Raw genomic sequence first — 72,089 nt, forward strand, 5'->3', positions numbered from 1 at the left:
TCATAGCGCCCTGTAATGCTGAGGAAGCACCCCAGTGCCCTGTGCAATGCAACGCTGTGTCATGCCGGCCTTGTCTGGTCTGCTGATTTCCGATGATGTCAGGATAGCTGCACCAGCAGGTGTCTCAGTGCTGCTTGGTGTGAGGTGTGCTGCTTCTTCCTCGCTGTCGTAGCTGAGATTGCAGCAGCAACGACCGTCCGCGATCCGGCATCCGAATCTGCGGCCTTCACCTCTGGGGTCTCCGACGTGTGTCAGGAGCCAAGACGAATGCCAGCGGTAGCGAGTCGAAGAGTGGCCCATCATGGCTGGCTGTGGACCCCACGTCGGCCTCAGAGGCTGAAACCAACGACCCGCCGTCTGCTGCGATGCTAGTGCCCATCTGTTGCTGTGTGCTGCCCGGGAGTGTGACACGCTCCGCCGTCCGGGAGAGCTGCCAAACTTGAATGAATCTCGTTAGAAAATGGCACCTATTTGTATCGGCTGTGCGCCTCTGTTTAGCCAAGCGCGTCGCTTTGGGTCACATATGTATAACACTTGGCCAGTGGCCCTCTTCTGCCTGTGACTTGAGCATGGAAACTGCTGCGTGCGCCCTCTCCGGCAGTTCTACGCCTCTATGGCCTCTATTTTCCGTCGCAACTGCTGGTATGCGTAACTTACTGCAATCTGGCTGGCAGCTGGCTGTAGCCCGTGCTCCGAATATTGCATAAAACTAACTTTCCCTACCTAAACAGTGATCCCGCTACAGAATTAATTGGGTTAAATGTGATTTTCTTGTTTCTGTTCCTTTCACACATAATTTTAAACACTGTTTTAACTTTCCTCAACTGCTCCGACTCCTTCTTCATATCATTCGTTTACTAACAAAAATCTTTGTTCTTCTGAATTTAGTTCCTTTTAATTACTTTTGAATACATTATGGGAGTGAAAGTGATCAATGTGTTACAAATATTTACTATTAAAAACAGTCTTGATCAAAATTTATTTATTATGGTGACCGGTTTTGACCACTACCGTGGGTAATCTTCAGACCAATGAGTGGGAACCTCCTCCTGATGGAGAATCACCAGCAGAAGGAGGTTCCTACTCATTGGTCTGAAGATGACTACATTAGTGGTGGAAACCGGTCACCATAATAAATGAATTGTGATCAAGACAGTTTTTAATAGTAAATATTAGTTCCTTTTATTTATCCATCATAATATTTAAACGGTTGAAATATCTGATGCGTTAGTTAAAAACTGAAGTACGAAAAAATCTGTTCATTGCTAACTGTACAATCGTAACAAAAATGTATTTTTTGGGGCAAGATGTAAATTTATTTGGATGGTAAGCCTCACACATATATCTAAAATGCAATTCCTTATTGCATTGTGGACAAAGTATCGCAGATGAAGACTGAAATGAGAGAAGGTATTATAAATGGAATGAAGTTCGATAAAAATGAAAAACCTACATAATAACTGCAGCAACATGGATAAAAATTTATGAAAATATGATGGAAGAAGTTAATACACGAAAACAATTAAAATCAAATGAACAAAGATTCCAAAAGGAGAGTGAATGATAGGAAGAAAAAAATTGAGAGCAGCTGAAAAAGCCAATATGGTCATTAAAATTACGTGACAAGGAAACAAAAATTAAAAAACACATTTAACTCAATTAACTGAACAAAAATAATAAACAGTCATATCGACAGAGATTTAAAAATAAAAATTTTCGAAACACCTGACAAGATGCGAATTCACACCTTTTCCCAGGTGCGGCCAGTACCTTATCCGTTAAAATGTGCAATGACATCTGGAATCTTCATTTTTTAAAAGTATCGGGCACAATGTGAAATTCCAAATTTTTTCTTCCATTACACTCGAACGAGCGCCACCAGGTTGAACAGCTGCTGGGTGTGATATTTTGGACCTTAACCTACATCACTGTATAGATTATTTCGAAAAATCGATCCCACAACTGTGAACCTCTCCTTGTAAGTAAAAGTTCCAAATTAGGCTTGGCTCATTCTTATGAAACTCACTTGTGAGTGTTTTTCAGGTTATTGGTCTAGTGCTGCACGTGCCTATAATTTGTACTTTGAGGAAAGGTGAAACAGCATGTCTAGCTGTGTGAGTTGGAAACAAGCAGGCACTACGGTAATTCCTGCCCCGACCAAGCATAAAGCATCGAATTCGTCTCCTACTATAAGCGTGATTCGATGTTTTCTTGACAGTCACAGGGTGGCAGGAGAGAATACAGCTGTACTTAAATAAGAGCCGATCACTAAGTCATATAAATATGTATATTTTCGAACACTCAAAAACATATTAACAAAGAATCTCAAGAGAAAAAGGCATGCAAATAGGTGGGAAAAGTGCCTGGATACGGGAAACTTCTTACTGGACCAACAGATAACACTGTAACTCAAGAAAATAAGTAATCAGAGAACACAAAAAGAAGAAAGGAAACACTTAATTGATGGCGAATGAGAGATATTATCTAATGATAGCTCGTGGAAATGGAAAGTAACAGGTTGCCTCAGCTGCTCACGGACGCGACCTTATTCTGCTAGCGATCGTTATTGTGAGTCGCCATTGTAATTCCTGACGATATGAATGACGCAGCTAGCTAGTAACAGGGTCATTAATTGTTTTTCCGACTCACCGGCAGTCTTTTACTAACCCTTCTGGTGCGTGTAGCACTCAGTTTATCTTAACATAGCTCCTAAATGGTAGAACTATGCAGTCTGAAAAATTACAGCACAAGCTGTGGAAACACACCTTGATGGTAGAAGGAATCGGTTCCGGGTGGAGCGCTCGCGCTGTAGGGGTTATTTAACAATACAGGCTTCAAAGACAGCGGCCTCTGTGCAGAGGATTCTACTTTTCACAGCCAACCTAACGGTGGTCGTTTGCTCAGGTGTGGGCAGGTAACTTACCTCAGCTTGGACTGTTTGACACTGATTTTTTCTAACTGTCAGAAACGTTTCTCTGGAGCCTCTCTGGTGTATTCAAGCGGCTGTCAGACTTGCTACAGAGGGTTACCTTGCAAGGGAGAGCGCCGTATTGGCGTAATTTACGAAGTTTAGAATTAATGACAGTTAGGACGAACAAAATTGTGTGCAGTATACTGCTCTACACTGGTACGTCATTACTGTCTGAGTGGCATCTCTCGTCGCCTTTGCAACATACATAAAACTACTGCCGACCGGAGTGGTCGTGCGGTTCTAGGCGCTGCAGTCTGGAGCCGGGTGACCACTACGGTTGCAGGTTCGGATCCTGCCTCGGGCATGGATGTGTGTGATGTCCTTAGGTTAGTTAGGTTTAATTAGTTCTAAGTTCTGGGCGACTGATGACCTCATAAGTTAAGTCGCATAGTGCTCAGAGCTATTTGAACCATTTGAACCATAAAACTACTAATCATAATTTGGTCAGAATTAATTAATATCGTGGCGAGTCTCTAATTACCAAAATTCTGATTAGAGGCTGTAGTTCGCCAGCCTTGGAGACAATGGCGTCTCAACGTGCTTTTGAAGGATACATGTCACGTCTGTGTTTCAGACATTCAAGTGCTTATCTGACGGTCACTTTTTGAATACATAGCTGCGACGACGGTGTGGAAAGCGTTTAAAAATGAGACGCCTACTTCGAGACTACTAATGACTGAATAAGCGGTTTTATCGTATATAAACAGCCCTCCCCCTCCCCCATGAACCATGGACCTTGCCGTAGGTGGGGAGGCTTGCGTGCCTCAGCGTACCGTACGTGCAACCACAACGGAGGGGTACCTGTTGAGAGGCCAGACAAACGTGCGGTTCCTGAAGAGGGGCAGCAGCCTTTCCAGTAGTTGCAGGGGCAACAGTCTGGATGATTGACAGATCTGGCCCTGTAACACTAACCAAAACGGCCTTGCTGTGCTGGTACTGCGAACGGTTGAAAGCAAGGGGAAACTACAGCCGTAATTTTTCCCGAGGGCATGCAGCTTTACTGTATGGCTAATAATGATGGCGTCCTCTTGGGTAAAATATTCCGGAGGTAAAACAGTCCCCCATTCGGATCTCCGGGCAGGGTCTACCCAAGAGGACGTCGTTATCAGGACAAAGAAAACTGGCATTCTACGGATCGGAGCGTGGAAAGTCAGATCCCTTAATCGGGCTGGTAGGTTATAAAATTTAAAAAGGGAAATGGATAGGTTAAATTTAGATATAGTGGGAATTAGTGAAGTTCGGTGGCAGGAAGAACAAGAGTTTTGGTCAGGCGAATACAGGGTTATAAATACAAAGTCAAATAGGGGTAATGCAGGAGTAGGTTTAATAATGAAAAAAAAATAGGAATATGGGTAAGCTACTACTAACAGCATAGTGAACGCATTATTGTGGCCAAGATAGACACGAAGCCTACGCCTACTACAGTAGTACAAGTTTATATGCCACCTAGCTCTGCAGATGAAGAAGAAATTGAAGAAATGTATGATGAAATATAAGAAATTATTCAGATCGTGAAGGGAGACGAAAATTTAATAGTCATGGGTGACTGGAATTCGGTAGTAGGAAAAGGGAGAGAAGGAAACATAGTAGGTGAATATGGATTGGGGGTAAGAAATGAAAGAGGAAGCCGCCTCGTAGACTTTTGCACAGAGCATAACTTAATCGTAGCTAACACTTGGTTCAAGAGTCATAAAAGAAGGTTGTATACATGGAAGAAGCCTGGAGGTACTAGAAGGTGTCAGATAGATTATATAATGGTAAGACAGAGATTTAGGAACCAGGTTTTAAACTAAGACATTTACAGGGGCAGATGAGGAATCTGACCACAATATATTCGTTAAGAACTGTAGATTAAAACTGAAGAAACTGCAAAAAGGTGGGAATTTAAGGAGATGGGACCTGGAAAAACTGACTAAACTAGAGGTCGTACAGAGTTTCAGGGAGAGCATAAGGGAACAATTGACAGGAATGGGGGAAAGAAATACAGTAGAAGAAGAATGGGTACCTTTGAGGGATGAAGTAGTGAAGGCAGCAGAGGATCAAGTAGGTAAAAAGACGAGGGCTAGTAGAAATCCTTGGGTAACAGAAGAAATATTGAATTTGATTGATGAAAGGAGAATATATAACAATGCAGTAAATGAACCAGGCAAAAAGGAATACAAACGTCTCAAAAATGAGATCGACAGGAAGTGCTAAATGGCTAAGCAGGGATGGCTAGAGGACAAATGTAGATACTGCCTACAGGAAAATTAAAGAGACCTTTGGAGAAAAGAGAACCACTTGTGTGAATATCAAGAGCTCAGAACCCAGGTCTAAGCAAAGAAGGGAAAGCAGAAAGGGCGATGTACTTGTGGACAATATTATGGAAATGGAAGAGGAAGGAGGCTAAGATGAAATGGGAGTTATGATACTGCGTGAAGAGTTTGACAGAACACTGTAAGACCTGAGTCGAAACAAGGCCCCGGGAGTAGATAACATTCCATTAGAACTACTGACAACCTTGGGAGAGCAGTCCTGACAAAACTCTACCATCTGCTGTACAAGATGTATGAGACAGGCGAAATTCCCTCAGACTTCAAGAAGAATATAATAATTACAATTCCAAAGAAAGCAGGTGTTGACAGATGCGAAAATTACAGAACTATCAGTTTAATAAGTCACAGCTGCAAAATACTAACGCGAATTCTTTACGGAAGAATGGAAAAACTGGTAGAAGCCGACCTAGGGGAAGATCAGTTTGGATTCCGTAGAAATGTGAGGCAATACTGACCCTACGACGTATCTGGGAAGCTAGATTAAGGAAAGGCAAACCTACGTTTCTAGCATCTGTAGACTTAGAGAAAGCTTTTGACAATGTTGACTGGAATACTCTCCTTCAGATTCTGAAGGTGGCACGGGTAAAATACAGAGAGCTAAAGGGTATTTACAATTTGTACAGAAACCAAATGGCAGTTATAAGAGTTGAGGGGCATGAAAGGGAAGCAGTGGTTGGGAAGGGAGTGAGACAGGGTTGTAGCCTCTCCCCGATGTTATTCAATCTGTATATTGAGCAAGCAGTGAGAGAAACAAAAGAAAAATTTGGAGTAGGTATTAAAATCCATGGAGAAGAAATAAAAATCTTGTGGTTCGCCGATGACATTGTAATTCTGTAAGAGACAGCAAAGGATTTGGAAGAGCTGTTGAACGGAATGGATAGCGTCTTGAAAGGAGGACATAAGATTAATATCAACAAAAGCAAAACGAGGATAATGGAATGTATTCGAACTAAGTCGGGAGATACTGAAGGTATTAGATTAGGAAATGAGACACTTAAAGTAGTAAAGGAGTTTTGCTATTTGGGGAGCAAAATAACTGATGATGGTCGAAGTAGAGAGGATATTAAATGTAGACTGGCAATAGCAAGGAAATCGTTTCTGAAGAAGAGAAAATTGTTAACATCGAGTATAGATTTAAGTGTCAGAAGGTCATTTCTGAAAGTATTTGTATGGAGTGTAGCCATGTGTGGAAGTGAAACATGGACCATAAATAGTTTGGACAAGAAGAGAATAGAAGCTTTCGAAATGTGGTGCTACAGAAGAATGCTGAAGATTAGATGGGTAGATCACATAACTAATGAGGAGGTTTTGAATAGAATTGGGGAGAAGAGGAGTTTGTGGCACAACTTGACTAGAAGAAGGGATCGATTGGTAGGACATGTTCTGAGGCATCAAGGGATCACCAATTTAGCATTGGAGGGCAGCGTGGGGGGTAAAAATCGTAGCGGGAGACCAAGATATGAATACACCAAGCAGATTCAGAAGGATGTAGGTTGCAGTAGGTACTGGGAGATGAAGAAGCTTGCACAGAATAGAGTAGCATGGAGAGCTGCATCAAACCAGTCTCAGGACAGAAAACCACAACAACAACAACATATAAACAGCGGCTTGGAAAATTGTAACAATGTTACATAATTCCCAGAAACCTATGAAAAGATATTCTGGTGAGTTCTGAAACTGAATTCTGCTTTCCACACAGAAGTTTGAGGATGTGACACATGTAGGACACACATCTGTCCCCACTCTGTAAGAGGCCCCTGCACTGCGGTATCCACTCTTTCTTTCTTTTCTTTTTTCTCGAAAAAATTAAATTTTGGCATATTTAAATTGAAAATATTAAATGTTGTGTGATTATGTGTGCTCATTGTTGTGTGAAATGTTACTGAAGTACTGGGAATGATATATTCCTAATACAATATTTGTGAATTTTAGATCTTTTGAAAAACGTATTCCACGTAAAAACATTTTATTGATCCAGTTTTTATGTATTACTCATTGACAGAAGTGTTCAATCCGATGCTATGTTCATTCATGTTCAGGCATCTGTTATCATTATCTTCCGCCACTATTTTGTCGACAGAGGATATCTGCTTCACATAACTCGTCTGTCATTTTTCTACGTACACCTTTTAGCTAAACTATTGTACAAACGTAATACTCCCAAAGCCTGACAGCTATTCGTTTCCATTAAGATTATTAATAATCTAGCACACTTAATGCTATTCTTGCGGCCTGTTTTATATTCTTTTCACTAATTCTGAGTTCTGGCAGTACGCTGTAACAGAAAGTTTTAAACCATATTTCATTGCATTTCTGTAAAGATTTCATGTTTCAATATTTAAGCCACTCAGATACACCTGCGTGCTAATTTTTTTCCAGTTGACTGCAGCAGTGTTTAGGCTTCCATCATCTTACACTAACCACAACGTGCTTCGTCTTTCCAAGGCAGTGTGTCGCTGATTTCAGTGTGTGGCATAGTCCAACAGAATGTGTCACGAAATTTTGTTCTATCTAGAGGTCTACGCTTTTTAAGTTTGTAGTACGAGACGCTTCACTATTTCATGTGAGCTGTAACAAACTGTAATTAATTTCGATGCAGCCTGCACAAGTCAGCGCCTGTAATGACGGCAGCAGTCAGTTCTTTTGCCTATAATTACAGCGACGGTCATAATTTTGAACAATCTTTATCTCAGTCTTGGTCATTACTGAAAACATTAGTAAGAACACCCTCCTCACTTCATCACTTTCAGTGTGTAAACGGCCTAAGTATGCAGTGTTCCATAAATTTTACAGGAATGTTACAATGGAGAGTCTTATTATTTATAAACAGCGATTTTTGCAGGTACGCCAATGAAATTCAGAAGAAACAACTGCTGCCAGTTGTTTTAGTTCTGGTTACGTTTCTAAGACAAGAATTCCAACATCCGAGTCCATAGCATCTGTTAGTGGTTAAACTTGTGAAATAAAATTTTGTTAGTGTAGACAGCTTTGCACTTTGTTGTGAACTACCAGAATCAAAACGATTTGAGTATCTTGACACCATATTCCGTTTCGGATTGCTATTTAACAACTTACAGTGGAGCCAAAAATACGTTCCACATGTTGGTAATTTGTGATTGCATCTGCCATGCTTTTCTGACGTGTACCTAAATGGTTATTAGATACTGCCATCGTTGAGATAACTTATTGTTAACAAATACTATTACGCAGAGGAGGCAGTGTACTGGTGCTCCATTCTGTTGGCTAATGAAACTCAGTGTTGTAGCGGTTTCACTTTTCTTCTTGAATCGAAGGTAGCCTCGGTACTGAACACTGAACGTGAAAGGAAACTGTTATCTTTTGTCTTCAAGACAAGAATGAGGTCACTAAATTCTATGTCTTGTAATCTATGGCTCGTATCAGCTGAATCCTGCACGCTTTGGAAATCAAATATCGCCCCAACACATGTCAGAATGATACATGCCGAATAGCTAACTCTCGATTGGCAGAATGTGTTCATTTCTGTGGGTTACATGCAAGACAGTTAAATGTGCTCTGCGTCAGGAAAGTGCACACGGGCAAACCGTAGATTTTCCTTTATATAAATGACCACTGTTCTGAAACTACCAGTGCCATCTTCGGATATTTTGAGCTGCATGAGATACCGTGCCGTACACTTCCCGAAAATATCATCCGAGAGTTGCAACGGAAATGCACCACTTAAAACTCAGAATGCAAATCGCCTTTTGTTTCTGTGACGTCAACCCCGACTCGATGCTCTATGTGTAATGTGCGTGAGACCAGGCGAGTGCACTAGCTGCCTCAGGAAGAAACCTCTGAACAACCACATTAATATTTAACGTACCTTTTATCGAGATAAGCTTTTAGTTTCATTGAGTAAGTTAAATTCACCCAAGTTTCCATTTGTATTTGTACAGAAATTACAGTTTTGTGAAATTGGAAAAATCGTTACTGTACACCCTTTATTACATTGGATGGTTCAAATGGCTCTGCGCACTATTCGCTATTCGACTTAACATCTGAGGTCATCAGTCCCCTAGAACTTAGAACTACTTAAACCTAACTAACCTAAGGACATTACACACATCCATGCCCAAGGCAGGATTCGAACCAGCGACCGTAGCGGTCACGCGGTTCCAGACTGAAGCGCCCAGAACCGCACGGCCACAACGGCCGGCGGGCTGTTAGTTGCTAGATGCATACTGTCGTAACATACGGCTGAGAACCGATGGCTGCTCGATTACTTGGTTCGGGCCGCATGCTGTCATTTGGTACTGGAAGCAGGTGTGGTTATTAACCGCTAGATTGACAAGACGGGCGATATCGTACATTTCAACTCATCTGAATGGTGATGCACTAGGAACAGGATGTAGGATACTGAAATATTTAATATCACAACAGGCAGCTCACTTGAAGAGGAATGGTTACCCGGAGAAAGGCACTCACAGAAATTTAACAGATAAATGTTGGTACTAGGAAGGTAACTGCGAAGTAGCAACGGGTAACAAAGGAAATATTTCAACTTATCGACGAAAGAAAGAAGTACAAACATTTGCAGTAGCTCAACAACAGGGTCGTGTAAGTAACTCATGAATGAAATAAATAAGGTGTGGAGGGAAGCAAAGGTGATACGGCTGCAGGAAAAATCTGAAGACATCAAGAAATAATTGGTCATCTAAAGGACTTATTAAGCATATAGAAAAACAAAAACATTTTGGGTGAAATTGAAACAAAGTCATCAACATGAACAGTACGGAAGAAATTCCACTGCTGACCGCAAATGACAGAGTGGATAGTTTACACTGAAGGGCTGTACAATGATAGAACTGTCTGACGGCAAAGAAATAAGAGTCGATATGGAGGACATAGGACATCCAGTATTACAAGACCTGCGAACAAACGGGGCGGAAAGCACAGATAACAATCCTTCCGCGTTTCTAAGGTCACTGGCGGAAGTGACAACTAAAAGAGTATTAAGGAAGCTAGTTTCGTAATGGCACACATAAGTGAAAACAGATAACAAGACCTGCTTCCTTAGCGATAACTTTATTTGGCCTAAACAATGGCACCCAGAAACATCAAAAAAACAATAGAGGCGTCTTATTTCATAATTTTCAGAACCAAGTTTCAAGTTTCATAGACGCGTTATCTAGGGAGTCCAAAAGCAGCTAATTTCCTTTCCCATCCTTGTTGTACAACGACCACATTAAGTAAATAAGACGAATTACAACATTTATTTGGTGGTTCATATCACACAAGCAACGTGTAAAATAAATAGTTTACTTTTCACATAAACATACACTTACACATGTTGCCTTATCAAACAATATTAAAAAAAATTTGAGTTGCTGTTTAATTCAAGAAAATGAAACCAATTTATCACCTTTGACAGAAAATATCTCAGTTAAGACAGTCTCTCGCAGTCACATCGGTCTCCGTTTGTACGTTGGGTTGCTGAGTCGAGAATAGAAGATGGTATGTACTCATTTGCTCTAGGAAGAACGCTTGAAAATGTTCGGTTATTGCGGTGTCTGGAGATATTTTACGTAGCTGATGAACATTAGTTCATCATATTAATACGTACATTTTCATAGAAGAACGCCTTTTTTGTTGTTAAGAGAGAAAGTTTATGTATATTTCCGCATGGAACGCTCGCCATCACACCCCCTTCCATGGAATTAGAGATGAAAGCTGCTGAACATGATTCAGCTATGGCTACTTGCACCTGGAATATTTCCCGCTAACTGCAATAAATTTAAAATAATGTCAGTGAACCGTGGAATAGAATGGTACTGTCATTGGTGGCATTTTTAGTATTCTGTAGATCGGTCAGTAGAAACAGAACCCTTATCGGATGACATTGTTGCTTGTGTGTCTGTCTACCTTGTCTGTCTGTCCTACAGTTAAAAACCCTTTTTCTCAGGAAAGGCTAGACGTATCAAATTGAAACTTAAGTCACATACTGAGACCTACGCTCATCTGTTGGTGCAACACATTTCAGAATCTAGGTCAATGTAATAAAAATATGCGGCCATTTATGCTACATATCTTAACATTTACAGACTCTCGTCAAAATCTATTGAGTACTTCTCGTTGACCTAGAATCATGAAATTTGGCAAGAAGCAAGGTTTCATTGTAGAGTCAAAGGAAAAAAATAAGAAAATTTTTGATTTGCAAATATATCACGCAAAAAAATATTTCTTTTGTCATTTGATAACAGGCGTCAAATTTGAAATTCAATCAGTAGCTCTGCATTCAAGCAATTTGAGTCACAATGGTAAAAGTCAGAAGTCAAAAGCAGACTAGTCTGCGAACACTGGTTGCACATTAACGTTGAAACACCATATCCACGTGCAGTAATCGCTTCTGGATACCTGACGATTGTTGAAGTCGGAAACGCGTCGTATGGGCAATAAAACCACTCCTTACCTTTTACCTTTGCAATCAAGTCAGCCTGAGCGGAGAACAACCGACTGTTGTAATAATGTCGCATTTATGTTACTGAAATTAAAACATTCTCGAAAACCTTGGAACACCAGGGACCGAAGTCTTGCCAGTATCGAAGTGTATGAGAGGTAAATATTGTCGGGATACACCATTCCCGGAATGGATGAACTGTCTATATACATAGTTAACTTTATGCGAAACCTGTAGGGCGCGAGTCCGACTCACACCTGACCATTTTTCTGGGATAGATGTGACTCCAGACAGCGTCGCATATTTAAGAAAATGGCACCATTCTTTTTCCATTGCTTATTATAAGCGTCGATTTTTACGCCGGCTCGCGTTCTCAGAAAGCTGGTGGCTAATGTAGTCAGAATTGGCTGTTGAAGGTCGGGGGAGTAGAGAAAAACCGACGCAGGTTACACATTATCGCAGGTGTGAGCGCCTGTTCCTTCCGAGGCGCCCCGCCTCGATACACGGTTACCTCCTCATATGTACTCATACGTCAGAGCGACGGTATAAGAGGAGCTCACCGGAGACGGCATCTCACAGTCTAGCCACAAACTGGGCGGAGCGCAGAGGTTGCCATGGTGAGAAATCTGATCCTCTACTGTTGCCTCGTGGCCGCCGTTGCCGTTTCGGTGGGAGCCGCGCCGCAAGACAAGCTGGACAACTTGGACGTGGACGAGATCCTCAACAACGACCGTCTCCTGAAATCCTACATCCAGTGCATGCTCGATGAAGGCCAAGGAAGGTGCACTAACGAGGGCAAGGAGATCAAAAGTAAGTGGGGGAGCTAAACTTCCTTCTTTCTTCTGCATCTCTCGCTTCTTTCTTCCACAGATCACCATCATCAAACCTCTTTTTACTTGTTCCGGGTAGCCACAGATGGTCACTTAAGTAATACGCTCTCGGAATATGGCGCAGATCTCTAATATTCAAAATGGCCAAATCGAGCTGGAGGTTTATAAATACAAATTGTATAGCGTTGCATAGGAGATCTTTTGGTATCGCTTTACGAGGCAGTTTCTTATTCCTTGTTAGGTAATTAGGGGCTGTTGGTTCCACTACGTGCTACAACAGCCAAATCAGGTGACGCCAAGAAAATGTATTACTTTATCTTCGTCAAAATAAGTTTATACTCATTCGTAGCAATTTAGTGTTTTGTCATGTTGGAAATTTCATGCCCTTATCAGAAATACACGGTGATTCTTTATACAGAGCTTACAATTCGCCTGTTGCTTTAAAATCAACAAACAATCATTGGCAATCACATGTTTTATCTGTCTGTGCCATATTCAGGTTTACACGATGCAAGGAAGTTCCCGCTGCATTTCTAGGTCTTGTAGAGAGGAGTGAATGTATAATATTTTGAATAGGGAAACATGTCCGTCAAAGTCATTCAACGACGTAACAGAGCGTCAACGCTATAGGCGCCAGTGCCTGCAAATATGTGTACACATAGGGTGATTCCGTCATGATGTTACAAACTTTTAGGGTGATGGAGAAAGTTAAATTGTAAATTGTTAAATTGTAGAGACTCTGGTCCAGAAAGGACTGGGACGAAAGTTATAAGCGAAAATCTTTTTAGTACATCTGCAGTGGATTACATGTACCGGTACTTTTCTTGCGAAGATAGTAGAATAGGCAATTTGCAGAGGGCGGTAATATAGACAAAAACAAGAAGAAAATGCCCACTAAACATGGATTCTAAAATGCATTCGTGAAGAGCTATGAGCGCTTATTTATCTTCGCTTCTGTGAAACGCATCTTCTCTATTGAACCATTCCTCATAGCTCTGAAGTGATGCATTTTAGAGCCCATGTTTAACAGACATTTTTTCTTGGCTTGATCCATAATACCACCTTTGGAAATTGCCTACCCTACAACCTTAGCAACATAGAAATGTTTTCACTTTTAACTTCTGACTCGTTCGTTTCCAGTACAGAAACCCTCACCGTAAATTAATATATTTATCCCTCCCCATCATCCTAGAGAGTATGTAACATCACCACAGGGTCATCTTGTATGTACAGACATTTACAGTCGCCCGCTCTTGTAACTTTGACGCTATGTACCGTCTTTCGATGACGTTTCCGGACATGGGTTCGTAATCTAAATGTTATGTGCTCACTCCCCTCTAATAGTCCTAGAAATCTGTAACAGGAATTGCGTCAGCAACCAGTCATATCTGTATCGCTACTACACACCAGAATACTACACTGAAGAAGCAAAGAAACTGGTACACTTGCTTAATATAGTATACGGCCCCTGCGAGAACGCAGAAGTGTTGCAACACGACGTGGTATGGACTCAACTAGTGTCTGAAGTAGCGCTAGAGTGAACCGATACCATGAATCCTGCAGGGCTGTCCATAAATGCGTAACAGCACGAGGGGGTGGAGAACTCTTCTGAAGAGCACGTCGCAAGGCATCCCAGATACACCCAATAACGTTCATGTATGGGGAGTTTGGTGGCCAGCGGAATTGTTTAAACTGAGAAGAATGTCCCTGGAACCACTATGTAGCATTTCTGGACGTGCCGCATTCTCCTTCTGGAATTGCCCAAGTCCATCGGAACGCATAATGGGCATGAATGGCCGGCCGTAGTGACCGAGCGGTTCTAAGCGCTTCAGTCCGGAACCGCGCGACTGCTACGGTCGTAGGTTGGAATCCTGCCTCCGGCATGGATATGTGTGATGTCCTTATGTTAGTTAGGTTTAAGTGGTTCTAAGTTCTAGGGGACTGATGACCTCAGCTGTTAAGTCCCATAGTGCTCAGAGCCATTTTGGACAAGAATGGATGAAGCTGATCAAACAGGATTCTTACGTACGTATCACCTGTCAGTCGTATTGAGACGTATCAGGGGTACCATATCATTCCAACTCCTCACGCACCACACCGTTACTGAGCCTCCGCCAGCTCTAACAGTCCATTCCTGACGTGCAGATTCCACGGATTTATGTGGTTGTCTCCATATCCGTACACGTCCATCCGCTCGTTACAATTTGAACTCGTCTGACCAGGCAACATGTTCCCAGTCATCAATAGTCCAACGCCGTTGTTTAAGGCCCCCGTAAAGCTTTCTGTCCTGCAGTCATCAAGGTTCACGAGTGGGCCTTCGCTTCCAAAAGCCCACATCGATGATGTTTCGTTGAATGGTTCGCACGCTGACACTTATTGATGGTCCAGCATTGAAATCTGCAGCAATTTGCCGAAGGGTTGCACTTGTGTCAGGTTGAACGATTCTCTTCAGTCGTCGTTGGTCGGGTTCTCCCAGGATCTTTTTCCGGTCGCAGCGCCGTCGGAGATTTGATGTTTTACCGGATTCCTGATATTCACGGTACACTCGTGAAATGGTCATACGGCAAAATCCCCTCTTCGCTACCTCGCAGATGCTGTGTCCCATCTCTCGTGCGCTGACTATAACAGCACGTTCAAACTCCCTTAAATCTCGATAGGCTGCCATTGTAGCAGCAGTAACCAATCTAACTGCACCAGGCGTTGTCGACTGCAGCGCCGTATTCAACCTGTTTATATGTCTATGTATTTGAATACGTATGCTTATACCAGTTTCTTTGGCGTTTCAGTGTATAATACAATGTGCATTTCCGATATAGACATCACGACGTCCTAACGCAACTTGCTGTGAAAATATACAACTAAGACCGGAGGATAAACGATAAATAAAAATTTTAATTAGTGTAATATCGCTCAAATGAGAATATTCTCTGTGCAGGGATTGTGGCGAACGAACGGCTTTGCTTCACACATTGGTGTAGAGCACGATACTTGCATGAAAACTGATGCTTCAATTTGGGAATCTATACATGAAGTGTCAAGTGATTTATATGTTTTCTTCGTACACCCATCTAATTCCACTAGGTGTATGGGATAGTTTCCTGCCAAAAACTGTGACACCTCTCGAATTTCCACCTCTTGTCAACCTAGTTTTGGTTATATCTTTAACTCTTCGCACTATGAGTGCTTCTACGTAATTTTCAAGACAATGATCTTCATTTCTTCTCTTTGCGGATCCACTTTTCGTCATCATTCCAATAACCTCCTTCGATTCGCCGACTCAAGATGTTTGTTCTAAAGTGAATGTTTCGTTTCATATCAGTGTACAGATGTTTCTTCTGCTGTCGGCAATTTTTATACAATCATATTTCGCACAACAACCATCTCCCATTTCCGATGTAAGTAATTTCAGCTTTGCCTGCTGTTCATTATCAAGTATTTTCTCCCTATTTTTAAGTTCTAGTTGTTGATTTGTACTTTTGTACTACAAATTGTTTATTTACCTGCGCCTCTAACTTGCTTAATATGACAGGGACGCTAATGGCAAAGTAGCGTGCCAAGTTCCAAACTACAAAAGCAACAATTCAACGATTAGAATAAGACAGCTTGCAGTGTACGTCTCACCTAATGTTCTCCATACGCAAATGTGAACTATGCCATGGAACGTCGAATAACAAGAGTCGCAGCATACTTCCTTCCGTTTGCCTGATTTGCAAATATAATTTTTCTGTTTATGGTGTACAAGATGTAAGTACGATATGGGTGAACCTGTTATTACATCTCGGACGAATAGTCAGAACCGAAAAACTGACTTTTGAGGAAAGTGGTCTTGCATAAATGAGCCATCACAGCACGTTTCCTGGAGTGAATCTCAGCTTCAACGTGTTCCACCTCCTCTTCATCTTGGATTCTTACTACCTGTCATATGACTACTACACTCTGATGCAATATAACGGAAGGTCTACCTCATTTCAGGAGTAATTGAGATAGCTAGTTAAAGCTTGTATGTGCTGGGATGATTGAATCGGTAGGAGTACAAGCTTACGTGTGGCTTCACTCAGAGCACAATTCTAGCGACTCACAATGCGAAAAAAGAGGAAATGAATTCGTTGCTTATACAGCGTCATTCGCAATGTTAGTTTTATACTATTTTCTACATCCACGCAAGGCTCAGTAGACTTACCACGGTGTTTTCTCATGGTGATTGGAACCGTCTTTTACGTCACCTTGTGTTAGTTAGTAATTCTATTATTTCCTCCACTATTGCTGTTAGCAGTTGATTGGGCATGTACACAACGCGTTGGTCCTTGCCCTTATGCAAGCAGTACTCAGCTTGGCATCAATTGATACACTCGTTGGATGTCCTCCTGAGGGATATCGTGACAAATGCCATCCAATTGGTGCGTTAGATCGTCAAAATCTCGAGCTTGATGGAGGATCCGTTCCAACAATGTGCTGTCAGTTGTGGGGGGAGGGGGTGGGAAAATCTGGTAAACTAGCAAAGATAGCGTTTGGCTAGTACTAAGTGGCAATAGAAACTCTCGCCGTGTGCGGAAGACCATTATCTTGCTGAAATGTAAGCCCAGTATTGCTTGCCAAGAAAGGCAACAAAACGGGATGTAGAACATCGTCGACATGCCGATGTACTGTAACGGCGTCTCGGATGAAATGCAAAGGGGTCCTGCTATGATATAAAGCAACACACCAGAACATCACTCCTGGCTGCCGAACCTTATGTGCGGGTGACACGTTGGTCTGCCAATGCTGTCTTGGGCTTCCCCAGACACGTCTTCGTCCACCATTGGGACTCATTTCAATGTGCGACTCATCACTGAAGGCAGATCTACTACATTAAATTATTACCAGGGCCTCGATGACCAGGAAGACGTGTATGGAAACGTCCCAGACAGCAGAGGGGCATCAACTTGAGTCACCCCTCGATATGGCCTGACACCCGAGAGTAATGGACTAGGGTGCCACGTCATTTCATGGCAGTATCCATTTATCTGTCTCCCGCTGCACTCATAGAGCACAGCGTTACGTCGACGATGTTCTGCGTCCTGTTTTTTTGCCCACCAAGGCAAGCACTTTGAACTTATATTTTAGCAAGATGATGCCCGCCCAGCTTTGGCCAGCAAGGTCGCCGCATCTCTCCCCGTTGAGAACGTTTGGAACATAGAAACTGGGTCCTCTAACTATCTGGGGATTCTGATGATAGAATGCTATAAATCGACAGAATTTGGCAGGATATCTTTCAGGGGGACATCTAACGACTCTGTCAATAACTGCCTGCTTAAGAGGCAGAGGTGGAGCAACGTATTGTTGACTTGCTTAATTTGTGAAGCTGTTTCACTTAAATAAATAATCCAATTCTTCTGAAATTGTAGTCGTTTGTTTGTATGGTTGGTATGTACATCACACATACCAATTTGCGTCTCATTCCGATAATTCGGCTGTGGTGCGGTTTTTCTTCCTTGTAGTGCATATTTTCGACTTCTCATTTCGATACACCATCTAAGTAGGCGATACAAACGTCCCCTCTTGAGTCAGATACTGCAATATCACAATATGTCGTCACCATGATACAATAATCTTAGACGCAGTGATGTATCTGAATCACAATTTGTGGAAAACAAATGGCAACCACTCCGTCTGAGAGGCCATTCAGAGGTAGGCTTCCTAAGGAAGTGGGTATCGTACATTAATCATATTAGTTTGTCGAAATGTCATTGAAAAGAAAAGTATCGGCCTCATCATTGCCAATGCAGACGCCCAAAGGTGGACATGCTCTTGTCACTTTTTTCTGTGTTCGTCTGTTTATTTTTCAATGAAGATCCCTCTTCTCTTTCTCGTCCATATTATGCAACTACAGGCAGCAACATACAGCAGCAAATTGCATCTACGGTAGATGGTTCTAATTTATGCAAATATCGTGCGCATATATAAACATCTCCAGCCATTCTTATGCTAGCTTCCATTCTATTTGTCTAATGTAATATTTTGTCCTTCTCATTTACGGGGTTTCTGGCTTGAAATATCTTTCTTTCTTCTGCCGTTCCTACACTGACATTTTTGTTTAAGAAGGACGCTTTATAACAAATAATTTACGAGCTGTGTGTTATATTTGCATCACCCTTTGTTCTGTTGCTTCATAAAGCAACGTCTTATATTAATGATATTTATCAGTTTCTTGCATTAGTTTCAATATTGTCTGCTAAATACTGTAATCCATAGCCGAGCGGTTAAAGGCGCTACAGTCTGGAACCGCACGACCGCTACGGTCGCAGGTTCGAATCCTGCCTCGGGCATGGATGTTTGTGATGTCCTTAGGTTAGTTAAGTTTAAGTAGTTCTAAGTTCTAGGGGACTTATGACCACAGCAGTTGAGTCCCATAGTGCTCAGAGCCATTTGAACCATTTGAACTGTAATCCATGCATACAATACTCCACAGATTCATAAAGTTTGACGCTGTTTCCAGCTATTTTGTAGAAATGTGTTCGCCCGTTTTTTTCAGTGTTGATGGTCCATTACTTTTACTATATTTGTTGAATAGTAAGTTTTTTATTTTCAAATCAGGTGACGGCTGTAGAACCGCAAGACAGAAAGGTGTCCTACATGTTTCCAAGACCCTGAAAAGTTTCTCGGTACAATACGAGAAAGTATCGGATTTCCAAGTAAAGCTGTTGACTAATCGTTTCTTCCGAATCCACATTAAATGTAGTTTTTTTTTAAATATTCAAACAATAACGAAGTGATGAGTAACACTTTAATTAGTTTAAATATGGAAGTATTCCATGAGAGCAGGGTAAGGGATAGTGAAAATCCAGACCTAAGCAGTTGTTGCCTGGTCTTCTCCTTACACTACAATATTTTGGCAAATATGTAACAGCCACCATGTGTTCCACAATAATTTACCCTCCTGTATAGAAGCGCTGGCCTTGAACAACAACATTTTCAGTAATATTTTATGTTCGAATTTTATGTTCACGGATTATAAAACCAAGAAGTTCATAAGCAAAAAAACGTAAAAGTAAAATTACAGGCATCATAACTTTAGCATCTTTAGGTCAAAGAATCATTCGTTTTTCTGACTCTGACTGAAAAGGACGATCAGTGTATAGCGTTTCACTAAGGGAGAGGTCATCAGAACAGGGGGTAAGATCGAAAATATGAAAAATAGGAAGTAAAAGTCCTCATGAACTTTACAAAGAAAAATTGTGGCATTGGTTTCATGCGAATTCTAAAATTCATGGAATACCTTAATCTGGGCGAGTGGTCCTAGGTTATAGCCCTCTCCTTCCGAATGCCAGTGCTAGGTCTCAAACATTCGCCATGTTGATTTGTTTGGTCGACAAGAGAGCCACTCTTCCCAAGTCTGGGGACATGAGCAGCTAGACATCAGTACGTGTGGAGCGACTCATCTACTTTTCACTTTCATACACATTAAATTAAAAAATTCGGATAGTGGTTTTCCAACAATAAATTAAAAACCGGCCATCGCCTCCTGCCCGCTTCTTCCAGCCCTGTTATTTTGGCGGTTTTCCAATAAATATCCTAGCATTGCCTTTCTTTTGTAGAAATCCATCAAGTAGGTCGCGAATAATGAAGTGCACGGGTCCTAAAAGTGAACTGGTCTTGAAACTTGTTCCGTAAATTGCATTTACAGTCAGGTAAGTAACAATTTATATATATTATACTATTTATCTACACATCATAGTGTGAGAGATAAACAGAATATAACACTAAAAACCGGAAGTACTGAATAGGGTCAAACAGTCCGAAGTAATTCTCCTCACACCGACATCATGTGCCATATCAGATTCACAAACGTTCCGAGAGCATAAGCTGCCAATGTCAGTGCACGCTTATCTTTGCAAAATTTGAGTTCGATTTCTAGCAAAACTTAATTACATTAGTGCATTATAAATAATGACGATTAAATGTTAGCAAGTCCGCCTCCACAGATGAGTGGTCAGCGCGGAATGGTCGCGGGCTCGATTTCCGCGCGGATCGGAGATTTTCCCCTCTCGGGGCTTGGGTGTTAGGTCGTCTTTATCATCAGTTCATCCTCACCGGTACTCAAGTCACCAAAGCGGCGTCGGCTAAAACTACTTGTACCATGCCACCGGTGTACCCGACGGGAGGCCCACGCCATACTCACGTTTCGTTAATTCCAGTACTACCAGAATTCTTCCTGTGATCTGTTATCTTCCTCTTTGTTGTTAACGTAAGGTACGTCTTTATCAGTTTTTTTCCGTAAAATCCGTTGAAGTCTTCCATTTTCTTACCGTGAGGCAGTCTGAAAAATTTCGCTTTCTGAAATACTAATAAGCACATTGAGTCCTAGTCAAGTACGATGTAAGCAGACACACGCATGGATTTCAAGGCAGTCGTTACCGATCTAACGGTAGCAGTACGAACGACGTAGAGACTGTAGTTTGACTGTCTTCTGTCCACGATGAAACACAAAAAATGAGTGAGTCCGAAATTCAAAAACACACGGGCACTATGTATTCAGTAACAGAATGACGACGTTTTGTCAATGTACAAGAACACTATTGGTAACTAATGTTTCTACGACGTTTAAAAAAATAATTAAAATAATACAATATAGGAGGAAAGGCAGCGTCGGTCGTAAATTTTTAATCTGTTTGTTCAAAAATGGCTCTGAGCACTGTGGGACTTGAACATCTGAGGTCATCAGTCCCCTAGAACTTAGAACTACTTAAACCTAACTAACCTAAGGAGGACACACACATCCATGCCCAAGGCAGGATTCGAACCTACGACCGTAGCGGTCGCGCGGTTCCAAACTAAAGCGCGTAGAACCACTCGAACACTCCGGCCGGCAATCTGTTTGTTGTGGATCGATTTCAGCTACCGTGTAACTATGTTCAGTGTAGTTATATCAAGGCCATCATGAATCATTATAAATAAAATGGCACATAGTACCACATTGGCGTTACAGATACCAAAGTCATGATGGTGATTCGTCGTAACTAAAACCGCCCATGGTATGACACTGATGATTCAGATAACTGCACTGGAAGTAGCTACGCTGCAGGGGAAGTCGGTTTACAATAAACAGGTTAAGGATTTGCGACTGATGCTACACTGCCTCATTAGTACGGCCATGGAGCAGGCTGTTCCTAATCGAAACAAATATGAATTAAAAGAATTATAATGATGGACGATTGTAATACCGACTTTTTGTAACACACTATTAATAGCAGCGTTCATTTTAGTTAGATCAGTTTGATACATCTGAGCATATTACACCTCCATCTGTGCTCTTAATGATTTATAAACACTTTTACGTGATAAATCAGATCTTATGTTGGTACAAACAACATTTTATTAGAATAAACAAAAGGAAATCTCTTCGATATCAGAACAACAGTTAAGATCTTTCTGTTCTCTCATTCGCACTCCAAAGACATCTTAAGAGACGTGTTGCGCCCACCAGCCCTCGATGGAAGATCTCAGTCCACTTACGTTACAATCAGTTAGGTCCTGTGCGCGAAATCTTTAGGGTTGTATCATATCGGCTGTTCATTCCACACCACATATTTTTATGTATTAAACGCCCATTGACAAAATTATGCATACATTAAATATCTCAGTGAATCTGACAAAAGTGTTTTTGCGACTAGATTGTGATGAAGTCATCACTTCTAGCCGGCGTTGCGAAGACTGTAATACAAGAAAGGATAGTAAATGAAATATTATTTATTGCGGTTATTGGTATATCCAGAAGGAAATGTAATTGAAATTGTATGGGATCAGTGGTACACACAGTGTGAAATTTAGTACACATCTGCCCCTTTGACAGCAAGAATGGCTCTCACATAGATGTGCATAAATTAGAACTGAGCTTATGTCAGTTACGGGTTCGTCATTCCATGCTGCTTCAACTCTATGTCATTCGTGATTTGAGTGGCTGGTGAATGGTTTCATCCCAGTGTCTCAGCAGCCCCTAGCCACATGAAGCCAACGGGTGACATATTTAGACAAAGTGCTTACTACTGCAACAGGACAGAACAGATAACAAACGTATTTACTTTATAGTACTGAAAGATAAATTCATGGAGACGTCGAAGAAAGGACACACCCCCACCCTAGACGCTCTAGAAAACTAGGAGCTGCCATTCAGATTACCGGTTATGCAAACCAGAGGGAACTATGTTGCTTACCAAATGGATTCCAAGCCGTCTCGACAACAGATGAATGCATTCTGGTAACGCTCGTTTTCCTCGGAGCCGTCAAACGTGAAGACATGCATGGTGGCCTGCCGGAGTGGCCGAGCGGTTCTAGGCGCTACAGTCTGGAACCGCGCGATCGCTACGGTCGCAAGTTTGAATCCTGCCCCGGGCATGGATGTGTTTGATGTCCTTAAGTTAGTTAGGTTTAAGTAGTTCTAAGTTAAAGGGGACTGATAACCTCAAAAGTTAAGTCCCCTAGCGCTCAGAACCATTTGAACCACATACATGGTGATGCTGCAGCAGAAGCGGCTCTCGTCTGAAAAGACGACATAGTTACAGTCCTGCCATTATCTGCTGCCGCATTATAGGAAATGGCAGTGGTCGTCACCACGCTGAGAGTAAAGAGTGCTACAGAAGTGGTCGCACTGCCGTTGTGAGTACCTGTCTTACTGCAAAGAAGCCCACTCCCGACGTAAGTTGCGTGACACGGTTGCACAATCTTACAGGTGCTAGAGGCCTGGCTACGTTGTGTTTCAGTGAGACGTTATGGCCAACCTGGAACCGCCGGTTCCTCATACGCATGGCACTCATGAGATACAAGGAACGTGACAAGCCACATCGTGAACGATAGACTGCCGTGTCGGGAGCCCACGTTCCCTCAGCAGTCGAAATCCGACGCACAGAAGTTTTTTCTACTTACAGATGGCACTATACGATCTTTCATTACGTTCAGGAGCTACTGGCTTTACTCTTACCTTCTTTGCACAGTTGCTCTGAAATGTCAATCAGTTGCTTATCCAAGTGCATAATGCCCAGTTCGACAGATTTTGCGTGCTGTCTTAATAATGTCGCAGCTTTAATGATCATCAGACTATTCATAACTAAAGGAAACTTTTTCTCCTTCTGTGTGCGTTATGTTTAGGGAATTTGCATTGTAAGCCCCAAAGCTGTTCGTAACATAAGGCTTGTGTACGTGTGGCTGCCCAATGTGGACTGTGGACTTCTCACGCCTACAAATGATTGAAACGAACTTGTCGTTCATAGCCTACACTTAGGACTTTCCATAACATGAAGTAGCGCGTTGTGGTTTTACATAACTTCAGTTATCACTTCAAACCAATCATTCCTCTTGGAATGCAACTAGAACGTATCACAAAAAGGATATCGTAAACTAATTATTCTCAAAAAGATGTAGAGTGCAAAATATTTGTATAAATATGAAGTACATAAAAATATAGTTCAAATGGCTCTGAGCACTATGGGACTTAATATCTGAGATCATCAGTCCTCTAGAACTTAGAACTAATTAAACGTAACTAACCTAAGGACATCACACACATCCATGCCCGAGGCAGGATTCGGACCTGCGCCCGTAGCGATCGCCCGGTTCCAGGCTGAAGCGCCTAGAACCGCTCGACCACACTGACCGGCTGAAGCACACAATATCAGATTTTACGCCACATGTAATTTAGAGACTGCCAGAACAACTGTTCGACTTTCTTTAGACTGCGATCCCCGTTATTAGATAGACAGGAAGTTGACTGATATTGCTTAGCAGTAAGAAACAGAAGACCTTTGGCCTCACTGTCACTTCCATAAACACCCAGCGGGCAAGGAACTGGAATTCAACACATTTACTGTGAGTGTTTTCTTATTTGTCAGTCCGGAATGCACATATCTCCTGTCGAAGTGTGGATAGCAATTGTACTGCATGGATGATCTGCTCGCTGGGTGATCAGCGCTGTGCATTTGACGTACATGGTGTACCTGAAATTCACTGCCCACGTAATGGGTGCTATATGGCGTCCGCAGATTTCTAGGGCTGAGCTTACCTCAGCATAAGACAGACCAAGAGACAAGATTCCTGTTCGCTCGTTAGCCACGAACAGAAATTCGACTCAAGCATTCTCCTGTAAGGCAGCAATTTAATGTGTGTCAGACTTCAAGAGAGCTAAATAATCGTCACTTGAGTAAACAGAGTAATATAGCTCTTACGAAGAAACGACTTAACGTGCACCTTGAGCCAAAATCAAGAGCTCTGAGACTGTAACCGCCAGCTTCTCAAGCGTGGCACTTGCTAGCGAAATCTCTAGCTCAATCTCAGGAGGCAACATCCTTCGATCAGTTCCGGCAGGATTGTGCTCGTGATCGATAAGTCCTTATTCGTGTCATACTCTGCTCCCTCCTTGTCATGCGGTGTCTACGTTTGCACTCGGTGGGAGAATTTCAGTGGTCTTTTCAAAAAAATTAACTCCCACTACATGGGTCATGAAACTGCAGCCAACCACCCCAAGCTCGTAACCCTTTCAGAGGATTTTCTTGAAGGTCCCATTTCTCCTCCTACATCCTTAGCATTCCATCAAACTAAAACACGAGTGCTCTTCAGCAGGAAGCATGCCCCAGAGCTTCCCTCGATAATATTCCCCAGGGGTCAGCAAGCAACCATCATATGTGATCCCTCAGATTCCTTTGTGCACATTATTTCGCCTTCTTCCATCCGCGATACTCTTTCTCCAGGTGCGCTGTTCTGTAATACTTTTTGTTCCATCAGACAGCAACCTCCCACCCGCTCTGTCCACGCTACAGGGTTCTATCGCCTTCAGCATCGTAAACCAGTGCTGCCTTGCTCTGCTCTATCTCAAGAGCAGTAAATGGCCATCCCTGCAGAACATGCCAAGTTCCTTCAAAAATGGTTCAAATGGCTCTGAGCACTATGGGACTCAACATCTGATGTCATCAGTCCCCTAGAACTTAGAACTACTTAAACCTAACTAACCTAAGGACATCACACACATTCATGCCCGAGGCAGGATTCGAACCTGCGACCGTAGCGGTCGCGCGGCTCCAGACTGAGGCTCCTAGAACCGCTCGGCCACTGCGGCCGGCCAAGTTTCTTCCCAGGCCCTCTTTGGCCGATAGTGGCTTCTGAAGAACGTATATCCTACTTCGACTTTTGTGTCAGTCCTCAGAATTAATTAACTCCCAGGCATGCACTGGTCAGAAATTGTTAGTACGTGGTGCTAGCCAGTACCGGCCAATGAACTGGTTAATAATCCACTTGCGCACTGATAACTCTAACGTAAATATAATTATACAAGAATATTAAATGTAATAGAATTATAAATCCACAGGAATATTAAATGTATGGTGACAAAATCTTGCCGTCGTACACACTCACTGTGACGTTCGCAATGGGAGTATTTCATGTGATTTTCTTTGGCATCTTTGCAGGCAGGCTGCCAAAATTTGTGGCGACGGGATGCGGCGACTGCAGCCCCAGCCAGCTGGACAAGGCTGTCAAGGCCCTGAAGCACGTCACAGAGAAGCACCCTCAAGAGTGGATCAAGCTGAAGGCCAAGTTCGACCCCACGGGCGAGTACGCTAAGAAGCATGCAGAGACGTGGAAGCAGCGTGGCGTCAACTTCTGATTGCTAAACCAGTCAGGCTCCACTCGGAGCTGTCACCATTCTCGTACGCAACTCAACAGAAAATTCTATCTCTTTCCAGAAAGTTTGTGTTACTGGAAATTCCTGTGACAAGTTCGTCTAATTTGGTGACTCAACGCAACTTCATAACTTATGCTTGTTCACAATGTTACAATAATTATGATCTAAAATAAATCCTCGTTGCTAAATTTCGTATTTCGGTGTGTTGATCGACAATTTCCTGCCTCAGAATATATGATGTAAAAAACCTTTTGGTTCAGATTAAAACAGATGATAGTGGATCCACAACCGATTAGATTAAGGTTGGTAAGCAACGGTCGGAAATCCATATTTATTGTGTTTTGTACATACACAGGTTATACCGCATAACAACACCATACCTCAAAGTAACTGTTCAAAGCGACAACCGCTAGTATCAATGGAAATATTGTAATTGCGCCTGCAATTCTGCCACATTCCCCAAAGATCCCATTTGTCTGTTGTACACAGGAGGAGGCAACAGGTTATGCACAGCATACACCCCTTACCAACAGACATACTGAACACAAGTTAGCTAACCGGCCGGAGAGGCCGTGCGGTTCTAGGCCCTACAGTCTGAAGCCGAGCGACCGCTCCGGTTGCAGGTTCGAATCCTGCCTCGGGCATGGATGTGTGTGATGTCCTTAGGTGAGTTGGGTTTAATTAGTTCTAAGTTCTAGGCGACTGATGACCTCAGAAGTTAAGTCGCATAGTGCTCAGAGCCATTTGAACCACAAGTTAGCTCATAGCACGTGTCATGTGACTACCACATGCATTGCTCCGGCGCATTAACCTGTGCCGCATGCACACCATTAGCCCCAGTGTCAGTTGTCCATTGCATCAGACGCCTTGTGACGCGTCCATAGTGATGTATGTCACTATGTACAATGCATGGCGCTTCTTTCGGTCCAAGCTGCTGTCTCCTGCCACAACAGATACTATGGATCTTCGAGAGAGCGCGGCAGGACTTCACACGAGACTGGCGTTTGTCAGTTTGAACAGTTATTATGAGCTATAAGTTGTACACTATGTATGCCCATAAAACAGTGAATATACGTTTGTGACCCCTGGTTCCTTATCTCAGTACAGTCGATTGTGGATCCGCTCTCATCTGTTTAAATTTGACCCAAAAAGTGTGAGACTCTTTGTTTGAATTCCTCTCCAAGTCCCACTTTTCTATACCATATTTCAATCGTCAGATAACGTGGTTCTCAAGTGGGGAACGGTAAAATGAAGGTAAACGAAAGGGTACGACTGTGTTTTTGTTGCGAAACTAAATTATTTTTACAATATCATTACTATTATCACTATTTCAAAAGATAGTAAGTAACCAATCATTACATTCTTTTCAAACACTAGTATGAACGTGTGACATAGTGTGATAGAGATTACAGCTCGTGAACTGAATTTATAAACAAATACTTTATACTTTCTAAGATGAATCTATAACAGTAAAACTGAGACATACACGTCACACACATCTAAACATCTCACAAAAATGCGTTCTCCGAATTTTAGGCAGTTTTCGCAGTGGACTCCAATTTTTTTCATAATAGACTTAGCTGCTGATGGACTAAAAGACAGCATAACACAATACTAACTGTACGGGTTGATTCCTATTAACATTTAAAAGACCTTGAAGCGACGTAGATGATGCTGAGACAAGTAATTTAACATAAGACACTTGGGCAGCAAATTTCAAGAAATACCCCAAAAGTGGATGACACACGAACGTATGACGTCACCAGATGACGTACTCGCTGCAACTGCAAGGGTAGAAAGTATCGATCTATCACGCCTAATCAGTGCAACCAAGGCCAAGTAATCACGTCGGTAAGGCTCCCGGCCTACAAGCGTGACTTTAGCGCGTGTGATTCAGTGTTCGAGTCTCCCGTCTGGTGGGCAGTATTTTATTACACTGCGTTAGACAGTTACGCGTTTGTATTGAGGTAAAATTTATAATTCATTCACCGGTCGCCCGGTTTCCGCTGGTTAATAGAAAGGTACTGTTGTGTCGGTAGCTGGGCCGACACCGTGAAGTCGAGATGGCTGAAAAGGCAAGCTAGACTAACGCAGACGGGCGTGAAGTACTGGAACAGGATACGTAATTAATGTTAGGAAGAAAAGTACGGAGCAGGTTTAATACTTAACTTTACTCAATCATTGGTACATCGATCTTGACGATACACAGGAGACTTTAAGTACAATCACTGTATGGCTAATGGCGCCTTGCTAGTTCGTAGCCATTAACTTAGCTGATGGCTATTCTGTCTCTCGGCTAATGAGAGAGAAAGGCTTCGTACATCTGGTCGGTAGCTAGGTTCTCGTACAACTGGGACGAGTGCTCTCTCGTATCACGAGACCTGCCTTGGTGGTGGCGCTAGGTCTGCGATTACACAGTGGCGACACGCGGGTCCGACATGTACTAAATGGACCGCGGCCGATTTAAGCTACCACCTAGCAAGTGTGGTGTCTGGCGGTGACACCACATTCCTCCCCCGCAAATCGGCGAACGGTCGTGTGATAAGGCTTCCGCCCGCCGTGGGGAGGACCACATGTTGACGTATGCGATGAGGTGGGGAGCCTAACAACAAGCGAGGCTGTGCCACCCGCACCCGGCCATTCGGTCCGAGGGGAGCTAGGAAACGCCTGAAAAACTAGTCCAGGGTGCACGTCAACATGCGGTGTATGCGCCCGTAAAGAGACAGGAGGGACCGAAGGATCAACCTCCATTGCGTCGGGGTAGCCGACGCGCGATGACGTCATGTGGTCCGGAGCGGGCGGGAGTTCCATGGCGGAGGACAGCTGGTCACGGGAAGCGATCGGCGGCGCGTGACCCTGGGAGGCGCTTGGCGGCTGCAACGAAGCGTCGAATGCGGGCGGCGCCGGCGGGAGAACAAGCGGCGGCGGCGGCGGCTGCTGCTGCTGCGGCGGCGGCGGCGCGTCGCCATGGGGCAAAATGGAAGGCATCGTCGGTAACACCTGGGGATGAGGCGAGCCAGTAGATGGGTCCCCAGGGCGCTGACCGGACGGCACCGTCGCTGAAAGCAGACGGGGAGCGGCAGAACCCGAGCGACGACAGAGGCGCAGCTGATTGAGATGCCGACGCACCTCACCAGAGGCCCCCAAAACCAAATACATCGCGCGGCCGAGGCAGCGAAGAATGCGCCCTGCGAGCCAACGCCGTGAACCTCGATAGTTGCGATAAAATACAACGTCGCCTGGAGCAAAAGCAGGAGTCTGCCGCTGCTCAGGAACCTGATGCGGCGGATGCAGCAAAGACATCAAGGTGCGATGAGGACGACCGTGGAGCAACTCAGCCGGCGAGCGACCATCTCGGGGCTGAGAGCGATACGAAGACAAAAAGAGCAACAATGCGTCCTCCCGAGAATGCGACTCTTTCAATTTCAACATCTGTGACTTGAAAGTCCGGACCAATCGTTCAGCGGCACCGTTGGACTGAGGCGAAAACGGCGCGGATGTCAGATGTTGAATACCATTGGCCTGGCAGAATGACTGAAATTCTGCGGACATGAATTGTGGGCCATTGTCGGAAACAATAGTCTACGGAAGACCTTCAATGCAAAAGATAGCAGACAACGCTTGGATGGTGGCGGAGGACGTCGTGGAAGACATCCGGACAACAAAAGGAAAATTACTGAAGGCGTCGACCAGAACCAACCATCGAGCATTCCAGAATGGACCAGCAAAATCAATGTGCAAGCGTTGCCAAGGGGAAGTGGCTTTTGGCCACGCAAAGACTTTCCGCGGCGGTGCGGACTGTTGTTCGGCACACGCCGGGCACGAAGAACACATATTCGTAATCGCAGCATCGATTCCGAACCAAGTACAGTGCTGACGAGCAAGTTGTTTCGTTCGCACTATACCCCAATGTCCTTGGTGAAGAAGCCGTAAAACAGAGGACTGTAACGAACGTGGGACCACGACTCTGGACTGATCATTATCAGAACGCAACAACAAAACACCACGTCGAACAAAAAGTCTCTCCTTGTGAGCAAAAAATCGGCGAACCAACGGATCCTCGATCCGAGACTTTGACAAAGGCCATTGCGTAGCAACAAAACGTAAAACAGTAGCAAGGACAGGGTCAGCAGCTGTGGCTGTAGCGACACGACGAAAATCAATTGGAAACGATTCGACCACTTCATCGGTTTCCGAATCAATGAACATGCAAGCAAGTTCGGAAGAATCGAATGCTTTATCCTCAGCAACAGGCAAACGGGACAACGCATCGGCGTTTCCGTGCTTAGCAGTGGACCGATACAAGATATCGTAGCGGTACTGCGAGAGGAAAATAGACCAGCGAATGAATTTCTGCGCTGTACGTGGAGGTACAGGCTTGGTCGGATGAAAAAGCGATGTCAAAGGTTTGTGGTCTGTGATGATGGTAAAGTGACGACCATACAAGAAATCATGGAACTTAGTAACACCGAACACGAGAGCCAAAGCTTCTTTCTCTATCTGGGAATAATTGCGTTGCGCAGACGAGAGCAATTTGGACGCAAAGGCAATAGGGCGATCATGGGAGCCAACTTTGTGCGCAAGCACAGCACCGATCCCGAAATCCGATGCATCTACCATCAACAAAAGGGGTTTCTGGGGATCGAATGGCGTAAGGCAAGTATTAGAAAGCAACGCCGATTTCAACTGGCGAAAGGCGCGTTCACATTCCGTCGTCCAGACGAACGGAACACCTTTACGGCGTAAGCGATGAAGCGGAGCTGAAATGGAAGAGGCATTGCGCACATATTTATTGTAATAATTAATTTTACCCAACACACTCTGTAGCTGTTTCATATTTTGAGGGGAAGGCAATTCTTGTATGGCACGGAGGTGCTCTGGACTCGGATGTATGCCTTGAGCATTAATGACATGTCCCAGGTATGGTAAGTCACGAGCAAAAAACACACATTTGTCCTTCCTCAAGCGAAGACCATTTTGCCGCAAGACCTGAAATAATGCTCGTAAGTTCGCAAGATGATCTTCTTCTGTCTGTCCGGAGATCACTATATCGTCCAGATAGTTTGCTGCAGTAGGGACCGACGCACAAATAGTTTGTAAATATTGCTGAAACAAGGCAGGGGCGGATGCACACCCGAATGGCAGTCTTTTGAAGCGGTACAATCCAAGATGCGTGTTAACCACCAATACGCGCTGGGATTCGTCGTCCACCGGTATTTGCAAGTACGCATCGGCTAGGTCCAACTTTGAAAAATATTTTCCCGGGCACAGTTGAGCAAAAAGATCTTCCGGGCGGGGCAAAAGGAAAAGTAGCAGTCACTAGCTGTGGATTCACTGTGGCCTTGAAGCCCACGCAAAGTCTCAATTTTCCGGAAGGTTTTGGCAAAATTACTAAGGGTGAGGCCCAGAGAGAAGCTTGCACACGTTCAATTACACCCTGTGATTCGAGATCGTGTAACGTTCTTGCGACCTCATCACGCAATGCGTGGGGAACATTGCGCGCCCTGAAAAATTTCGGTTGCGCGTTTACCTTCAGTTCTAAATGTGCTTCATAGTTTGTAGCGCAACCTAAGCCCGGTGCAAAAATGTCTGCAAATTCGTCACACAGCCGAGAAACACTCTCTGTAGGCACAGTCTGATTCACTGATAGGACCTGATTTACAATAGACATGTTAAACAACTGAAATAAATCTAGACCAAACAAGTTCACTGCAGAAGAAGAACGAAGAACGTAAAATGACACAAGTTTTGTTTGTCCCTTGTATGTTGCAAGAAGGCTGCACTGTCCTAACACAGGAATTGTCTGTCCGGAATATGTAGTTAGCTTAACATTTGCGGAACGCAACGGAGGTTTGCCCAGTTGTTTGTACGTGTCGTGATTGAGCAATGAAACTGCAGCTCCGGTATCGAGCTGGAATGGTATCACTTTGCCTTCAAAGTCTAAGTCCACAAAAAGTTTATTGTCCTGCTGACGACAAAAGCGACTGTTTTGTGCAATTTGAATAGACACTGGTACAGAATCACTTGCTAATTGACGTGATTTCCGGCGACGTCGACGCACAGTTTTTGTGGGACGATCACAGTCACTGTTAGAGAAAGTGTCACTGGACGAAGCGGAATTAACGACATGAATGTCCATAGGCGAAGGTCCACGAGCCTGAGTGTCCTTGGTTCGATTCCGGCGCGAAGCAAAGGGCCTGGAATGATTGTGATTGTCTGATCCGAGCTTTTTCTGGCAAACACTTTGAACATGTCCTTTCTTATTGCAGAAAAAGCAAATAGCTTGGCGTGACGGGCAATGTTCACGCGAATGTCTAGTAGCACACCGCGGGCACGATTTCACTACATTTGTGGGCTGGCGCGGCACACGTGGCTTAGCGCGCTGCGGCAGCTGTGCGGACGTGCGCGAGGCCCGGTTACCGGGCCGCGCAGCGCGTCCAGCGGGCCGGTTAATGTTACACACGGCTGGCGAAGTTTCAAAAGATGCCTGAGCACAGTCAAGTGTGTCCTGTCTATCCAATATGTCTATCACTTGTTGAAGGGAGGGATTAACTAGTTTCAAAATTTGCTCCCGTATGCGAACATCAGAAACGTTCTGTGCAATTGCATCACGCACCATTGTATCTGAATAAGAAAGACCACAGTCACATTCAAAGGCACAGTCCCTAGTAAGTCCTTGCAATGTTGCTACCCACTCCCTATTAGTTTGACCGGCCGTACGTTTTGTACGAAAGAACGTATACCGTTTTGCAACCACATTAACTGTTTCTTTGAAATAGGCATCTAAAGCAGACAAAATTTCCTCGTAGGACAGAGTTGCTACGTCGCGTCGGGGAAACAATTTCACTATCACACGGTATGTGGACACACCGACACAAGAAAGCAAATACGGCTGCCGCTCATTACCTTGAATTCTGTAGGCAGCGAGGTGGAACGCAAACTGGCGGGACCACTCGTGCCATGTTTCTTGGTTCGGGTCGTAGTGCCTAAAAGGCGGTGCAACGGCAGGTTGTGGCTGCGGTAGCGGTGAAGCGGCGGCGGCCGCATCGGTGTGCAGCGCACGTTGACCCTGGACGAGCTGTCCAAGGGCATCCAATAACGCCTGCGTCTGCTGATTCTGCAAGCGATAAAATTCGGACAGTACATCTGGAGAATGTGGCGAAGCCATGACACAATTAAATGTAAGCAATCAGAAAGAACTCTCATCCCATCCTCGTCGCCAATGTTGTGTCGGTAGCTGGGCCGACACCGTGAAGTTGAGATGGCTGAAAAGGCAAGCTAGACTAACGCAGACGGGCGTGAAGTACTGGAACAGGATACGTAATTAATGTTAGGAAGAAAAGTACGGAGCAGGTTTAATACTTAACTTTACTCAATCATTGGTACATCGATCTTGACGATACACAGGAGACTTTAAGTACAATCACTGTATGGCTAATGGCGCCTTGCTAGTTCATAGCCATTAACTTAGCTGATGGCTATTCTGTCTCTCGGCTAATGAGAGAGAAAGGCTTCGTACATCTGGTCGGTAGCTAGGTTCTCGTACAACTGGGACGAGTGCTCTCTCGTATCACGAGACCTGCCTTGGTGGTGGCGCTAGGTCTGCGATTACACAGTGGCGACACGCGGGTCCGACATGTACTAAATGGACCGCGGCCGATTTAAGCTACCACCTAGCAAGTGTGGTGTCTGGCGGTGACACCACAGGTACAGTACAATAAAAACCTACCACATTGCATCACAAGTAAATAAGTACAAGCTTCCGGATTGCACCGCTACCAATAAATGACCTACATGTTCCTTACTGAACAAAGTCTGTAAAAAATGGACAAAAGGAAAGAAACACAAAATGAAAACAGCTTTTGCTTTGTTAGAGCGAGGACAATAATTTTGTGACTTTTATGTTTACAGCAGATCACATTTACAAAAGTGTTGGAAAACAGAGTAGCGTAGCAATGTGCAGCGCTGCCCCACACCGGCGAGGGTACGATCGACAATGACAATCGCTGCACTTGCAGCGAGTTACATCTGGTGACGTCACATGTTCAACACTCGTCATCCACTTTCGGGGTATTTACCGACATTTGCGGCCCCATGGGTCTTACATTAAATTACTTGTCTCAGCAACATCTACGTCGCTTCGCGGTTAATAACAATCACCCTCTAAAATGATTACTACATTGCTGTAGGACCCACACAATATTATTATTGTTTTCATAGTTGTTTTATACGTATAGGCCTCTAGAAGACCACGGGAAGCGTCTACTTGATGCGAGATTTTCTCAAGCGCCGTCGTCTTTCATCTTTTCCTTATTCATTTTCTTCCTTTCTTCGGACCAGCTTGTTCCTCTTCTGAATTTCTTGGCCTCTTAACTCACACTCAATTTGAGTACTTTCTAGCTGACTTGTATCTGCTGTGCCAGCATTCTTGCGGCCCTTTCTGACTTCCGTGATACACTTCACCTTCTTATTGACTTATGTGTACTCTAATATCTGTTCAGCTTATCTGCTGTGCGACATTCTCTTGATATGCCCGTTAAATTCCAGTCGACGTTTCTTAATTTCATGTACTGTATCAGATATCTGTTCGGTCTCTTGTCTACTCTGCAATATCTAGCCTTATTCTCTCTATAATTTTTCTTATGTTTCTTCTGTCTAATTTCTTTATGTTTTGCAGTGTACCCGTGCTCAACGTTCCTAATGTGTACAAGGTTTTTGGCTTGATGACAGTGTTGCACTACCTCATTTTCACATTAAGTGAGGCTGTTAGAAATAAACAGCGTCAATTGTTTCATTCATTCATTAGTGAGTGCTTTAATAAAACAGCTACAAAAACTAAATATCATTTATCTTCCGTCATTTTGACTATGTGTCAGGTCCAAAGAAAATTCTTTTTCATTCTAAAGTACAGTTAGGCGATAATGTTGATGATAACGGGGCGGGGGAGAGACAGAGGTTGGGGGGGGGGGGCGGATAGGTACTAGCTGATATCGTACTGCACGCAGACGTAATAATGTCGCTAAGGCTGTGAACCACGGACATATAACACTACCTCTCAGTTAGAAAAGAGCAAATACCTGTGACCCGTGATACACATTGTGGAAGCAATAATAGTACCACGTACAAGGAGTTTCGAAATCTCTGTTACAAATTTCTTTGGTGAAGTACACGCCAGGGAGTAATTTGCACCTGACGAAGAATCACATTTCTGTACTGAACCGTGTACGTACTTCGGGGGAAAGCATATGAAACAGTTTTTTTCCATTCTTCTGCATCTATTGGATGCGAGATTTATCATAATTGCAGTCACCATAGTTGCTGAAAAAGAAAGTAATTTGTTGATGATAATCAGTGTTTAGTCTCTAACTAACGAATCTGTAGCATTAACATCTATACCGCTTGCCTCATCCTGATGTCACAGAGACTCGGAATCGCAAGACGAAATATCTTCTGCACTAGGCATTTGACCGCTACTTCTGAACACAACGTGCTGCTGCAAATGAACAGTTTTGACGCTGGCGAGTGCAGCAGGTCATTCGAATCACGGGTCGTTATTCGAATGTCACTCATCTTCGTTGGTTCCAAGCTAGAGGTACAGACGTGACCGTACATATGTATACAATTCCATACTAAACTTGAACAACTTTAGTCAAGAAAGTATTGCCAACCGCGTTTTAACCACACAGCAAACTTTTAAAACGAGATTATTCCGATACACAAACTGATACTCTACGAAAAATCGAAGGCAATTCAAAGACTGGCATCTCATGAAACTGGAAAGTTGCGGTAGGTGTGAACAGTCGTTCGGGAACCTTGTTGCCTTAGTTCCTGATTTTCGTTAACTTGAACTGCTTTTAGCATAATAGTGGTATACTAACTTTGAAAGGAGGATGCGGCGATCCACTCTAACCACAGAAGGCGTGCGTTTCTGTATGACTACTGTATGGAACCACTGCATTGTAAACGATCAGTACGTAAGTAGTTTGAGGTCTCAGCATCTACACAGTGTCTTTGTTACGCAAGCCTTCCATTCAATAAAAATGGAAGGAGAACAGGTAGTAACGACAACTTTCAAAGATTATGTAATCCTTCTTATTGTAACGGAGACACAAGACATCCGTTGAATGAGATGGACTGAAAACTAAATTATGTTTAACAATGAATGGAGTTAAGTAACAAGTAATTTAGCATAATGTTAGAAAGGGCATCGATATAATGAACATAAAAATTACGAAAGTCAGAGTACTAGATGATTTCAGAGCATTTTGATGTTCAAAACACAAGGTTACACAATACGGCTGAAGTAAGGGAGGGAAAAAAAGGTTACGATTGACACAGGCAGAGAAACCTTTTCAGCAAATCTAGTTATATTGGTATGGAATATTAATAGACTCTAAATGAGACAGGCCGCTGGAGTGACAATGGAAAAGACACTTGAGAAACAGACCATGAAAAAAAATTGTTTATCCTAAGGCGACAAAGCTTTAGGGTAATGGACACTCAGGAATAGTTAACTTGTCAGTATACAGATCAGTCGAGAGTTGGATCTCAAGCAGATAAGACTATCGAGGGAATTTCATGTAATACATGTGGAAAGGGAAAGTTAGCACGAAATAGGATAAATGGAAGATGGTATCACACCCCTACACACATAATAACACTGTAGCTGGCCGATGTCTATGCATATGTTTGAGAAAACTTAGAATGACGGGTCTTTCTAACAGCAAGAGAAGCCAAAAGAATTATTTTTAGAATTTTTGTTTGTTTTTCTGTCTGTACATATATTTGTACGTGCCTCACGCAAAAACTATTGCACGAAATTTGATGCGGTTTTCTCATTTGTGCTGCTGGAGGTCTACCTTATTATCTAGTACCAGTTTCATCTTGATACGCCGCCTAGTAGTCGAATTATTTATACGTATACAGTGCTTTTTTTTTAATTGGATTAGTACGGAGAAATCGGAATCCATCGGAGATACCGGAAAACTGTCTTAGAAATCTTCAGGTGCTTTTTGTGAAAGCAAGTTTTCAATAATCATATTGTGGTCAAGTATGACTTGTCCCTAGAAACTGAGTGAAATTGGCGAAGTTTCTTCTCGAAGAGGTTCGACTCGGTTTCGTGTAAGCATGACTTCATTATGAAGAAAGAAAATTGGGACTACGGAAACTGAACCAAACCAAATAAATGACAGATTCCGTCAAAGGCTTCAGGATTTTCCTAGATTCATGTGGGTTCGAGAACCACGATGACAAAGTCTTGGTGAAAAGCTATAGTTGGATAAAACATAGGCTAAACAAAAGGTTGCTTATAGTTAAATATGGACAGACGTAATTTGTGACAGAAACCTCTGAATATTAGGCGGGATACTACAAATTAAATCACGAGCCACGGTCCATGTCTCTGCGTTGATTGACTTCACTTGTTTGCACCCAATAAGTTTCGGTTACTCGTGCTAGGCATCTTCAGAGGTGTATAATGAAATTAAAATTATTTATTACGCATATTTTGACATAAGATTAGTAATGATAGGTACCAACTTGTTTCAGTCCAGCTATATTCATTTGCAACTATATGGTTGGGTTTCTTACGTACATTCATTCTTCCTTTTGTTGTTCTATATCTGTCAGTTGAACATAGTTTCTTGAAATTGATAGGTCACATTTAAACACATCTTTGCACACAATGTAGTGCACTGCACATGTTCTTGTTTACATGCTTTAGGTTGGTTGGTTGACTTGGAGGAGGGGACCAAACAGCGAATCACCAGTCCCATCGAATAAGGGAAGTATGGGGAAGGAAGCCAGCCGTGCCATTTCAAAGGAACCATCCAGGCATTTCCCTGAAGCGATTTAGGGAAATCTCGGAAAACCTTAATCAGGATGGCCGGACGCGGATTTGAGCCGTCGTCCTCCCGAATGCGAGTCCAGTGTGCTAACCACTGCTCCACCTCGCTCGGTCATGATTTAGAGTTGGCTGTAGGATCGTGACAGCTCTAGAGGGAGAGGGAATGGAGTGGAGTGTGGTGTTGATGTGGGTGTAGTGGGAGGGGGAGGCGACTGGTGGGGCACTGAGTGTGCGTGTCCGTTCGTGCGTGCGTGCGTGCGTGTGTGTGTGTGTGTGTGTGTGTATGTGTATGTGGGTGTTTTACTATGAACTGAAGAGGTAAACATTACATAAATGCGTAGTATTTTATCTTTGATATATTAACAGAGCAGGTTTGTTGTGATTATTGAATACAAAATTTTCCTTCATAAGGTCATTCTGAGCAGTTTTAGTGTTCTACGCAGGTAAAATATTGACATGCCAGGAATTTGAGTCTTTCGTTAGACACAACCTCTCAACCCACCACATGTTGTGTCCACACCATAAGCACGTGGGGTCACTCGTATTTTTTGTACAATCGAGAGTGATGCATGTAAGCGTGTTTGATGAAGGCTTCTTTCGTTTGTCCGACACATCCAGAAACGACGACGACACAGGTTGCACATCTGTCTACAAATCATCGATAATCCTTACTCTACGTGTTCGCACAGTTTTCCCTTTCAAAATAAAATGTTGTGTTCAAAGGAAAGTTAGACAAAGCAGCTGAAGCGTGAATGAAATCATTGTGAATTTTAAAACAGGCTAATCAATCTATCTTTAACGAATGAATTTTGCTGCCGTCCTACATGTGCACAGAAATAAGCAAGACTTCTTGAAATGCACGTTTATATCTCAAAATTGCAAAGGCAGTGGGAGGAAAACATATACAACCGCAAACTATGAGTACAGTGTAGCACTAAGCTCGACGTATGCCACCCCCTCGCCCCGCCCCCCTTTACCACTCCCCTTTCCATAATTTCCATTTCACTTTTGAATGGCGTGAGACACTAATAAATGTCGGTTAAGACTCTGTATTTACCACAACCATTATTCCGAGAAATACACAAGACAGAGTAATATCTCCATACGTCAATCGGTTTCGCAGTTTTAAGCAGTGAGTCACTTCATGATATAGATCGCCTCTCTGGTAGTGTACGCCAGTAGCGTTATTCAACCATCTCAGTGAAGCTTGTACGCTTAGGGACAATCTTGCAGCGAAACATGAATGTTTTATCTGTGATTGTAATGATAACGGTGCTGGACCGAGGAGCACAGATTCAAGAACTGTCCGAATGAGGACTTTGTAAGCAGATTCCTATGTGAATGCATTGGATTGTTTTTCCTTTTACAAGAAATATCTAGCATGCGCCTTTCGTAGAACTAATTTTATGTGGTTGTTCCGTCATAAATGGAAAGCGAATTTATAGATATTTTATGGTCATGAATGTTTTCACCGATTTTCAACGGGGCAGTAATGTGTGTTACCGCTTACTTACGCACCACACTTTATTATGACGTGGAGTATACAAAAGATTTTGAAATATGGTATTGAATACGAGTGAACATATACATTCCCACATTAGAGGCACAGTGATGTGGGTAAAGTTAGAAACCATTTTTCATTGTAGACATAGGACATCTTGACCGGTTGAAGTACATATTATAATTAACAGGGAAATTCAGTGTGGCAGGAATACAAAAATGAAACGTTTGTCACGAGTTACTGCATTCTATACAATATCAGTTAGAGTGTTTGCTTGTTGTGCATTATAACCTTTGCCCAAAGTTAGTTTGCTATTATATAGGTTCAAGTTCCATGATCATTTGGACGAAGTGGAACGAGTCATTTAACATTCGCTTCCTAAACTGATCTGTGAATACGGCTACATGTTGCACATTTATTATTATTATTATTATTGTTACTGATAGCGAATTCCCGCAATAAATGGAAGAAATTGAGCAAATAACTGAATCAGCTTTTATGTAGGTTCTTCTTGTTGTTCCAGCTGACTTTTATTCTTTCCGAGAATGCTTTTTTACGTTCTTCCAATCACTTTCGTCTCTCCTTTCTTGTTTTCGATGCTCCAATGCAACTTCCCATTTGTAGAATTTGTGTGTGAACGTGAATCTTTCTAAAATGTCGGTTGGTCTTACTTTTGTGTTTTTTAGGTCCCTTCGAATTTCGTTCGGCCAAGGCGTTGAGTTTTTATGTGATGTTACGTAGTCTGTCATCCTTTTTGTAAGTCGCTTTTCTGATAATCTGTTGAGATGACCAAAGAATTTCATTCACGTTTTCTTTATATCAGTTGCGATGTTTGAAATTTTTTTATATTGTTTTGATCTGTTGTGCCCTGCAATTGTCTTGGACATGTCTCGCTCCTAAAATTTTCATAATGATCTTTCTCTCCCCTTTTTTGATTTCTTAAAGTTCGTGTTTTCTGTTAGATGTCATTGTTTCACTCGCATAATGACTGTTGGTTTTATAAACGTGTTATACACTCCTGGAAATTGAAATAAGAACACCGTGAATTCATTGTCCCAGGAAGGGGAAAGTTTATTGACACATTCCTGGGGTCAGATACATCACATGATCACACTGACAGAACCACAGGCACATAGACACAGGCAACAGAGCATGCACAATGTCGGCACTAGTACAGTGTATATCCACCTTTCGCAGCAATGCAGGCTGCTATTCTCCCATGGAGACGATCGTAGAGATGCTGGATGTAGTCCTGTGGAACGGCTTGCCATGCCATTTCCACCTGGCGCCTCAGTTGGACCAGCGTTCGTGCTGGACGTGCAGACCGCGTGAGACGACGCTTCATCCAGTCCCAAACATGCTCAATGGGGGACAGATCCGGAGATCTTGTTGGCCAGGGTAGTTCACTTATACCTTCTAGAGCACGTTGGGTGGCACGGGATACATGCGGATGTGCATTGTCCTGTTGGAACAGCAAGTTCCCTTGCCGGTCTAGGAATGGTAGAACGATGGGTTCGATGACGGTTTGGATGTACCATGCACTATTCAGTGTCCCCTCGACGATCACCAGTGGTGTACGGCCAGTGTAGGAGATCGCTCCCCACTCCATGATGCCGGGTGTTGGCCCTGTGTGCCTCGGTCGTATGCAGTCCTGATTGTGGCGCTCACCTGCACGGCGCCAAACACGCATACGACCATCATTGGCACCAAGGCAGAAGCGACTCTCATCGCTGAAGACGACACGTCTCCATTCGTCCCTCCATTCACGCCTGTCGCGACACCACTGGAGGCGGGCTGCACGATGTTGGGGTGTGAGCGGAAGACGGCCTAACGGTGTGCGGGACCGTAGCCCAGCTTCATGGAGACGGTTGCGAATGGTCCTCGCCGATACCCCAGGAGCAACAGTGTCCCTAATTTGCTGGGAAGTGGCGGTGCGGTCCCCTACGGCACTGCGTAGGATCCTACGGTCTTGGCGTGCATCCGTGCGTCGCTGCGGTCCGGTCCCAGGTCGACTGGCACGTGCACCTTCCGCCGACCACTGGCGACAACATCGATGTACTGTGGAGACCTCACGCCCCACGTGTTGAGCAATTCGGCGGTACGTCCACCCGGCCTCCCGCATGCCCACTATGCGCCCTCGCTCAAAGTCCGTCAACTGCACATACGGTTCACGTCCACGCTGTCGCGGCATGCTACCAGTGTTAAAGACTGCGATGGAGCTCCGTATGCCACGGCAAACTGGCTGACACTGACGGCGGCGGTGCACAAATGCTGCGCAGCTAGCGCCATTCGAAGGCCAACAGCGCGGTTCCTGGTGTATCCGCTGTGCCGTGCGTGTGATCATTGCTTGTACAGCCCTCTCGCAGTGTCCGGAGCAAGTATGGTGGGTCTGACACACCGGTGTCAATGTGTTCTTTTTTCCATTTCCAGGAGTGTAGTTCCGAATTTTTGTCTATCTTGACATGAATTTTTTGTTGTAGAAGTTTTGGACTTTTTAGACTATTAGATGCGGTATTGTTGCAATATTTTTACAAGACTTGTCATTTCGATGAAATGTCTGAGGTATTTAAAGTACGGGACCCTGCTGATTTTACCGTATTTCTTTTCGTCGTTGAACACAAGAAATGAGTGAAGAGATTTCTAACCCTACGTCTTCTGCACATTTATAACCCTACGTCTTCTGTACATTTTGTAAGTATCTCAAGCTGTCTGACGCTAGTCTCTTCGTCGTCTGCAAGTATCGCCAGATCTCGGCAAACATGACGTATGACACGTAGAGCTTGTTTTTAAGGAAGCTCATTATGATTGGCTTCCAAAACTCACGTTTATTGAGTTATTTCTCCAATTCTTTGATAATCTTGTCTAGGAAGATCTTGAACAGAACAAGAGAAGATCCATCACCTTGTCCCACACATGCTAGAATGTCTGAGGGCTCTGAAATTTTTCTCGTGTATTACACTCTACCGTGCAACGGCCTTGCCGCCATTGATACACCGTTTCCCGTGAGATCACCGAAGTTAAACGCTGTTGGGCGTGGCCGGAACTTGGATGGGCTACCATCCAGCCGCCATGCGCTGTTGCCATTTTACGGGGGACATTCAGTCTCGTGATGCCAATTGAGGAGCTACTCGACCGAATAGTAGCGTCTTCGGTCAAGAATACCATCATTACGACAGGGAGAGCGGTGTGCTGATTCCATGCCCCTCCTATCCGCATCCTGCCCTGAGGATGACATGGCGGTCGGATGGTCCCGGTAGGCCACTCGTGGCCTGAAGACGTTTTTTTTTTTCACTCTACTATTTTCTTACGTGTTCTTGTGTTTCTGTTTCCAATTATCTGTCTTCTAAAATTTGGAATAGTGAGAGACCATCTATCAAGCCACGTGACTTATCGCAATCTATAAATGTGCATACTAGAGGTTTTTGTCTGAGCCTCGCATTTATAATTTTTGTCTTCTTTTCTCTCTCTCTCTCTCTCTCTCTCTCTCTCTCTCTCTGTGTGTGTGTGTGTGTGTGTGTGTGTGTGTGTGTGTGTGTGTGTGTGTGTGTGTCGTCTACCAGTAGCAGGGAGCTCTTCCTCAGGATTCACGCAACATCCCAGCAACCTAAGCTATGTCATAGTTACTTGGATCCAACATACTTCTGCCATGAAAAGTCATCCTTTTCTATCACATGCCCGTGGACAGCTGAACCATGTAGCATGCTGCTGTTACACATTGATGAGCCAGTACACTATGACCGCCGTCCACTGGGAGACTGAACGGCTCCTGGTGCTCATTCGTGTATGCACTGCGGTAAGGGAAGAACGAAAGCTGAACAGATACCAATGGCGAAACATCTTTGCGATAACAGGGACCGTAAATTGACAAGTGGCAGATTCATTTGGCTCTGCTTCTGAGAATGTGTAACTCAAAAATGAAGGAACTAGTCGGCTTTTCACGTGCTAACGTCGTGAGCATCTTTGGAAAGAGAATGACGGACTGTAAAATCACGAGTCGGTGACAGTGTGTTGAACGTCCAAACCTCATCAACGTAGAGATCGGACTATTGAGTTCACTCCCACGCCCCATGTTTGAAGCAGTATAGGCACCGGATTGTGACAGATCTGCGGAAAGAGAACAGCCCAAGCGTTACCGACCACACCGTTTAGCGGACATTACTGAGCAAGGGCCTCAGCAGCAGATGATCGATGTGTTTCTAAGTCAACTTGAGGACAAAGTCAATTATGATTACAGTGGGCACGGGATCTTCGAGGTCTGACCGCGGTTCATTTGATTCGTGTGGCATTGTCGGATGAATCAAGTTTTTTTTGTTTCACCAGGGCGATGGTCGAATCCTGATACGTCAACGAGGGCAATGTCTGCCCGAAAGACTCATCGCGCCACGGACTCAGACCAGTGGATGCAGTAAGTTGCTACAGGGGACATTGGCCTGAGGGCCTATAGGACCTTAATATCTTCTCCATACGGCGATGGTAGCTTTCCCCTGGATGGCTGTGCGGTCTGTTGGCCGGAATGGTTCCAAAGCGGTTTGAGATCGGTTATAGTCAATAAACATTGACCTCTGTATCACCAAATTCAGTGATCTGCACCCAACGGCGCACATCTGGGATGCTATAGTGCTCCAGCACCGAATCCAAAAACCTCTAATCCATAATATACTAGAATTGTGTGTGGTATGTGCGTGGCCTTGTGTAACACACGTCTGGAAAACTAACCAGCACCTTTTGAGTCCATCCCACACAGAATCGCTTCTAGAGGTAGCTACTTTGACTAATACTCACAACGTCCTGTGTCCTGGGTGTTGACCCTAACCACTGTTTACATATTTTGTAAAAATCATCAACCAATAGCAGCCAAAGACTGTCAGCGGAAGAAGACACCCCACATCCGCCAACGCCGTTGTCAAAGGGGGGTCAGGAGCGGACAGTGGCTCTGAGTTCTATGGGACTTAACATCTTAGGTCATCAGTCCCCTAGAACTACTTAAACCTAACTAACCTAAGGACAGCACACAACACCCAGTCATCACGAGGCAGAGAAAATCGCTGACCGAGCGGACAGTGGTTGATGGCACTCTGTTGCCCTTGCGGTGGGAAACTTCCCCCAAAAGGCGGAAGAATGAGCAACGATCAACGCAATGAGAATACATAAACAAATTGAAACCACTTCATTAAAGACACGTAAGGTGTACAGGACATGTGGCCTGTCACTGAAATAGTGTCATGATGATCTCCCCACTGGCAAAAGATCCCGGATTGGTTCGCGATTTGGATCTCCAGCAGAGGGGTGATAACAGTGAGGTAACCATGAGAACAACGGGATACCATTCATCAGTCAGACCATGGAGTTTCAGAAGGCTCAATGTAATAGGAAAGCCAGAAAATCTGCAAAGGGAAATGTGATGTCTTTGTGTAGACATACAGGGATACAGGGAAGTGAAGTGGAAAGAAGATAAGAATTTCTGGTCAAACAAATATAAGATAATATCAACAGCAACAGGAAATGGTGTAACAGGAGTAGGATTCGTTAAGAATAGGTAGTATTGCTCTCATCAAATTCAGTAGCAAACCACTGCCGACAATTGTAGTTCTGGTAGACATGCCACTGCCACATGTAGCAGTGAAGAGGTAGAGATAGTATATGACGATATTGAATGAATAATGCAAAAATAAAGGGAGTAGAAAATGTAACAAATATGGTGGATTGGAATTCCGTGGGGAGACAGGGGAAAGATTTAGGGCACAGTAATGGTTTGGCAGTAGAATGAGGGAAAAGAAGGAGTAATTGAGTTATGCGGAGAATTTCAGTTAGTAATAGCAATTATGCTGTTCAGTAGGCACTAGATGGGGAAATATACTTGGAAAAGGCTTTCAGATATGGGAAAATTTCAGCTGGATTACATCACTGTCAGACAGGGATGAAATCAGATCTTGAAATGCTAGGTGTGCCCAGCGTCAGATATAGACTAAGATCACAATTTAATAATGGTGAAGAGTACACTGAAGTTTAAGAGAATCGTCCATAAGAATCAGAGTGAAAGTTACTGAGGAATAATAAGACGCGTCTCAGACATGCTTAAGACGTGGATAGGCAGTTCAGTTGAAGAGGACATCTGTAAAGGGAAGAATCACATATGTGGCATTGACAGAATAGGTACTAGGATTGTAACTGCGGGGAACCCTTGGGTTACAGATGAAAGAGTGCAAGCAATCAATGAAAGAAGGAAGTACAACAATGTTCAGGGAAAGAGAGGAACATAGCAACATAAATCATTCAGGAATCAGATAAATATAAGGTGCAGGAAATCAAGGCGAAATGGTTGCAGGAGAAGTGTGAAAAGGCGAAAAAGAAGTTATGGTCTGAAGGGCTGAATCAGCATATAGAAAAGTCAAAACAACAATTACAAGTAAGGGTGATAGCATTAAGAAAGTAATGGGAATACCACTGTTAAACACAGAGGAGAGAGCGGATATGCAGAAAAAATACACTTAAGAAATTTGTGCGGGAAAGTCATTATCTAATAACGTGACAGGTGAAGAATTCCGATTCCATATCGAAGAGATAGGAGATCCAGTATTAGAGTCAGAATTTAAAAGAAATTAGGAACCACTTACGATTAAATAACGCAGAAGGCATAAATAATATATCACCTACATTTCTAAACTCATTGGGGAGGGGGGGGGGGGGGAGTGGCAGCCACACGACTATTTGAGTTGATGTGTAGAACTTCGAGGCTTTTCACATACTATCAGCCCTCCGAAATAAATCACCCATATGTTTCTGGAGACAACAAGGGCCAAGAAATGCGAGATCTATCGTAGTACCAACTTAGCCGTACGTGCTTGCCAGTTGATGACAAGAAAATATATAGAAGAATGGAAAATAAATTTGAAGATCTATTAAATGACGATCTGTTTGGCTTTATGGATGGTAAAGGCACAAGAGAGGAAATGCTGATGTTGCTCTTGATAATGCAATCAAGGATGAGGAAAAATTAAGACATGATCATAGGATCTGTGGATCTGGAGAAAGCATTCGACAGTGAAAATGGTGTCAGATAAAGTGTTGTCAGATGCTGGAAATTCTGAGAAAAGTAGGAGTAGGATATGGGAAACACGAGTAAAACACTACATCCACATGAAACAGGAGGGAACAATAAGACTGGAAAACGAAAAACGAAGTTCTCGGATTAAAAAGTGTGTAAGACAAAGGATGCCGTATTTAGACCTCAATGTGTAAACGTTCTCGTTTATGTATGATGTGTAATAAAACTGATGTGAGCTTCGTTTTATCGTTGGCTGTGTCATACTTCGAAGTTTATAAGTGAAACTTTTTTCGGAGAGTAGTAAATAGTCAACATGTTACGCCAGAGAGTTTATGAGTGTATAAGCAGTGTGATCTTTACCTGTTGGTAACATTGAAGTTGAAGTAAGCATATTATGTGAGACTAGCGAGAGAGTAGAATGTTCGGTGTCCTACTGAGCAGACTGAAATTGCTATCAAAGCACAGAAAGAAAGAGATAAATATAAAGTGCAGGAAATCAAGGCGAAATGGTTGCAGGAAAATTGTGAAAAGTCGAAAAAGAAGTTATGGTCTGAAAGACCGAATCAGCATATAGAAAAGTCAAAACAACAATTAGAAGTAAGGGTGATAGCATTAAGATTAATTTCAGAAGTGACAGGAGAAGCATTAAGGATTAAGATTAATTTCAGAAGTTTAGATATCCTGGTAAAGTTGGTGCTACACTAGTTGCTTGCACGTAGTGGTGATGTGTTTGAACAACTGAAAGTTTTAACGCAATTTTTCTATTTTGGTTTGGGTTAGTTACATTCATTGTTCAGACGTGATTAAATAAATTTACCAATTCACATGGCTTACACTCAGAAGCTGCAGTTCTCCCAGTCCATTACCAATTTAATAATTAAATTTATGACACATAAATATTTGTTCTAAAAATATTTTTTAAAGATCATTGTGATTGTTGAGGAATTACTTCAGTTTCAGTAACAGAGATTTTTAAAGAATAAATTACTTTCAATCATTTAGGAAGTCCGTCTCTTCACGAAAGAATTTCACATTTTCTGACTGTGTGTGTCGTCGCATTGCATTTCGGAGAACACCGTGAGATCGTAGCACGAGCTGCTCAGAATAGCTGCACGTCCTTCCATTGCACTGCTCAAGGCTTTCCTTTCCTATTTAGCCTTCATGCTGCTGAGCTGCATATGTATGTTCAGCACCTCGAGCAATACCAACTTTTCGTTGCCATAGATAAGCCATAATAATTTGTCAGGGCCTGTTTTATATTCAAGTCAGAACACAATGAAACCATTTACAGTTAACTTTACTTTTCAAAATTTGTTACCAGATCAATGGAAATAAAATTCAGTTCATATTTCATATGTAGACCGCTTTATTTTGTCAGAGTGCAATGTTACATTCGCTACTGCGTACAAGGCATTTTTATGTAAGAATTTCATACTGTTAACTTGGTGTGTTGGAACTGCAAGTCACGTATTGTGACGTCACGCAATGTACCGCTGCTCACTACTCACAACACAGTTCCACAGGAAAGCTTACTTAGTTCACCGTTTTGGCCGTGTAATTATTTTGGTTGATGTTAATTAAAAATGTAGTTATACAATTCAATTTCAGTTTTGTCGACTCATTTTATCAGGTGGCGTACCCGTAACTACACCACTTGCATTATTTGGAATTAAAACTTTTGTGGACTGGCAAGACAGCCAATCCACAGTGACGGGTAACCGAAAGGCACGCGCTTGAACTCACGCAGGCTGGCGTGAGGTCTGAAACAGGATACGTAATGAATGCTATAAAGAAAAGTACGTAGCTGCTGGAATACTTACCTTTAATCCACAATTGGTGAACATTGGTCTTGTTACTGTACATGCTTCATTAGATACATAGCAAAGGATAAATGGCGCCTTGCTAGGTCGTAGCAATTGACTTAGCTGAAGGCTATGCTAACTATCGTCTCGGCAATTGAGAGCGTAATTCTCAGTGAACCGTTCCTAGCAACGTCGGCTGTACAACTGGGGCGAGTGCTAGTACGTGTCTCTAGACCTGCCGTGTGGTGGCGCTCGGTCTGCGATCACTGACGGTGGCGACACGCGGGTCCGACGTATACTACCGGACCGCGGCCGATTTAAAAGCTACCACCTAGCAAGAGTGGTGTCTGGCGGTGACACCACAAAAACATAGGTACACGAGTAATAAAGATTACCTGTTCAGTTTACTTCAGTTTTACTTCACAAGATTGAACTATGGAAAAGATACAAACGTTAAATCATTAGATAAAAGCAGCAATGGCAGAAACAATAGAAAAGTTCAAGTGCGGAATTAAAATTCAGGATTAAAGCATATCAATGATAAAATTTGCTGATAACATTGCTATCCTCAGTGAAAGTGAAGAGGTATTACAAAATCTGTTCGATGGAAAGAACAGTCTGATAAGTACAGAATATGGAATGAGAGAAAAGCGAAGAAAGGCGGAAGTTATTAGAAGTATCAAAAATTGGAGTAACGACCAACTTAACATCAGAACTGCATATCACGAAGCAGATCAAGTTGAGGAATTTTGCCACCTAGGCAGCAAACTACCCCATGACAGATGGAGCAAGGAGTACATAAAAAGCGGACTATCGCAGGGAAAACGAGAATTCCTATCCAAAACATGTCTGTTTATATTCGTCATAGCCCTTAATATAAAGAAGGAATTTCTGAGAATGTGTGTTTGATGCACAGCATTGTATGGTAGTCGAACATGGACTATGTCAAAACCGGGAAAAAGCATTTGAGATGTGGTGCTACGGAACAATTTTGGACATCAGATGGACTGATAAGGTAATAAATGAGGAAGATTCCCAAATTCTCTGTGAAGTAAGGAGCACATGGAAAACCGTGATAAGGAAATGAGACAGTATTATAGGAAATACGTTAAGACATCAGGGAATACGCTCTATGTACCGTAGGAAACTTTAGACTTAGGGGTAGGTTGTAAGTTCTACTCTGAAATTAAGAGGCCTGCACAGGAGAGAAATTCTCGATAGAGCACATCAAACCAGTTAGAAGACCGTACACACACACACACACACACACACACACACACACACAAACACACACACACACACACACACACAAACACACACGCGCGCACGCGCGCGCACGCAAACAAACAAACAAACAATAAAATCAAAATGGACCAATTTGCACTAAGGGCGTCTAGTTGCCATCCTAATTCGTTAACTGTGAGAATACTTAAGACCGGCACATCCATAAATACTTCAAAAATCCATGTGTGTGTGTGTGTGTGTGTTCCACATCTTCTCCTGAACCATTGGACCAATGTAACCCAAACTTGGTGGACAATCGGTGTGAGGTAAGAACCGCCCTCTTAGCAAATGGGTGGGGGTGAAAAAGAAGAGTAGCCCGTGAAGCGTGAATTCTGAGAATTTATTCACTTACTATTTGAGGATGAGAGCCCTTAGTGACCTGCACTAAACTTTACACACAATTTAAAATTCTTACGAAATTTCCTCCCTGATAACCCGTACAAACCAATGAAAGGGAAAAAGAGTATCGGTTCTATCTTTCCCGCTGTTCGAGCAGATAAAGTACCGCATGAGGCTTGAAATTATAATTTATTGCTTCTTTACTACCAGCTGTGCTAGTGACACATTTTGGAGAAAGTATGCACACACACCACATAATGTGACTGCAAAATTATATCATCTTACGACACATAGCTCAGGAGATATGACGTCATAAAATGTGAATTGCGTGAAAAACTACCTTATCGTGCATGACGTTAAAATTTATTACTTCGTTGTTACTAACTTCCGAGTCGCAGCACATTTTGTAGACAGTATTCACATATGCTTCTGAATGTACCTACAAAATTATATCATTGTAAGACACATTAATTCAAGAGATATGACGTCATAAGCACTGAACATACAGCCCAGCGGATATCCAAAATGGATACACAAAATCATGAAACTAAATCAATGAAAAACGTCAGTACAACCAAAAGAAGAGCTAGGAGTAATAGATGTGAAGGCTACGGCCTTTCTCTTGTATTTGGGTAACGTTTCTTCGGGCGTATCAGAATAATGAAGAGGCATATAGTTGACGTGATCATATTTTCATCGGCCAAGAGAGTTATTCTTCTGGGGTCGCTGAAAGGGGATCTGCGTTTACGAACGGCAGTCGTATTTGAAATCCCTTATAATTTTACTCACTGCGATGACAAAAATCGTGGGACAACTATTAATGTTGTGTCAGATCTACTTTTGAACGGCGTAATGCAGCAGCTCGACGTGGCAAAGAATCAACAAGTCGTTGGAAGTTCCCTGCAGTAATACTAAACCATGCTGCCTCCATAATTGCGAATGTGTTGCCGGTGCAGGATTTTGTGCACGAAACGATCTCTCAATTATGTCCCATTAATGTTCGATGGGATTCACGTCTCACCATCTGGATACAAAAATCATTTGCTCGAACTGTCCAGAATGTTCCTCAAATCACACGCAAACAATTGTGGGGCAGTAACATGAAATAGCTGTTCAGGAACATGGAGGCCATAAATGGCTGCAGATCATATTCAAGTGCCAGATCAGTTGGACTAGAAGACACAGTCCACTGCATTTAAACACAGCCCATACAATTATAGAGCCACTACCAGCTAACATAGTACCTTGTTGACAACTTGGGTCGATTGCTTCCTGTGGTCTGCGCCACACTCTAACCCTATTGCCAGCTCTTACGAACTGAAGTCGGGGCTCATGTGATCACGGCACGGTTTTCTATTCGTCTCGGGTCGATCCGATATGATCGCGAGCCCAGTAGAGGCGCTGCTGGCGATGTCATGCTGTTAGCAACGGCACTCGCATCGCTCGTGAGCTGCCATAACCCATTAACGCCAAATTTCCCCGCACTGTCCTATCAGATACGTTCACCGAACGTACCACATTTATTCATGCGTTTATTTCACCCAGTGTTGCCTGTCTGTCACCGCAGACAACTCTACGCGAAGGCCAATGCTCTCGTTCGTCAGGTAAGAGCAGTCGGTCATTGCATTGTCGTCAGCCACTGCTGTGTCCATAGTGAGAGATAATGCCTGAAATGTGCTATTGTCGACACATTATTGACACTGTGGCTTTCGGAATATTTAATTCCCTAACGGTATCCGAAACGAGAAGTCCCAAGCGTCTGGCTCCAACTATCATTCCGCGTTCAAAGTATGTTCATTCCCATCTTGCGGCCAAAATTACGTCGGAAACGTTTGCACAAGAGTCGCCTGAGAACAAATGACAGCTCCGCAAACGCACTGCCCTTTTATGCCTTGTGTATGCGGTATTACCGTGATATGCACAGGGGTATTATAAATGATTGAAGCGATTTCATAAATTCACTGTAGCTCCATTCATTGACATATGGTCACGACACACTACAGATACGTAGAAAAACTCATAAAGTTTTGTTCGGCTGAAGCCGCACTTCAGGTTTCTGCCGCCAGAGCGCTCGAGAGCGCAGTGAGATAAAACGCCGACAGGAGCCGAGAAAGCGTATGTCGTGCTTGAAATGCACTCACATCAGTCAGTCATAACAGTGCAACGACACTTCAGGACGAAGTTCAACAAAGATCCACCAACTGCTAACTCCATTCGGCGATGGTATGCGCAGTTTAAAGCTTCTGGATGCCTCTGTAAGGGGAAATCAACGGGTCGGCCTGCAGTGAGCGAAGAAACGGTTGAACGCGTGCGGGCAAGTTTCACGCGTAGCCCGCGGAAGTCGACGAATAAAGCAAGCAGGGAGCTAAACGTAGCACAGCCGACGGTTTGGAAAATCTTACGGAAAAGGCTAAAGCAGAAGCCTTACCGTTTACAATTGCTACAAGTCCTGACACCCGATGACAAAGTCAAACGCTTTGAATTTTCGACGCGGTTGCAACAGCACATGGAAGAGGATGCGTTCAGTGCGAAACTTGTTTTCAGCAACATTTTTTCTTAATGGTGAAGTGAACAGACACAATGTGTGAATCTGGGGGGTAGAGAATCCTCACGCATTCGTGCAGAAAATTCGCTATTCACCAAAAGTTAACGTGTTTTGTGCAATCTCACGGTTTAAAGTTTACGGCCCCTTTTTCTTCTGCGAAAAAAACGTTACAGGACACGTGTATCTCGACATGCTGGAAAATTGGCTCATGCCACAACTGGAGACCGACAGCGCCGACTTCATCTTTCAACAGGATGGTGCTCCACCGCACTTCCATCATGATGTTCGGCATTTCTTAAACAGGAGATTGGAAAACCGATGGATCGGTCGTGGTGGAGATCATGATCAGCAATTCATGTCATGGCCTCCACGCTCTCCCGACTTAACCCCATGCGATTTCTTTCAGTGAGGTTATGTGAAAGATTCAGTGTTTAAACCTCCTCTACCAAGAAACGTGCCAGAACTGCGAGCTCGCATCAACGATGCTTTCGAACTCATTGATGGAGACATGCTGCGCCGAGTGTGGGAGGAACTTGATTATCGGCTTGATGTCTGCCGAATCACTAAACGGGCACATATCGAACATTTGTGAATGCCTAAAAAAACTTTTTGAGTTTTTGTATGTGTGTGCAAAGCACTGTGAAAATATCTCAAATAATAAAGTTATTGTAGAGCTGTGAAATCGCTCCAATCATTTGTAATAACCCTGTATATGTGCATATCGCTATCCATGACTTTTGTGACCACATTGTGTAACATACATAGGGAGAACAATCTGTACTGTGCAGGGACACTGCTTCGAACTTCAGTGACACACCCGCATTTTACAGCCCAAGAAATCATCAGGTGGTGAATATTGTATTTCCACTGGCCATTTCACGATTCTAGGGGAATTCAAGATGCTAGCCACAACCTCATCCTGCCAAATTTAGTGGACAAGGAAGCTGTGAAAATGTAACAGCCAGACAATGTAATCTAGCGAGACGAAGTTTTCCAACACAACAAATCACGGAAACCACTAGTTTCACGGCTGCGCTCTCAACAATATTATTGTTCTGAACCTTCACTTTATGGCACTGCAACACATGCCACTTATTATAATAATACTAATCACATTATTCGTGAGCAGTGTGAAGTTTCTGTCTCTGTGAATGCTTTGTTTTGCTCTTGGACGTATAAAGATTTATCTATGTTTGACGCTCTTGTTGGCATCACTGTTATCTCCGAATCTCCGACACCGCGCATTTATTCCACAGTATTGTACGTAGTGGTTTAAATTACTTACTTCAACGACTCACCTTTATGATGGAAGTAAGGGTTTCAGCCAAAATATGGGGGGAAAACTAGCACCATCCAAGATGCATGTCTAAAAGGTGTTGGAAGACACTACTTTATTTTTTGATCTCAATTAGCGGATAATTACAGTCGTTTTAGAATTGAAATTAAAAATCAGTTTTACGTAATTATCAAAACGTCAGTGATATATTTCAGTGAGTCACCTAGATGCGGCAGTTGCTTTAATTTAAAACTCATTTGAGATCAGGTAACGAGCATACTGCAGCAACTCGGTAGCAGTGCCTTTCTATGTAACTGACAAATCGAGAAAGCTATGCCGGCCGCTGTGGCCGAGCAGTTCTGGGCGCTTCAGTCCGTGGCTGCGTGTGATGTCCTTAGCTTGGTTAGGTTTTAGTAGTTCTAAGTCTAGGGGACTGATGACCTCAGATGTTAAGTCCCATACTGCTCAGAGTCATTTGAGAAAGCTGTCAGATAGAACTAGAATAGCCGGAATTAGTGTAGCACACTGATCTCATTCCCATCATACCAATGGATCATCCTTGTGTGTGCCATCATATTGCGACCTCCAAAATACGAGATATGCTGCACGTGCATGCTTTTCAGCTAACTAATGTGACCGCCTCCATGGCCGAATAGTCAGCAGACGCGCTGTTGTTTTCCGCCTGCAGAGTGCGAGCGCTCGCTGTTGTCTACTTTCAGCAGTCGTCACTTACGTGTCGCTTACGTGTACTAGAACCATGCCCAACCGTGTTCGAAAATCAACACACTACGATTCACCTTCTGCAATGACTACTCCCAACGAAAGACCTTGGCAATGGAACGCTTCCAATGCAACGTTGCTAACAGCCCAGCTTTCGACATTTTGGGCATTCATTTGTCCATCTTAAGCAGTACGGTGTGTGTCAAAGTCGTCAATGACGCGGTGTGCGAAAGAATGCTGCGTGACACGAAATGTGGACTACGCTTGGCGGTGCAGTCACTGTCAACCACGCAGGCTTCGGCATGCACACCACACGAATTTTCGAACTCCCATTCGAGCTCCCGGCGGAAGACGTTATCGCGGCTTCCCGCCCCTGTGGTAATGTACATGGCCACACTGCCGAACGCTGGGCGCAATTCCAAACGTACCCCGATCTTAACGGTGTACGGCACATCACCAACGATCTCCATTGTCAAGTGCCATCCTGTCTGCAAATCAGTGGGTGCCGCGCGGTAGTCGTACACAACGGCCAACCAAATATCAGTTCCGGGTGCGGCAAAGAAGACCACTTCAGGTCTGAGTGTCTTCAGCGACGAATTACCCAACTGCCAGCCCCTACCGTGGCTCCTCTGACTCGGGCGACGGTTTTGCCGATCACCTACGCATTGGCGCTTTCTTCTCCTACCTCCGAAAGCCATCCGTCAGATCTTGTCATTACCACCTTTCGAGATGCCACGGATACTGCCATGGTTGACGCGTCACGCTCACAACCTGACGTTACTCCGGCACCATTACCAACACCGATGACTTGCGATCCCTAAAAAGCCGATGATATGGGTGTTCCTTCACATATCGTCCCCGCTACGGTCTTCCTCCCAGACCGCCGCGATTCTCTCCCGTCTTCCACAACAGAGCGACGACCACGTAGACAACGTCTATCTAGGCGGGTGTTCCTTCACATATCGTCCCCGCTACGGTCTTCCTCCCAGACCGCCGCGATTCTCTCCCGTCTTCCACAACAGAGCGAAGACCACGTAGACAACGTCTATCTAGGCGCAAGAGCAAGCGCCGTACTTGAAACGTCCGCTAAATCACGCAGGGCTAACAGGTAATTAGGGTTGTGGAAAGGGCCAAGGGAGTTGTGGTCGGATTCATTTCACAATTGTAATTTATTATCATTTAGTCCAGAAATACACTTTTCAAAGAATTAAATTTGCTTCGCGGCTGAAGGCCTCCAGGTAGGTGCTTTAGAATAAGTTCAATTTTGAAAAGACATGACACACAGTTATATTTAGGAATAAGATTAATCGTATACATTTATGAGATCAGCATGCGGAGCGGCCGAAGGCCGCCGGATTAAATCTTCGAAATGCCATATATACTATGAGAGAGCTAGTTGACAAATGAACTTGTACTACTGTAGTAGGCATGGACTTCCTGTCTATCTTGGCCACAATAATGCGTTCACTATGCTGTTTGTAGTAGCTTACCCGCATTCCTATTTTTTTATTCATTATTAAACCTACTCCTGCATTACCCCTAATTGAATTTGTATTTATAACCCTGTATTCACCTGACCAAATTCTTGTTCTTCCTGCCACCGAACTTCACTAATTCCCACTATATCTAACTTTAACCTATCCATTTCCATTTTTAAATTTTCTAACCTACCTGCCCGATTAAGGGATCTGACATTCCACGCTCCGATCCGTAGAACGCCAGTTTTCTTTCTCCTGATAAAGACGTCCTCTTGAGTAGTCCCCGCCCGGTGATCCAAATGGGGGACTATTTTACCTCCGGACTATTTTACCCAAGAGGACGCCAGCATCATTTAACCATACAGTAAAGCTGCATGCCCTCGGGAAAAATTACGGCTGTAGTTTTCCCTTGCTTTCAGCCGTTCGCAGTACCAGCACAGCAAGGCCGTTTTGGTTAGTGTTACAAGGCAGATCTGTCAATCATCCAGACTGTTGCCCCTGCAGCTACTGAAAAGGCTGCAGCCCCTCTTCAGGAACCACACGTTTGTCTGGCCTCTCAACAGATACCTCTCCGTTGTAGTTGCACCTACGGTACGGCCCTCTGTATCGCTGAGGCACGCAAGCCTCCCCACCAACGGCAAGGTCCATCGTTCATGGGGGGTAATGTTAATATGTACAAATATTGGACATGATGGGGTTTCCACCTAAAAAGTGTGGAAAGGAGGGTTTCTACATCAAATGAATTGCAACGAATGGCCTGTTAGTGCGATTTGTTAATGTATTGATAACAAACTGGAGTACGATATGTACTCCAATATAGGCATGATACAGCCTCCAACGAAACATTCTACAACTTATACATATTCACTGTCATCACCATAGTAGGCATTTCTTTGTGTGGGAAGTCCAAATATCTAGGCATAAAACTCTCTCGCTTGAGTTTCTTCAGGCAGGGAAGGCAGAAATTTTCTCTTGACTGATAGAGACATATTCATTGCAGAACATTAAAGTAGGGTAGGCAGCTGTAACTAGTTTTGAGATATTGAATATTGATACTGCCAACCCATCAATGAAGGGTTCTGCTGCCGCTATACCTGCCACGTTTGACATTAATAGAAATTAGTTTTACTATGCCAAAAGTTCGTCTCTCTTGAATGCTGGCACATTGGTTCCTGTGGCTTCTTCGGGTAGAACAAGCATTTTATGGTACTGAGGCCACCACTCATGTATGTTCTTAATGTCACAGGTTTCAACCACTTTCACTTGAAACTTAATTTAAACTATGCACTATAGAGTAAGTTCTGTATATTCTTTAAGAAGGGGTAGATATGGTCAATGACATTAATCTTTCACTTGACCATGCTGAATTTCCTATCACCTCCTAGGTATGAGTGGTCCCGTTACTGTTTCAGTCACCCTACGTCCAACAACATAAGTAAGACACCAATAAGTCTATTATTTTTGTGATATATCCGTCTGCGAAGACATACAGATACTTCACTTTGCTGCTGACTTCCTCTTCAACACAATGAAGAAGAAACGAGAACTGCTCAATAGGTCCTTTCCTCAAAGAACCTTCGTGGTAAAGGTCGATTCTGAAAGTCTTGGTTTTAAGACAATGGACGCTAAAATCATTCACTGATATTTTGCGTAGATACATGGTTTGTTGCACTGTACTTACAGGAAGTGTTAATTTCTGCATGAAACAAACTTTAACCTAGCTACAGCGTCATTAGTGTTTGCTAGTTCTTCAACTTCTTATCGTATGGAATGGAACTCCTTAGTCTGGCATTTATGTACGCTCAGTTCCCTTGCAGCAGCTCTTTCGGTGTTGATGCTGATATGAGGTCCGATAATTTTTACGTTCAAACCTTCAAAAACACAAAAGATGTCAATCTGGTGTTTCCCAAATTTCAAATCAAAGCTTTCATGGAAGACCTTCATGTAAAACCAGAATGTTACAGACTCATATGATTCATTGTTCTGGGGACTTAACTCTAGATGCATTTGCAGAAATAGTTGCCCAATTGTTTCGACGTTTAGGCTTGGGCTAAGATAATTGTATTCGCTGTTAGAATATGTCTTATAAACTAGATACTTCTTCACGTATTACTGAACCAGCTAAACATGTCTGACTGATGTAGCATTTCCTGATGTTGATCTGGCTCATCTGCCTAGTGGTGATGCACTAAGAGCCATAAGGATTCTAATTCTTTTCATTCTATCACCACTCACACCGGAAGTAGAAGGAAACGCATTTTTCCGTACCTTTTTTCTTCCACTTGAATCGTTTGACTAACATACATTATAAATTTCCTATTGCTCTTCATCTGAAAAATGTTCAAGTCACCTCATGCGATATCTCTAAAAGTATAAAACAGTGATGACAATAATTCTAGATTCCTAGCAAGTCAAAGGTAAAAAACTCTTTGTATTATCATTTAAAGGTTATTAAATGAAAACAAAATAAACAGTACACAGTAACAACATTAAATACATGGGCATTAAATTGACTGTATAGGTGTTAACATTCTTAACTGCTTTGTAAACCATGAGCTTTGGCGAAAACATAGTTATCCTAATAGTTTGGGTATTTTTTGTTTTTCAGTCTTACTTTCTTTATAAAATCACCATTCTGTCTGATGCGAACGCCTTTCCTTCGCTTTTTTGGTGGTCCTAGATCACCCATATAAGAAATTCTTTAACAGTGCAGGGGTAATACTTAAACAATGTAATAATGCACTGGAAACAGAGTATAATGTTAGTTGCACTACGCTCATATAACGTTAATGTGTATCATTGACTGACAGCTGTTTAGCTGTTACGAACAACTACCTTTAGAAAACAAAGTAAACTACCAAGGAAAGGAACGAGAAATCGAAAAGAATGATATGTTGTTGTTGTTGTTGTGGTCTTCAGTCCACACACCGGTTAGATGCAGCTCTCCATGTTACTCCATCTTGTTCAAGCATCTTCACCTCCCAGTACCTACTGCAAGACTGATATATCCACTCACTGAGTACTCTTCTAACAAAAAAAAAAAAAATGAATTTCACATCTTATTGCTTGGGAACTACACTCCTGGAAATGGAAAAAAGAACACATTGACACCGGTGTGTCAGACCCTCCATACTTGCTCCGGACACTGCGAGAGGGCTGTACAAGCAATGATCACACGCACGGCACAGCGGACACACCAGGAACCGCGGTGTTGGCCGACGAATGGCGCTAGCTGCGCAGCATTTGTGCACCGCCGCCGTCAGTGTTAGCCAGTTTGCCGTGGCATACGGAGCTCCATCGCAGTCTTTAACACTGGTAGCATGCCGCGACAGCGTGGACGTGAACCGTATGTGCAGTTGACGGACTTTGAGCGAGGGCGTATAATGGGTATGCGGGAGGCCGGGTGGACGTACCGCCGAATAGCTCAACACGTGGGGCGTGAGGTCTCCACAGTACATCGATGTTGTCGCCAGTGGTCGGCGGAAGGTGCACGTGCCCGTCGACCTGGGACCGGACCGCAGCGACGCACGGATGCACGCCAAGACCGTAGGATCCTACGCAGTGCCGTAGGGGACCGCACCGCCACTTCCCAGCAAATTAGGGACACTGTTGCTCCTGGGGTATCGGCGAGGACCATTCGCAACCGTCTCCATGAAGCTGGGCTACGGTCCCGCACACCGTTAGGCCGTCTTCCGCTCACGCCCCAACATCGTGCAGCCCGCCTCCAGTGGTGTCGCGACAGGCGTGAATGGAGGGACGAATGGAGACGTGTCGTCTTCAGCGATGAGAGTCGCTTCTGCCTTGGTGCCAATGATGGTCATATGCGTGTTTGGCGCCGTGCAGGTGAGCGCCACAATCAGGACTGCATACGACCGAGGCACACAGGGCCAACACCCGGCATCATGGTGTAGGGAGCGATCTCCTACACTGGCCGTACACCACTGGTGATCGTCGAGGGGACACTGAATAGTGCACGGTAGATCCAAATCGTCATCGAACCCACCGTTCTACCATTCCTAGACCGGCAAGGGAACTTGCTGTTCCAACAGGACAATGCACGTCCGCATGTATCCCGTGCCACCCAACGTGCTCTAGAAGGTGTAAGTCAACTACCCTGGCCAGCAAGATCTCCGGATCTGTCCCCCATTGAGCATGTTTGGGACTGGATGAAGCGTCGTCTCACGCGGTCTGCACGTCCAGCACGAACGCTGGTCCAACTGAGGCGCCAGGTGGAAATGGCATGGCAAGCCGTTCCACAGGACTACATCCAGCATCTCTACGATCGTCTCCATGGGAGAATAGCAGCCTGCATTGCTGCGAAAGGAGGATATACACTGTACTAGTGCCGACATTGTGCATGCTCTGTTGCCTGTGTCTATGTGCCTGTGGTTCTGTCAGTGTGATCATGTGATGTATCTGACCCCAGGAATGTGTCATTAAAGTTTCCCCTTCCTGGGACAATGAATTCACGGTGTTCTTATTTCAATTTCCAGGAGTGTATTATACGGACATCAGGTATCTCTGTCTCAATCAATGTCGTTACATTCAAGGATACATATTCCGCCATTATCTCATTTTGGAAGAAATGTGAAGGCCGGCCGTTGTGGCCGAGCGGCTGTAGGCGCTTCAGTCTGGAACCGCGCGACCGCTACGGTCGCAGGTTCGAATCCCGCCTCGGGTATGGATGTGTGTGATGTCCTTAGGTTACTTAGGTTTAAGTACTTCTAAGTTCTAGGGGACTGATGACCTCAGATATTAAGTGCCATAGTGCTCAGAGGCATTTGAACCATTTGAAGAAATGTGAAGATTTGGAATTCCCGTTGTTATCGATTCCATTAAGATAACGTTTTACAGTGCTTACGTTTCTTCTTTTGGTTTAATATAAAGAACAATTGACAGTTAGCAAAATCACTATATTTTCTGCCTTTCTGGGTCGAATTCAGTCTTATGTAGTTGCTTCAGCAATCGATCATGTCTCTATCGATAATATACATCCGCAGGCTCCTGACGAGCTACACAGATCTCAAGGTAATCAGCGAGAACGAAACTAGACTTACTGCAAAAATATGAAACAGAGTGAGACTGGAAAATTAACGATATTTAAAATTTTTAAATCAGCAAATCATTGCTCAAATCAGAAGATTCTCATTGCAGGGCTTGTGGCGGACGGATGGTTTTACTTCAAATACTGGAGTAACGGATGATATTTGGATGATAACTTACACTTTTATTTGGAGTATACGCAAAGTATGATGTGGTTTATATCTTCTGTTCACATCCCATCTAATCCCGAAAGATGTAATGAATAGCTTCCTGCTTAAAATGAGATACCTTTTGGGATTTTCTTTAAGTTTTTCGCACTCTGAATGCCTACAAACAAGTTTCAAGGGAATCATCTCTGGTTTCTCTTTCTGGGAATCCAGTTTTCTTCGCCATTCATGTCATGACCTTGCTTTGGTTCAAATGGCTCTGAGCACTATGGGACTTAACATGTGAGGTCATCAGTCCCCTTGAACTTAGAACTGCTTAAACCTAAGTAACCTAAGGACATCACACACATCCATGCCCGAGGCAGGTTTCGAACCTGCGACCGTAGGGGTCACGTGGTTCCAGACTGAAGCGCCTAGAACCGCTCGGCCACACCGACCGGCCACCTTCCTTTCGCCATCTCCAGGTCATTTGCCAAACGGAACTCTTCATTTCATATAAGAGATGTATCATTTCGAAGTACAATCGCTAGCAGGCATTAGCATGGATCTCAAAGCATCTTTAGCGATCTGTTACCAACAACATGGACGACATGCAGACTGAAGTTAAAATGTTATGTCCTCCGATCAAACAACAAAATTTTACGAGACCGAACTACAAATACTTATGGGCACTATATATTCAACAGATCTAAGCAACATAACGTAGAAGGTTTTTCATAATATGAAGTAAAATGGCACACCTGGTAACAAACGTTTCAACAATTTTTAAGAAGCTACTCGGAGTAATTAAAATTATCATAATTGGCGGCTAGAATACGAACTCTTCATAATTCACTAATTACCGTAGTGTTCATTTTATGTAGATGCACTTCAAACACATGAGCACTTCAATCCTCTGTGTCTGTTGTAATTGAATCAAAACACTGATAAAACAGCTCCTTGTTGCTCCAAAGGATGTTTGATTAAAATAAAACCTAAGGAAGACTATTCGAATTCTGTACAACAGTTAAGTTCCTTCTTTCTTCTCATACATTATCCAAAGACAGAGAAAGAGACGTGTTGCCACCGTCGATGGACTATCTGAAGCGTCATTTCCGTTACAGTCACTGAAGTCAATCACTCGAAATTTTAAGGGCGGTATCATACGCAATATTCATTATACAACACAGATGAAAACGTCCAGCCTGCTAAATTAGGCGTATATTAAATATATGTGTGGATTTGACATCTGGTGTCACTGCTACTTGTCATTACAAAGAACACTGTTGGTCATGAAAATTTGAATACAAGAGAGGATTGTAAATGAAATGTTATTAATTGTGTATATAGTCGGATGAAAACATTATTAAATTTGAGAAAGATCTTTTGCGTAGACCGTAGGAAATCTATTACGAGATCTCTCACGTTTGGCTGCAAGAGCATCGAGTCGAACTGAGCTTATAGCAGTTGTCGCAACGTCATCTGATACTGGTTCAACTATGTATCATCTTAGCAGCTGGCGAACTGTTTCTTCAGCTACTGGCCAGATGTGGTCAATGAGTCGCGTATTTGAATAACGTGCCGACCACTGCAAGATACTATACTGGTCAGGACAGCCGGGTAACAAGCATTCTTTAGTTATTGTGTTGAAAGATAAATACATGGAGACGTCGAAAAAAGGACACAGCAAGAAATGTAATGACTCGGCTCTGATTACTGGCTACGTTCAACAGAATTAACCATCTTGCGTATCAAATGGATCCTGCGCCATAAAACCATCTGCAGAATGCATTATGTTAACGTTCGTTTTCCTCGGTGTCTTGAAATGAATGGAGACGCTGCATAAAGAAGTGGCACCCAACTGGAATGACGACACCATTACAGACTTGTCTCTGCCTGCTGCTGCGTCAAAGGAAACAGCAGTGATGGTCCCCATGCTGAGAGCACAGTGTGCCACTGACGTCACGGCACTGTCTTTATAAGTCTTGTTACAAAGAAGATCATTCTAGACCAAAAGAAGGAGACGCCCTTCTGCAATCCTGCATGACCAAGAAAACAAGACATCATTACTCCTGATGCTAGATGCTTGAAAATGTTGAGATCCTGTTCGACGTTACGGCCGACATGACCTTATCCATCCGTTATACGCATGGGAATAGTGAGACACCGAAAAATCGAGAGATGAAATGTCATGGAACGAAACTACAGTGTCAGTAGCCCACGATACCGCCGGTGTCCAATTTTGATACGTAAATTTTCTTCTTCTTACTGTCGGTGTGGTGTCACCGCCAGACACCACACTTGCTAGGTGGTAGTTTTAAATCGGCCGCGGTCCATTAGTACATGTCGGACCCGCGTGTCGCCACTGTGTGATCGCAGACCGAGCGCCACCACAAGGCAGATCTCGAGATACGGGATAGCACTCGCCCCAGTTGTACGGACGACTTTGCTAGCGAATACACTGACGAAGCCTCGCTCCTTTGCCGAGCAGATAGTTAGAATAGCCTTCAGCTAAGTCAATGGCTACGACCTAGCAAGGCGCCATTAGTAACATTGCATGTATCTAAAGAGTCTCACTTCTATCACCACAATCTCCAGATGTACCAAAAGGTTGGATTAAAGTTAAGTATTCCAGAAGCTACGTACTTCTCTTTATAGCATTCATTACGTATCCTGTTTCAGACCTCACGCCATCCTGCTTTGGCTTAGCGCGTGCCTTTCGGCTTCCTCTCATTGTGTCTAGGCTGTCTTGTCTAGACACAAAAGTCGGCATAACATGCTCTTCTCAGAAAGAAAAATATACCCATTAGGGATTTCTGTATGAGAAACGTTTTTAATAATCTATCGTTACATTCAGAATCCCGGTGACCTTTGTCTTGCCCACTCTGTGCAGTTACGCTGAAACGCCAATCTCTTGCATATCCAAGCGCGTGATGCCAATTTGACGGTTGACTTCATGGTGTTCCAGTTTCAACGGTCAGCAGTGTATTCATGACGAAGGGGAACACTATGTTTCGGATTGTCATTTGTAAACCCACATGGTGTTTGTGAGATGTGTCCGGTGTATGCGTGGCAGCTTAATGCTACTTCTACAATGGACTTGTCACGCCGACAAATGATTAAAACCCCCTGACATTGAAAGTCCACTCCTAGGAATTTCCATAAAATTACGAATCGAATTGTAGATTTTCTTCACTTCAGCTTAGCACATCAGACCAAACATTCCCCTCTGAATGCTACTTATAATGAACCTTAACTTGGATACCCTAAACTCTTTATCAAAACACACGAATAGAGAAAAATAGCTGTATAAACACGAAATACACAACATCGGATTCTGCCCCACATGTAATATCGAGATTAGCAATACACAGCGTTGAGTTTTTTTAGACTGCTAAATCCGTTATTAGATGGAAACAAGGATTATGTATTAAACAACTTTTACCAAATAAACGTCGCCAAACAGCCGTATATTTTCAGATGTTATTTGATTTAGTTAACCAGGTTAGGTGTATCATTACTGCTATCTTCAGGACCCCATGCACTCCATGTATACAGATTAGGCAACTGGGACTCAAAACCAGTGGATACTGCTTAGCACTGAGGAACAGAATACCTTCACCCTCACTGCGTCTTTCAGAAAACGTTCAGTGAGGCAGCAAATGGAACTCATCACACTTACAGTGAGTGTTTCTATGTCTGTCGAACTGCAGTGCACGTATCATACACTGATGTACGGACAGCAGAAGTACTGCACCGCTTATCTGCTCAATGGAGCAATAGCCACTATGCAGATGACGTACATAGTTTGGATGCAATTCCATGGCTGTACAGTGGATGCAATATGCCATCTGCTAACTTCTAAGGCTGAAATTACCTCAGTACAAGTCGAAACACAAGTGAATATTTCTGTTTACTCCCTAGAAATAAACAGTGACTCGAGTCACGTGTTATCAAGTAAAAATGAAATTTAGAGAAGTAATACTCCACAGAGAGCTAAGGAGTCATCACTCGAATAAACACGATAAGAACTCACTTACTGACAATCGACTTCATGTGCTCCTCGTCACGAACTGAAGAGTTCTCAAAATCTAACCATCAGATTCACTTCTGTGGCTCTCACCAGGAAACTCTCATGCTTATATCTCACAGGGAAATCTCTTTCATCCATATTGATAGGGATGTGCTCTTGGTCAATGCCTGGAGGAAGGCCTTGTTCACACCACACTCTGTTCCTGCTGGACACGAGGCGCCTGTGCTTCCACTCTGGTGGCGAATCGGAGGGACCGTCAGAAAAGCATTATTTTCCACTACATGTGTCATGAATTTGGAGCCAGTCACCTGAAGATCATGCTCCCTCCAGATTTTAAGCTTCCATTTCCCCTCCTAAAATCTTAAATCTTTGCCAAACAGAAACATCTCTAGACCTTTCAGCGTTAAGTGTGCCCCAAAATTTCCTATGAGACGATTCCTCAGAGGTCAACTCGTGACAATCATTTATGATTCCCAGCATTTCTCCGCTATAAATGTGTGTCCTTTCGCCTTCTTCCACCTACGACGATCTTCCTCTAGGTACGCAATTCTGAAATATTATTCGCCCCGCAGAGAATAAATTACCACATGCGCTGGCTATGTAGTATCATAGAATACGACTGTCATGCCCTTTTCTTTCTCAAGACAATAAACGTCAACCCATGCTGAAAATGTCAATACTCTTTAGCTAAAGAACTTTAGCTAAAGGGCTGATAATGGTTCTAGAGAACGCGTGATCCACTTAGCCTTTTCTTTCAGTGCTGAGTCCTAAGTAATTCCAAGTCATGGAGTACTCTACTTATGGTTAGTACTCGGTGCTAGTGAGTTTCAGCCAACGAAATGATTAATAATCCGATAGTGCACTGTAAATATAAATCTACAATAATATTAAACGTAAGGTGGCTAAATCTTGCCGCCTTAACACTCTGCATTGTTTCCAATGAAATTTTTTCTCATGATTTTCTGTCACATTGCTACAGGCAGGCTGCCAAAACTGTTCGCAACAGGATGCGTGGACTGCACGCCTACCCAGCTGGAGAGGGCTACCAAGAGCCTGAAGCACATCCCAGACAAGTACCGTGCAGAGTGGGCCAAACTGAAGGCCAAGTTCGACCCAACGGGCGAGTACACGAAGCAGCACGCGGAAACCTGGAAGCAGCATGGCGTCAATATATAAGTGCCACACCAGTCCGAGTCATGCGTCAACTTCATCCAATTTGTTCAATCAACGGAATTTCTTAGCTCACACCTGTTCACAATGTTGTTATATGTACGACCAGAAATCAACGTTTATGGCTAAATTTGTGTTTCATAGTATAGGGGGGAGGGGGGTTGTATCTTAATTTCTTGCTTCAAAATTTGAATCATTCCCCAAGTCGAATTTTCTACAACTGTGTTTGAATCATCATGTGTAAAAGTGGTTCAAAACTAGGTAGTAATCAACCCCCTGAAATCTAAAATAATATTTTCTGAGGATTAAAAGCGGATAAGTTCAATTATGTTTCGTCTTTGATGCTAAACTGGTTTTTAAGTATCATTACTATATCACTACAACATAACATTGTAATAATGACTGAGTAAGTTACCAACAATTATAGTTGCCTTTCAGATACCAACATCAATATGTGGCACAATACGGTAGAGATTACATGTACACATATACTATGAACTTTGTAAAATGAACTTTGCAGTAAAATTTAAACGTAAACTTGGCACACGTTTAAACATCTCAAACAAATGCATCTTCGAGTGGTTGGCAGTTATCACAATGGATCACAGATTGCTTCATTATTTACTTCGCAACAAATAAAGCGACTGATTGACAGTACAACACAACTGTAACGTTACATTGTCATTCTTATTAACTTTTCAATACCCCCAAAGTGATACAGATGACGCTGAGGTAAATCATTTAATATAAGACACATAGGATCGCCAAAGATGGAATATATCCAATAAATATACGAGAAATGTTGAACATATGACGTACCTTGCCGCTCTTGCAGGTGTTTGGCTTGGTCGAGAAATGAAGAATGACCTATGCAGAGCTTGTTTTCGAACAAATGACGCAAAATTCAAATACCATTTGTAACTATGATCTGTTGTAAATGCAGAAGTTTCAGATCTATTGTCCTCTCTGTAATCAAGTAAAAACTATTTTTATTTTCTTTATTTCTTCTTTTAGCTCTTCTTTTTTTCTTTACGGGCATTGCTAAGTGAAGAGAACGTAAGTTAACGATGCAATTGCGAACCAAGTACTCGTCTACTTGTGCCGCAGTAAGTTAAGTTTTTGTTGTTCTGTACTTTGCAATAAACCAGCGGACAACCTCAGACCGAAAAAAAAAAGAAATCTTATCTCAATGTAAACACGTAATGTTCTCGCGAAACGAAAAAAAATCAGCCTGCCGACCTAAATCTCGTAACATGAGCTCTCTGCACTTATGTCGGGCACGTAGGCCCGGATCCATACCAGCTTGACAACGTGGCTCATCCACTGCATACGTGGGGACGTGACGTGTGGTGATGTCACATGGCCAATATTTGTCATCCGTTTCTGAGATATTTCACGACATTTCCGACTCCAGGTATCTTATATTAAATGATTTGTATCAACGTCACCTCCGTCCCTGTGGAGGTGTTTAGACGTTACTAATAATCTTTCTCTCTCTTATGTCCACTGCACTGCTCTATTGCCTACACACTTTTATTGTTATTACCATTATTCTAATTATCATTAGTATTGTTTTTATTATTATAGTACTTGTAAAATAGGTACATGCCTCCCGAGAACCACGTGGAGCGTCTACTGGATGTGAGGTTTTCTCAGATGCCACACGTCTTTCACCTTCTCACTACGTATTTTCTTCCTCTCTTCCGACTAACTTGCACCTGCTTTGGATTTCTCTACCTCTTGTGATCAACGCTATGTTCTTAACACTTTATGTACTGTTTTGAACATGACTGTGATCAGCAACCGTAATTAATTACAATGTCACTAATTTCCAGCCAACTGGTGGCAAACAGAATTTAAAATTCTTTAACTAGTTTTCAACGCCCACTACGGGCGCGTTCTTCAGAAGAAACTGTTACCTTACCTACAGTATCACGAAGGTACATTAATAACAGGTAGGCATTAGAATAAACACTTAAATTTTTACAAATTAAATTGCATAAAAATACTCACATGTGGTTAAAAGGAACTTTGTGCGACATCGCTCTAGTCAAAACATTAAAACCACAATTAAAACATTTTCCACCTGCATGCATAACAGGTATAGTAAAAATTTTAAAGCAATATATAAATATGCCACTAAGGCCACTACAGTGGTATAGGACACGATTGAGTAACAGCGACTGCGCGAGCGGGCCGTGGCGAATGACGACGTGAACATGATACAGCTCGCGTCATTAATTAATGTAATAGTGACTGACAAATTAACAGGATGTCAATCATAAAAGCAAGGGAGAGGAAAACAGTATATAAGGGCTTAACAGGCAACCAGATAACCAACAGTACTTATCAGACATCTTTAAGTAACGGCTTTAAGCCATTGAAAAAAAATTAATTACGAGACTGCAGTTCTTCATTTAATATGAGGCCACCATTCAGAGAAAGATGTTTGAAGATCTGTAACTCTTCCAAAACGTTTAGTCTAAAATCTTTTCTTTCACAGTGCAAAATTAAGCTGTCATGAATTTCGGTAGGTTTGTGCCCTGTGACCAACAGTAGGTCAGCAAAGGTTGAGTTATGAATTTGGAAACATTTTTCCCTAAAAGATGCTCCTTGTATCTAGCAGAGTAAGCATGACCTGTTTGGCCTATGTAATAGGCTTTACACGTGTCACAACTGATTTTATGGATTACTGAGTTCTGGAGGGGAGACAGTTCTGATTTTAAATTACGTATAAGGTTGCTATGCAAGCTGTGAAACGTCCCCTTTGAAAAATTGTACAAGACTGTCCTTAACCTGAGACACAATTTTTTTGCGCAACGCAATCTGACTTTCAAAAATCCCTGCCAAAGAATGGCCCTGACTAACATTAACCTATACCTTTCACAAATCACTTACCTCACAAAAATCTTCGCTGCTCAAGCTACTGCAATACAGCGAGCGCCACTACTGCCAGCTAAATAAAAGATTCAAACTATGGAAGGCACTAACTACTGATAGGGATAGTTAGCAAATGAAAGATATTAATAGAGAACAAACAATGTATTTACCTTGATATCATCATATATAAATATAGCAGTTCATGACAAATTTCAAAACTCCGCCATCTCTCTCCCCACATCCACCACTGCTGGCGGCTCACCTCCAACTGCGCAACGCTACGCGCTGTTCACATCCAGCTGCCGCTGCCCAACACTACAATGGCGAGTATTACAACAATGCAAAGCAGCCACAGACTGCACACAGCACAGCCAGTGATTTTCATACAGAGGTGGCGTTACCAATAAAAAAACCTAAACAGCCTACTTACATAGCCCTATGAAACGTCCCCTTTGAACAATTATACATGACTGTGCTTAAACTGACACACAATTTTTTTGCGCAACGCAATCTGACTTTCAAAATTCCCTACAAAAAAATGGCCCTGACTAACATTAAACTATACCTTTCACAAATCACTTACCTCACAAAAATCTTCGCTGCTCAAGCTACTGCAATACAGCGAGCGCCACTACTGCCAGCTAAATAAAAGATTCAAACTATGGAAGGCACTAACTACTGATAGGGATAGTTAGCAAATGAAAGATATTAATAGAGAACAAACAATGTATTTACCTTGATATCATCATATATAAATATAGCAGTTCATGACAAATTTCAAAACTCCGCCATCTCTCTCCCCACATCCACCACTGCTGGCGGCTCACCTCCAACTGCGCAACGGTACGCGTTGTTCACATCCAGCTGCCGCTGCCCAGCACTACAATGGCGAGTATTACAACAATGCAAAGCAGCCATAGACTGCACACAGCACAGCCAGTGATTTTCATACAGAGGTGGCGTTACCAATAAAAAAACCTAAACAGCCTACTTACAGCTGCTGTTAGTAGAAAAGGCTACGTTGCAGTTATATTTGTTCTGAGTAATCGCTGAATCCTGTGAGATACTGGCCCTATATACGGAATGCAAAAATATTTTTCCTTTCCGTCAATTTCATTATTAAAATAAGTGCTGAGAGTAGTAATTCTGCCTTTGGTCTTATTTCTGAAGATTTTATCTACTATAGCCGGCTTATATTCGATATTAACTGCAATGGTTTTTTACAGATTTATCTCACTTGCAAGATTTTCGGCGGACAGTGGTGTGGAAACAGCTCTATGGATGACTGAGTGAAAAAAGGCTTTTTTATGGGATTCAGTATGCGTTGAAGAGGAAGGTACAGTCTGGTCCGTGTTTGTTTCTTTGCAGAAAATGTTGAGGGATATTCTATCGTCAGTTATCGTTAATGTTAAATCCAAGTAGTTTAACTCATGATGTAATATTGTTAGGTAACGTAACAGTTTCTTAGCCGGCCGAGGTGGCCGAGCGGTTCTAGGCGCTACAGTCTGGAACTACGCGACCGCTACGGTCGCAGGTTCGAATCCTGCCTCGGGCATGTTTATGTGTGATGTCCTTAGGTTAGTTAGGTTGAAGTAGTTCTAAGTTCTAGGGGACTGATGACCTCATCAGTTAAGTCCCATAGTGCTCACAGCTATTTGAACCATTTTTTGAACAGTTTCTTCTGAAGAAGGCTCCCCTAGATGGCGTTGAAAACTAGTTAAAGAATTTTAAATTCTATTTGCAACCGGTTGGCTGGAAATTTGTGATATTGACTTTATGTACTTCCAATATGCGTTCAGTTCGTCGAGTGTCTGACATTCCCATGATACTTTTAAACCTCTGTATTATACTAGCTACCTGTCCGCCATAATCTACTCTGCAATCTGTAGCCTTCTTCAGTCTGATTGAGCCATAGAACTTTGCTGTTGAGTTTTCTCTGTACTTTCTTGATATTCTGTAGTGTACCTTTCCGATCAATGACCAGCACTTCAGATCAGTAAAAGATTCCTCGCTTGACGATTTGAACTGTCTCACCTTTACATTAGGTGAGGCTGTTAGAAATAAGCAGTACCAATTGTTTCTTTGACTCATTAGTGAATGATTTAACAAAACATCTACAAAAACTAAGCATCATTTAACCTTCTTCATTTTAAGGATTGGTGTAAGTGTTCATAGAAAATTTTTTATCATTGAAAAGTATAGGTAGGTGGTAATGTTGAAGTTGACGGTGGCTTGCTGCAGAAGGTGTTTGCCATTTACCAGTTAATATCTGATATCGCTTGGGGTAATGAAGTGAGAAACGTTGTGAACTACCGACATACACGATGATCTCTCATTAAAAAAAAGGAGGAGGAAAAATGAAGAAAATGACATCCGCGATGCACATCACCGAAACAATAATTGTACCAAGTACACGGAATTTTTAAATATCCATTGCAAAATACCTTGTAGAATTACATGTCAGAGAGTAAATAATGCCTAACGAACTACCGCATTTCGGCGGCGAACCGTTTGTGTGCTTTGGAGAAAACAAGTGAAATAATTTTTCAACCTTTGTGCGCCTATTGCATGCGAGAGTCACCATAACGGCTGTTGCCGTACTTGCTGCCAAGAAAATAAGTTGATGATAAAGTTCAGTGATTTGGTATATACGAAACTCTTACCGTGCAATTGTCGTCCTGCACACTTGATGTTTCTTCTGACACTGATAAACTGCATCTCGTATCCTTCCTGGAATAGCCATTAGCACTGAGCACCGTTATTACACTATTACAAATAAGGAGGTAGCCACTACCCGCTACTC

General features: G+C 43.1%; 1 protein-coding gene across 1 annotated transcript; it reads left to right on the top strand.

Annotated features, from left to right (window-relative positions):
- Positions 1-12,264: 12,264 nt before the first annotated feature.
- Positions 12,265-26,374, top strand: LOC126484087 (ejaculatory bulb-specific protein 3-like). The gene is made up of 2 exons (XM_050107460.1): positions 12,265-12,514; positions 25,965-26,374. The coding sequence occupies exons 1-2, from the start codon at positions 12,319-12,321 to the stop codon at positions 26,159-26,161; spliced, it is 393 nt and encodes a 130-aa protein (XP_049963417.1). The 5' UTR covers positions 12,265-12,318; the 3' UTR covers positions 26,162-26,374.
- The last annotated feature ends 45,715 nt before the right edge of the window (positions 26,375-72,089 follow it).

The sequence above is a fragment of the Schistocerca serialis genome, chromosome 6, assembly GCF_023864345.2.
Source record: "Schistocerca serialis cubense isolate TAMUIC-IGC-003099 chromosome 6, iqSchSeri2.2, whole genome shotgun sequence".
NCBI lineage: Eukaryota > Metazoa > Arthropoda > Insecta > Orthoptera > Acrididae > Schistocerca > Schistocerca serialis.

Coding starts and splice junctions, on each gene's coding strand:
- LOC126484087 (XM_050107460.1), top strand. CDS start 12,319: ATGGTGAGAAATCTGATCCTCTACTGTTGCCTCGTGGCCGCCGTTGCC. Junction 12,515..25,964: donor CGAGGGCAAGGAGATCAAAA/GTAAGTGGGGGA, acceptor GCATCTTTGCAG/GCAGGCTGCCAAAATTTGTG.